Source organism: Ictalurus punctatus, chromosome 15 (genome assembly GCF_001660625.3).
Source record: "Ictalurus punctatus breed USDA103 chromosome 15, Coco_2.0, whole genome shotgun sequence".
NCBI lineage: Eukaryota > Metazoa > Chordata > Actinopteri > Siluriformes > Ictaluridae > Ictalurus > Ictalurus punctatus.
In genome coordinates, this window is record NC_030430.2 from 24807806 (window position 1) to 24878875 (window position 71070).

The 71070-nt window shown below is 40.5% G+C and overlaps 4 protein-coding genes and 1 long non-coding RNA gene across 12 annotated transcripts in view; 2 read left to right on the top strand and 3 right to left on the bottom strand.

Annotated features, from left to right (window-relative positions):
* Positions 1 to 3605, bottom strand: part of LOC108276202 (zinc finger protein 835) — a 14498-nt gene extending 10893 nt beyond the window's left edge. For all 3 annotated transcript variants that reach the window (XM_047160423.2, XM_017487677.3, XM_017487676.3), the window contains exons 1-3: positions 3445 to 3605; positions 2141 to 2429; positions 1954 to 2053 (exon numbers count right to left, since the gene is read on the bottom strand). In XM_047160423.2, coding sequence (XP_047016379.1) covers positions 1954 to 2053; positions 2141 to 2407 — 367 coding nt within the window. In that variant the 5' untranslated portion in view covers positions 2408 to 2429; positions 3445 to 3605. The remainder of the gene's footprint in view (positions 1 to 1953; positions 2054 to 2140; positions 2430 to 3444) is intronic.
* A 2301-nt stretch (positions 3606 to 5906) lies between these two features.
* On the top strand, positions 5907 to 11494 carry LOC108275513 (uncharacterized). The gene is made up of 3 exons (XR_001814711.3): positions 5907 to 6062; positions 11002 to 11188; positions 11273 to 11494. It is a non-coding gene; the product is annotated as an uncharacterized LOC108275513 (long non-coding RNA).
* Positions 11495 to 25495: 14001 nt separating this feature from the next.
* Positions 25496 to 48412, top strand: hmga1a (high mobility group AT-hook 1a). 6 transcript variants are annotated; one of them, XM_017487412.3, is made up of 5 exons: positions 25496 to 25629; positions 28596 to 28700; positions 38876 to 38968; positions 41547 to 41606; positions 45696 to 48412. In XM_017487412.3, exons 2-5 carry the CDS (start codon positions 28605 to 28607, stop codon positions 45774 to 45776), a joined length of 330 nt encoding a protein of 109 aa, XP_017342901.1. In that variant the 5' UTR covers positions 25496 to 25629; positions 28596 to 28604; the 3' UTR covers positions 45777 to 48412. The 6 variants fall into 6 exon arrangements, with proteins under 6 accessions (XP_017342901.1, XP_047016196.1, XP_047016194.1 ...); XM_047160240.2 differs by having other exon boundaries at positions 25503 to 25629; positions 38879 to 38968; XM_047160238.2 differs by lacking the exon at positions 25496 to 25629 and adding an exon at positions 26446 to 27123 and having other exon boundaries at positions 38879 to 38968.
* A 1701-nt stretch (positions 48413 to 50113) lies between these two features.
* On the bottom strand, positions 50114 to 58978 carry smim29 (small integral membrane protein 29). The gene is made up of 5 exons (XM_053686125.1): positions 58777 to 58978; positions 53656 to 53892; positions 52955 to 52980; positions 52208 to 52310; positions 50114 to 51207 (listed from the first exon to the last, which is right to left on the bottom strand). The coding sequence occupies exons 2-5, from the start codon at positions 53842 to 53844 to the stop codon at positions 51148 to 51150; spliced, it is 378 nt and encodes a 125-aa protein (XP_053542100.1). The 5' UTR covers positions 53845 to 53892; positions 58777 to 58978; the 3' UTR covers positions 50114 to 51147.
* Positions 58979 to 68479: 9501 nt separating this feature from the next.
* LOC128628654 (suppressor of cytokine signaling 2) overlaps positions 68480 to 71070 on the bottom strand; it is a 5596-nt gene continuing 3005 nt past the window's right edge. The window contains exon 4 of the mRNA XM_017487406.3: positions 68480 to 69749. Coding sequence (XP_017342895.1) covers positions 69262 to 69749 — 488 coding nt within the window. The 3' untranslated portion in view covers positions 68480 to 69261. The remainder of the gene's footprint in view (positions 69750 to 71070) is intronic.

The following is a 71070-nucleotide window of genomic DNA, read 5'->3' on the forward strand; positions in this document are numbered from 1 at the left end:
CGGACAGTCAACTGAAGGCACTTTTATATATATATATATATATATATATATATATATATATATATATATATATATATATATATATATTAGGAAAATATCGACTGTAAATCACCTCAAAATTAACATAAACTTCTGCAGCTCTTTAGTATCTTTATTAAATTTGTACATAAAATAAAAAATTTTAAAAAATTCCAAATGTTTTCGTGCCAGACTTCACTAAATGCCTTAGAGTATTAAAAACTATATTTTTGTTTGTTTTAAACTATTGTTGTTGTTTTTTTTTTTTTACTTCTTTGCTTCATGTAACAGTCCCAAAATGTAAAAATGTTCAGAAATGATGTTTTCTAAAAATTTTAGACCTAAACGTTACAAATTTTGGACATAAGAAGATTCCTTTCATTCTTCTTCTTTTTATTATTATTATTATTATTATTATTATTATTATTATTATTATTATTATTATTTCATGCATACTATTTCAGTTTGTTTTTTTTAAATCCTTTTTAATTCTTGATATTTAGACAGAATCAAAATTCATATATCATGCCATTTTAAGTAAAAAAAAAAAAAAGAAAAGAAAAGAAAGAAAATCTAATGAATCGGTATATGAGTATAAATAATGTATGCATGAAAGCGTGAATGTCCTACAGTGTAGAGAGGAAAGACGCTGGGATTTCCACATCAGCCCCTAACATGGCTGAACGCTGAGTACGGTTACCTTTTAATGTGTAACCGTTACTGATTAGTTTACGTGGCTATAAATAAGACCATTTGAAGTGGTTTTTGTTTCATAGTGACGCTTCACGTTACCACTTTTGACTCTAAACTGATGGATCTGATTCAGGGTGAATAAAAGCATACTTCTCTGTCCAATTGTCTTTAAAGCTTTATCGTTTTTTTTTTTGTTTTTGTTTTTTCAATATATACATATACAAACCATGTCGCTACAGTAGTTCTACAAAAAAATGAAGAAAAATTTTCCATTACATTTCAATTACATTTTACATTCGGCTCGTTATTTTCTCAGCCACTCGTCCCTGGTTCATGAATAATTCATGAGCATGTGCGACTTCATCCAATCACTGAGCACTGGTGCAAAATACCATCATTATTATCATCACCTTTCCTTAACAAAGTTTAATTACTTTAAGCGGTTTTAAATTTACAAACTGAAGTTAAAAGCTATTATTATTATTATATTATTATACTATTATTATAATATTATATTATAATGTTCTATATGGGTTAAGAAAGAATGAGAGAGAGAGGGAGAGTGAGAGAGGAAGAACCTTACAAAACTGATGTTGCAAAATAATTCTAGCTGCTAGACCTTAGTTTATGTCTTACACTAAATATGATTGGATAAAATTAGATTTCTATCACATAAACATTGAGGTATAATCATCATCATCATCATCATCATCATATCCTCTGAAGACCCAAATAAAGAAAACGTATGTGTGTTGCCCCTGAACATTCGCACTATCGTCGGGGGATCGCAAGTTCAAATTCCGACGATGCCACAGCCATCTGTAGCCGGGAGTCAAGACGGCAAAATTGGGTGTGCTCTCTGTGTGGGAGGGGCATTCTCTCTCTCCCCCTGTCAATCACAGTGGCACTAGCCAATCCTGAGAGTCTGTAAGCTCATGTATGCGGAAGAGGGTGGAAAGCGCTTTCCTCAGAGTGTGTTACACTGCCACGTGATGCAGCATGAGCAGCTGTTCAAAAAGATGCACTATTATTATTATTATTATTATTATTATTATTATATTATTATTATTGTTGGTAGCTGTCGTATGATTGGAGGAGGAGTGGAGTATGATGGTGGGTGGGAATTGAGCCAATTGAGGAGAAAATGAGTGAGAAACTATGGAAATGTACTTTATACCTATAGAAATGATGGTTTTTAAAAATATTTTACATGCAGAAGTAGTGCTGTCTGTGTTTATTTACCTTTACTTCGTCTGTAGATTTTCGGCGGATTGACCTGCACGCTTACGTTGGCGGTGTCGCGCACCTTTTCGTACTGGCATCCGATACTCCTGATCGTCGGCTAAAACGCAACGTGGATAAATTAAATTTATAGCAGACCAAATTTAAAACGTGAGTGTATTTTTCTGAATCGATTAAAACGACTTACCGTTGCTGATGTCGGAGCGCCGACGGTGTATAACGAGGGAACTGCGTTCTCGATCAGCCTGAGGTAACAAGTCATCCCGGCGTTAAACAGCCCCAAGTTATTGAAGCAGTCATCCGAAAAGTGTCTGTCACATATCCGGAAACTCGAACGAATACCGCTGTCTTCCAGATGAGCAAACTCCAACCATCTTTTTCGCAACCAAGGGTCGGTCGGGAAAGCAAACAACGTGCGGGGAGAAGAGCAGCCGAAAACACAGCGCCGGACCATGACTGCTGCAAACTAGCCGTTTCTGCAAAACATACACAGCAGTGCTGACGTTTACTGAGGCGGGAAACGTGCATCATTTATTACACACCTCCAATTCATCGTTCTCCCCCGAAATGACAAACTGTAAAAGTGAAACTCACTTATCACTACCAACACCCATCAAACACATTAAAGGTGTTTCGAACTTTACGTTTTCACACCTAACCCGAACTCCTCTATCAGCAGAGGACACAGCTACAGCTACGACACAATGAAACGTTATTTAAAACTGAAATAAAACAACGTACTCCAAGTTAAATTTAAGAAAAAACTACAACTAAGCATGAACTGCAAAATATCACCCCAGAATTAACTGCAATGAAATTCACATATTAATTCACACTGATGTTTTACAAAATAGTAGTAGTAATAATAATAATAATAATAATAATAATAATAATAATAATAATAATAAGGAGAAGAAAATTTCATTTGTAAAGCTCTTAACAATTGGCATTGTCACAAAGCAGATTTACAGGAATATATTCATAACAATAATAATAATAATAATAATAACAACAGCAATAATACATAAGTGTCTTAATAGTAATAATACTTGTAAAAGTATTATTAATAAGTAACTTTGTAAAAGAAACACACAAAATACAAAATGATGTTTTTGTTTACATTTAATGAGTATGTTCAATTTCTGTAGTAATAATAATAATAATAATAATAATAATAATAATAATAATAATAAACCTAACAGAAATTAACATCCAAGTTCATCCATGGGCAATATTTCTAATTTTTGTTTATAGCTGTAGTTTTATTTTATTTTATTTGAGGCCATCATTTTATAATAATAATAATAATAATAATAATAATAATTTTTACTGTCTTACTTGTTACCCGTGTATTATTACTGGCCCCGATTAAATGTATTTCCGTTTGAACCCGGAAGTCGGTATTAAAATTACCTACATTTCATTTTTGTGAAGTGGCAACGACTTAAATCTTGCGCTAACATTTAACACTAAAGAGAAATGAATTATTACCGCGCGGTGCCTCACACCACTGAACAGCGCCTCCACAGCAACAACCGACAAATCATTAAAAAAAAACAAAAAACAAATAACCAAAATATTCGAGTTTAGCGAGCAGTATCTGGGACGGAGCGGCGGTGTCGCACAAACCTACACGACAGAGCCATGCTGTGACCACGCCCCTTTCTCTGCGTCATCAGGCTGCGACCGCAGCGTGAGAAAAGCGTCGAGGACAACATTAGCGCCACTGCGTGTGTGTGTGTGTGTGTGTGTGTGTGTGTATATATATATATATATATATATATATATATACACACACACACACACAGTCCAAATCTGTTCCAGCATTACAATGCCCCTGTGCACAAAGCGAGCTCCATGAAGACATGGTGTGTTTAGTTCGGAAGAACCCGAGTGTCCTGCACAGAGCCCTGACCTCAACCCCACTGAACATCTTTGGGATGAACTGGACCTGGAGTCTCCTCACGTCAACATCAGCGCCTGACCTCAACCTCCCTAACGCTCTTGTAGCTGAATGAACACAAATCCACACAGCCACGCCCCAAAATCTAGTGGAAAGCCTTCAATAAGAGTGGAGCTTATTATAACAGCAAATAATGAGATGTTCATCAAGCACACACGTGTGTGGTCTGGTGTCCGCATACTTTTGGCTTTATCGTCAAAACCAGGAGCAATAAACCTGTCCATATGTGGAAAAGTACAACTCAGAGCTGTAATATATATGTATAGGATATCTTCACGTTGTTGATTTTTGCATTAGTGAAAGCGTCCAACCTTACACACGTCACTTTTCGGTGGTTTCGATACATAATTCGATACATAATTATACTATACGGAATATATATATATATATATGTACTACCATACAAGATCTTTAATTGAGTTCTAGAGAAGCAAAGTGCACAGAGTAGAGGTGTAAGAGCCAGAGTAAGTTTTTGTTTGTTTTTTTAGGATAATGTGGGGTTGGCATTTTAGGGATTAGTTATATGCTCACTGAAGAGGTGAGTCTTTAGATGTTTTTTGAAAATAGTGACAGATGCTGTGGTCCGGATTGAGGTTGGAAGTTCATTCCACCACTGAGGGACTGTTAGTGTGAAGGTTCTGGAAAGGGATCTTGAGCCACACTGAGTAGGCACTGCTAAGCGTCGGTCGTTAACCGATCGCAGATTGCATAAGGGAACGTAAGCCTCATGGAGAGTGTTGAGGTAGGAGGGTGCTGTTCCAGACAAGGTCTTGTACATGAGCAACAAGGCCTTGAATTTGATACGGGTGTCTACAGGAAGCCAGCGGAGGGAGACGAAGAGGCGTGTGACATGGGTTCTTTTGGGCCGGTTGAAGACGAGGAGTGCTGCTGCATTCTGAGCCGAAATATTTTATCTAGATACAGTAAAATATAGAATTATGGAGGTGCTCATTATATTGTCAATTGCAGTACTGTGTTATTAGTGCAAATTTTATTCTAGATGTTTATTTTGTGATTTCTGCATGGTTATATGTCCTAACAATCCTTTTTTTTTAAACACTATATGTTACAGAAAAACGTTTGTAAAGACAGCAACACATTATGAAACAGACCACTTTTAAGACAAATACATATACACACACACACACACACACACACACACACACACACACACACACATATATATATATATATATATATATATATATATATATATATATATATGATACTATAATGAAGTCTGCTGGGTTTTGCTGCAAAAAAAAGCCAGTCTCCAGAAAAGCTGTGTCAGATTCTCCAAGACGCTCAGTAATTTCCTAATTACCAGCTAATTTCCTTTTTTAAAGGATTGTCACATCAGACATGAACTTTGTTTACTCTCTTTTTAGTATTTTTGACTGATTTCTTTCTGAAGGCTTTCTGATTGCTTTACAGCATTTCTTTGCATGTGCCTAAGACTTTTGCCCAGTATTTGTATATTTAGATCAGTATCGAAAGGGATGATTATATTCTTGGGAAAAGACTTCTAGGTGCACAGTGCATTAATGATGCTGCTTTCTCTGCGTGCTTCACCTGGTGATGTGCTTGGAGCCGGAGCAGCACAATAATCATGATCTTTGAAAGAGAGAACCTCCACCTGACTTTTTCTCCTGTGACATACTCCTTTTCGTGTTGGAATAATGTATTTTGTAATTTAGTAATTTTGGAATAATGAATAATGTAATTTCCATTCAAAAAGTAATGGCACTGCAAGTCTGCTCCGACCCCCGCCGGTGGTTTGGGTTCTGTCAGCTGTTTAAACAGCTGTTGAACTTTCCAGACGCAGCAGTGCTCGTCACATTTATTCTCTTGTTTCTGAAAGTAGACTGTCTTACATATGTTACAGCGGACATTCATTGTGTAGGTCAGGGCGTGAAGTAAACTCAGTCCTAAACCTTTACTCGGAGTGCTTTAAAACTAGCGCGGTGCAGAATTTCTGCTGCACACGAGGGATTGTAGGGCACAAGTGTGTCGCACACAATGACGTCACCATCACCAGCCAATCAGAAGCGCGCTCTGACATAAACAGGAAGTCCTTCATCCATGTTCGAGTCGCAGGAAAAGCGGTTAATGTTTGTTTTTAAACACTGTTATATATTAAGTAGAGGTATTTCACATTTCTGTTGTTGTTGTTGTTGTTTTAACAGTTATATATTAAGTAGAGGTATTTCACATTTCTGTTGTTGTTGTTGTTTTTGTGCATGGTTGTTATTGTGCATTAATTATGCAAATTCGTCTTTGGTATAAAATTTCCCAGCTGGAAAATGATTTCAGGAGTTGAATTGCACGGTTTAGGGACACACGTTTCATGTGTAATATATCTCGTATATAATGTGTGGAGATTTAGTAGAAGGTTAAACTGGTGTGAAGAGCTAAATATTTATCTAATGAAAGTCATTTTTTAAAGATTAAACCTTTTGATGCATGAATTATTTATAGCCTACCTATATCCAGATTTTTTTTTTTAAAACTAAAAAATTGCATTATGTATCGATTTATTCTGTCTGAATATCAAATATTAAAAAGTAATTGGATGAGGCTAAAATAGTATGTTTAAAATGATGATAATAATAATTATAATAGATTTATTATGTCTGAAATTAATATTGAAGGTTCATATATATTCACAATATTCAGATCCTTTAAAAAAAAAAAAAAGTTGCATCTTTATGCTTAAATGCTTTAAATACTTTTTTTTTCCACATTAATCTCCATACCCCGTAATGATGATGCAAAACCGGATTTGTGATCATTTTACTTATTAAAAAAATTGAAAATGTGACATTGACGTGCCGTCCTCTCTGAAACTATTGGAACGACAAGCCCAATTCATTAGTTTGTGCTGTACGTAAAGGAACAGATAAATCTTAAAGTAAATAAAGCTGAAATTTTGGTTGTATATCCCTTGCTTGCAATAACTGCATCAAGCCGGTAACCCATAGACATCACCAAACTGTTGCATTTTACTTTTGTGATGCTTTTCCAGGTTTCTCCTGCAGCTTCTTTCAGTTGTTGTTTGTTTCGGGGGTTTCTCCCTTCAGTCTCCTCTTCAGGAGGTGAGACGCTGATCAGTTGGGTGAAGGTCTGGTGATGGACGTGTCCAGTCTAAAACCTTCCACTTTTCCCCCTGATGAAGTCCTGTGTCGAGGTGGAAGTGTGTTTTGGATCGTTGTCTCGCTGCATGATGAAGTTCCTCCTGATTCATTCGGATGCGTTTCTCTGTAAATTGTCAGAGAAAATGTTCCTGTAGACATCTGAATTCATTCTGCTGCTCCATCATGAGTTCATCATCGATAAAGATCAGTGAGAATGTTCCAGAAGCAGCCATGCAAGCCCAAGCCATGACGCTACCTCCACCATGTTTCACAGATGAGCTTGTGTGTTCTGTATCACGAGCGGATCCTTTCTTTCTGCACACTTTGGCCTTTCCATCACTTTGGTAGAGGTTCATCTCGGGTCCAGAACTTTTGTGGATCATCTCTGTATTTCTTTGTGAATTCCAGTCTGGCTTTCTGATTCTTACTGCTGATGAGCGGTTTGCATCTTGTGGTACGGCCTCTATATTTCTGCTCTCGAAGTCTTCTTTGAACGCTGGATTGTGAGACCTTCACCCTGTCCTGTGGAGGTTGTTGGTGATGTCACTGACTGTTGTTTTTGGGTTTTTCTTCACAGCTCTCACAACGTTTCTGTCATCAGCTGTTGTTGTTTTCCTTGGCCGACCCGTTCCATGTCTGTTACTCAGTACACCAGAGGGTTCTTTCTTTTTCAGGACAGTCTAAATTGTCGTATTGTCTATGCCCAATGCTTGTGGAACGCTTCTGATTGATTTTCACTCTTTTCTCAGCTTCAAAATGGCTTGCTTTTCTCCCATAGACAGCTCTCGGATCTTCATGTTGGTTTATCCATTTTAACACCAAATGCAGTCTTCACATGTGAAACTGAAGGCTAAAACCAAGTGTAGATGTTCACAGCTATTTATTGTTTAAACAGTCAATCTAACAGGACACACCTGGGTAACAAGAAACAGCTGTCAGTCACATGTTCCAAAAGGTTTGCTCGCCTACACATTGGGTGGTCTGGTTCAAAATGTGCTATGAAATTCTAAACTCTCTTCTCATATTCATCTTTTGATCTCAAACCCAAATGTCTTCAGTCTACAGGAAAAACAAGTAAATTGTTTTGGAGGGGACTGTTTTCATTAAGGATATCTCCTTCTTTCTATCGCTTTCCTTCTACCCTGACCAGTGCCCCAGTCCCTGCTGCTGAAAAACACCCCCACAGCATGATGCTACCACCACCATGCCTCACCACTGGGATGGTATTGCACAGGTGATGAGCAGTGCCTTCTTTCCTCCAGAGATCTGATGCCAAACAGTTCAGTCTTTGTTTCCTCAGACCAGAAAATCTTGTTTCTCACGCTTTTTTGCAAATTCCTAGCAGGCTTTCATGTGTATACTGAGGAGAGGCTTCCATTTGGCCACTCTGCCATAAAGCCCAGATCAGTGGAGTGTTGCCGTGATGGTTGACCTTCTACAAGTTTCTCTCATCTCCACACATGATCTCTGGAGCTCAACCAGAGTAACCATCGGGTTTTTGGTCACCTCTCTCTTACCAAGGCCCTTCTCTCACGATTGCTCATTTTAGACAGGTGGCCAGCTCTGGGTTGTAAGAGTCCTGGTTGTTCCAAACTTCTTCCATTTAAGAATTATGGAGGCCACTGTGCTCTTCAATGCAGCGGAAATTATTTTGTCGCCTTCCCCAGATCTGTGCCTTGAGACAATCCTGTCTGAACTCTGCAGGCAGTTTCTTTGACCTCATGGTTTGTTTGGGTTTTTTTTTCTGATGTACATTTTCAGCTGTTAGAGATTATATAGACAGGTGTGTGCCTTCACAAATCATGTCCAGTTAATCGAATCTGCCTCAGGTGAACTCCAGTCGAGGTGTAGAAACATCTTGCATGGTGGGGCATCCGTGGATCCGACTACTAGGGAAAAACTCCCTGAGACGATATGAGGAAGAGAACTTGAGAGGAACCGGACTCAAAAGGGAACCCGTCCTCATCTGGGTGACACCGGATAGTGTGATTATAAATAAATCCCTTCTGTAAATGTGTACTACATGGTCAAAATGTGCAATTGTGTAACCAGGAAATTCATTACCGTTTACACATTAAGTCTGTTTTGTTGAACTTCTCCACTGGTCACTGATGAAGATTGAATGCAAAACTGTTTGCAGCAATTGTAGTCCTGAGCCCCCATAGCACACCTGTTCATATGAATTGTGGTCATGGTTTCATCTTCATGGTTTTCAAGTGGCACCATCCCCCGTAATCTCAATGATCTTTAGGCTGACCATGTGGGGCCATCCTCGGCAGCAGTGAGTGATTTCCAGTTGATCACTCCAACCAGGAGTAGGACATCGGGATGGATCAGGCAGGTTTGGAGAGCAGAAGGGGTCAGGATCACTGGTGTCTATTCCACATGAACGCCAGGACCCAAGCAGAACATTCCCCAGAGCATCACACTCCCTCCGCCAGCTTGCCTTTTCCCTGCGATAGTCATCACTTTACACTTGCCCATTTTTCCTGCTTCCAACACATCAACTTCGCGAAGTAACTGTTCACTTGCTGCCTAATAAATATATCCCACCCCTTCACATGTGCCACTGTAATAAGATAATCAATATCATTCACTTCACCTGTCACTGGTTTTAATGTTACGGCTGATCGGTGTAAATTTCAAGTGTCGTAGCAAAAGGTCTGAATACTTATGTCAGTGTGATATTTCGCAAAGTTATCACTAATCTGGTTCTTGCTTTGTCATTATGGGTTTGGAGTCTAGATTGAAGAATAATTTAAAGCATTTTAGCATAAGGCTTCAATCTTAGCAGCGGGCTTCAGTCTTATCCACAAAGAGCCGGTGTGGCTGCAGACAAGAGCCACGCCTGATTCCACTTAATCAGTCCATCTTGGTGTCCAATCACCAACAAGTGTACCTCCTTTATGGTTGGTATGAAAGCCTGCCGAAACACCTACCCTATGTGGGTAAGATTGAAGCCCCCTACATTAAAGGGTTTAAACTATGTTTGGGCAGTATGATAACATACACTCACTGAGCACTTTATTAGGAACATTATGCTAATACTGGTTAGACTCTCAAAATAGTCCATATTCGTCATGGCATGGTTTCCACAAGATGTTGGAGATTCTGGTCCATGTCGAGATGATCGCATCATGCAATTCCTGCAGATTTTACAGGCGCGCTTTCATGCCGCGAATCTGGCGCTCTATTGGATTCAGATCCGGTGGCTGGGATCTGGCAAGGCCACTGAAAAACAGTGGTTTCATGAACATGACAATAAGTTCAGTTTGAGACAACGTTTGCTTTGAGACATGCGGTTAAATCGTGGCCATGAAGGGACGCACACGCTCACTAACAATTCTCAAATAGGGTGTGGCCTTCAAGTGATGATTGATAGGTATTAACGTGCCCAAAGTGCACCAAGAAAACTTTCCCCACACTATTACACTACCTCCACCAGCCTGGACTGTTGACAAAAGGCAAGTTGGGTCCATGGATTCATGTCTCTTGTACCAAATTCTAACCCTATCTGTGTGCCTGAGCAGAAATCGAGATTCATCAGACCAGGCTATGTTTTTTTCCTGGTTCCGCTTTCTGTTCTTGGCTGGAAGAAGAGGAGCCTGACGTGGTCTTTTGCTGTTGCAGCCCCTCTGGCACCAACAATCATGCCACTGTCACTTTTTTCTCCATTCTGATTCTGACCCGTATCAGCACGATTTTATGCAGTGTGCTGCTGCTTTATGATTATCCGATTAAATAACTGCATGAATGCAGCACTGGTCTTAATAAAGTGCTCGTTTAGTGTAATAAAAACATACGCTTGTCTAAGACAAGCATTTTTGCAGATTCCTGGATATTTTTTTTTTTGTTCCCTTTAGGTGTTAATATATACGGTGTTTATCGATCAGCCATAACATTAAAACCACTGACGGGTGAAGTGAATGACATTTGATTATCTCATTACAGCGGCACCAAGTAAAAAGGCGCAGCAAGTAAACAGTCAGATCTCGAAGTCGATGTGTCGGAAGCAGTGAATATGGACGAGCCTAAGGAGCTGAGCGAGTTTGACAAGGGCCAGATTGTGATGGCTGTACGACTGGGTCAGAGCATCTCCGAAACGGCGGGTCTCGTGGGCTGTTCCGAGACTGCAGTGGTTAGTACTTACTAATTCTGGTCTGCACTTTGATTGATTCACATCGATCCTAATCCGTTCCACGCTCTATTTCCTTTACACTAGCAAGAGACCATGAACGAGATTGGCCAGGACAAGGGTGCCGTCTCTAATGAAGTAAAGGGCGGAGCGGAGAAGAGAGGAAGGGGGAGGGCCCGAAAGAAGCCATAGGTATTGCGAAGGACTTCGAGAGTTCCTGTATGCCCGAGAATTTAATCACGTGATTGTTAACTTGAAAGTTAAACATGCAAACTGAGATTATAAAAATACAGGCGTGTTCAAATGTGATTCTGCCTCCTGTCTGTCAGTCGCCATCGCTGCCCCATAACCGCCAAACAAACCCCTCCTACTTTTACACGTAGAGTAATGTGATGGAAAACGAACACTTGCTTGGTCAGTATACGGTTAGGCCTGGGTTTAGATTTCTTGGTGAGCCACACACACACACACACACACACACACACACACACACACACACTATTTGGTGAAGGATCACCATTTATAAGAGCTTCATGCCATTCAAATCCAGGCCTAATGGTTATTATGGAAAAGATGCTTTATGCCAGGGGTGTCAAACATACGGCATGATCAAGTTTCTAATTCAGACCAACAAACCCTTCTCGTCCTGCTCAAATGTTTACACCCCCTTGACTCTTAATCTATCGTGTTGCCTTCGTGAGCATCAGCGAACGTTTGCACCTTTTGTAATCGTCGTGTACGAGTCCCTCGGCCGTCCTCAGAGTGAAAAGATGGATCTCGACATCATATAGCCGCTGTTGAAAGGGCTCAAATATGGAGAAGATGATGGAAACGTAAAGAATGTGCAGGACCTGGAAGATTTTTCCGAAGAACAGCGGGCAGTTTAACTCCTCAGGACAAACGAGAGACTCGTGAAGAACTCTCGCAGAACATACACACATCATGTCGTGGATCATCCAGGTAACGACACACCGGATTAATAATCGAGCGTGTGTAAACTTTTGAGCAGGTTCATTTGTATATATTCAGTTATTATTGTGTCTTGTGGACTATATGTAAACATCTGTTATGTGAAATAGATTATTCAGGCAGGACTAAAGATGTTTTCTGTGACCCTAGTCCTGAAACTCTTCAGCATCTGTTTCGTTTACGAGTTACAATCTCGTAACGAAACAGAAATGAAGAAGAGATGCTATGATCCATTTCAGCCCCATCGGAAACAACTCAACGAACTATTACATTAACTATTAATATCACCATGTTATTATATACAGAGTGAAATGTTCTGGGATGTAAATGGATTTCGCAGACTAATTCAAAAAGTAACAACTTTATGGAGGGAATGCTTGAAATCTGTACAGACTTTTTATATTTGTTGAAACTTTAAAAAAAAAACAAAAAAAAAAAACACACAAGTTTTTACCTCTAATGTTGTTGTTTCTTTATATCTACTCTTTATATTTGATATTTTACCCTTTGTTATTAATAAAAATAGAACATAACTCACAGACTGCATGATTTGAGATTAGTACTTATGAAAGAGACCGCGAAAAATGTACAAAAAAAAAAAGAATATTTTATTTGCAGTTTCATTATATTGTTGGCAAAGTATTATAGTCATAGATGTAAGGAGCTAAATACTAAAACACCTTTGATTTACAAAGCATTGGAAATCATTCGTGTGCAATAAGAGCCGGAGATTTCCGGTGACTGTTGTGCCATCTGGACAGCTACCGTTTTCTCCATCAGGACATGCACACAAACGACCCATCTGTTAGTCACCCACAATCCCCTGCGTTAAAATCAGGCACATAAAAGATTGCCCCTTGAGCCATCTGTGACTCCAAAAAAAAAAAAAAAAAAGAAAAACTCTCAAAAGAATCGGCACATCGAATCGACTCAGGAAATGATTCAATTACTAGAAACGCTTCAAACACTACTCATTAGTGCCATCTTCTGACTAAACGGATTAATTTGTGTACTATATCAAGTCGTGATGCATTTATTGCTGTCTCCAGAAGGACCAGTGGTACAATATAAATATATTTATACAGCAAAAAATGCCATCGATTCCATGATTGGGGTGAAATATAAGCTCACATTTTATAAATCCGTGTAACGTAAAGCAAAAAGTAAAATCCGCGAATCCGTTTAACATCCCGTGCTCGGGACGCTCTTTTCGACAAGTCGCCCGTTTCGGGTCATGAAAATTGTCCGTTTTGGTTCATTCCCTCAAACTTATTACCTGAACGCCTTCACCCCGAATAAATGTTTGGAACGTTCATCGGAATGTCCTAGAGACCGCGAGAAGAAGAAAAATATGTTCTGGTTGTAGATTAAAAGTAAATTATTCATTTTTAAAAAATTTCATTTTAAGTACGTTATCGGAATCTCTTTAGTGTTTATGGAATTGGCGCATGGATGCGAGTTAACCACATCGTGTGTGTTTGTTAATCATCTGCTAAAATCCCTGTTAGATTAGATTCCGCAAATTTTTGTTTGTTTGTTTTTAAATTAAAAATTAATAATTAAAAAAAAAGAGTCATCGTTGCCTGCGGCGGTTTAACACACTTTTTCTTAGATTCAGTGTTGAGAACATGATTAATAAATACATATTTAAAAAAAAATAATAATAAATTTAAATTATTTTTGAAATCCCATCAAAGAAAGTAAATGTTCGATATCTTGTATATTTAATATTCACTTTTCTGCACTATTTCCAGGTCCCTAAGCAAATGTGTGATGGCGACCATGTTAACTGCGTTATACAGAAGATCAGATTTTCCTCGTGTTTAATCTCTTACATTTAAGCGTGTGATCAGACGACACTCCGGTGGATTTGATCTGTTCAATTCAATTTTTCAATTCAGTTTGATTTGTGTAGCGCGTTTAACAGCGGACGTCGTCTCAGAGCGGCTTTACAGAAACATATAAACACGGGATGGAGATTTTAAGCGTGTGAGTTTATCCCTATTGAGCGAGCCGGTGGAGACGGTGGTGAAGAAAAACCCCCTGAGATGATACGAGGAAGAAACCTTGAGAGGAACCGGACTCAGAAGGGAACCCGTCCTCATCCGGGTCACGACGGAGAGTGTGAACGTAAAAGAAAGGTCATTATGGTGTTTATATGACGTCTGAGTGTTGAACTAGTCCACCGTTCACTAAAGGAGACCCGAGTGTAAAACTGTACGTGGTAATTGAAGTCCCGAGGCCATCGCAGCGACCGCGGCGAGAACGTCCGTGTGGAATCGAGGTCCAAAAACCATTTCCATGGTACTTCAAGCTTCACCGTCCTCAGCGATATCCAGGCTGTATCCTCCAGTTGATGAGCGCTCCATCCAGAGGTAGGACATCATGATGCATTTCCAGAGAGCAGAAATGGTCAGGATCGCTGGCATCTCCGTAATATCATGTAAAACGGACCTTTCAAGGAGTCCATGCCAGCTCGACTGCACGCTGTCATTAAAGCGAGAAAAGGGGACATAAAACAAACACGAAGAAAGTCTGAGATTCGTGTAAATGTTTTGTAAAGACTCCGCTTTGTACTCAGGCTGTTGCTGGTAATATCGTTTGTAATGAAAACTGTTGTATCGAATTAGAAATTTGGACCCTACTGTATATACAGTTTCATTTAAAAAAATAAATAAAATGGAAATCAGTTGTAGAATCACACATAAAATCAGCTCGCTCTCATTTACAGCATCTAACCCATTCGAGGACGAGGGTTAATCGGGACGAAAATCCTCGTTCGATATCATTATTATCTGTCTGAGACAGTTCAGATCTTTGTGGCATTAATCTCGGTTGCATCTGTGTACGGTTTTATTTATTTTCTCCGTATTTACAGATACCGTCGTACTCGATGAAATCCATGTGCGACCGGAGGAAGTCGGTCGAAGAGGAAGTATTTAATAGTACAAAACCTCACATATTTTTGGTTGATCATTTCATTCTCACTTCCTTATTTACTCTGACTCAGGGGCAAGGAGCTCTCGGTATGTAACTCGAGGTGACTCGTCATCTAGGGCATGTAAATAAAAGAGTCGGAAAGTACCTGACTTTCACTCGCTTCCATTATTCAAAAGCACGTTTCCTATGTTTGTGATGGTTGGATTGTTTACGGCGTGTCGTTCGAACATGTTGTTTACTCTTTACACTCGTACGCATACCGTAGCTATTGGCCCGCTTCAGGAAACGGAGATGAACAAACACGAGGATGCTCTGTAGTTTCATTTTCTTTTCTTAGATATTGTCGAACCAGTGGTTTCACAGTTATTGCCACCGCTGCTGTTAGTATGTTGTTTGCGTCGAGGGGATGAAAAACAGATTCGATTGAGTCGAGTTACAGCGCCGTGCGAGGTTGAAGACACTTGTAGATGATCTCAGACCCTTAGTGTTCTCCATGCCGGACAGTACAAGCTCACGCGTACAGTATTTTCAAGTTTGTCCTTTCATTATGGCTCTGATTGTACTTAACTGTGCGCTTATCTGATTTCATTCATTCGTTCATTTATTTTATTTTTTTCATATTCTCCTCTTGCTTCTTCGCATCAGCGTTATTTTCACTTGCTATTCCTCACAATATGCTCGACACGTTAATATCTATATGTGTGGTGGCCTGGGAAAACCCTTCACGAGGTCAAAAATTTTAACATTCGACATGCATTTCATGAATCTACAGCCCGTAATAATGAATCTATATAGACTACACAGTCAGAAGTTTGTGGACGCCAGACCACCATACCCGAGTGTGCTCGCTAAACACCTCATTCCAGATTTATTCCCCCTGTGTTTGCTGTTATAATAACCTCCTCCGCTCTTCTAGGAGCGTGGCTGTGGGGATTTGTGACCATTCAGCTAAGGTGTTCAGTGGGGTTGAGTTCTTCTACTCCACCCTTCTCAAACCGTGTCTTCATGGAGCTCGCTTTGTGCACGGGAGCATTGTCTTGCTGGAACAGGTCTGGGCCTGTTAGTTCCAGCGAAGGGAAATTGTAAATCTCCGGCATACAGAGACATTCTATACAATCGTGTGCTTCGAACTTTGTGGTAACGGTTTGGAGAAGAAGCACTAATGGGTGTGATGGTCAGGTGTCCATAAAGATTTGACCATGTAGTGTAGTTTGCGAAAATATTTACAAATGAAAGCATAAAAGCTGCATAAGTATTTGTCCCTATTGGTGTGAAACCCTAGTAGGGTTGTAGTCATGACCGTCACTGTCGAGTCCGAGACCAGGACTAGCCGAGATCGCGTCAAAACCAAGTCTTAAGTGGGTCGAGACCAAGTAAATATCAAGTTGAATGGAAAGTGAGACTGGGTCGAGATCAAGACCATGAAATGATCCACAATTACACGGCTTCATTCGTGCACCGCGTCAACGATTAAAAAGACGAAATGACTTCCTGTCGTGAAGACTGCAGGCGAAAAGACAAGACGGACATTTTGTTTTCACAGGACGGGACAAACGCCCAAGACTAAGCACCGATTCTAATAACGTTCAGAAAACGTCTCGTGGTCGAACTCGAGTCGAAGGACCTCTACTGCTGTAGTTCCTGGATAACGAGAACATTTGTTTTTAAATGAGATATTTTATGTTATTCAAAAATCTCCAGATGAGTCTCGAGTCAAACATTTGAATCATTGTGCATACTTTTTTCCTTAAACAGTGCCAATAATTTTAGAGTGGGCTTTATGTTTAAATTCACCGAGCGAGCGCTCATCTGGTTCAGTGCAAGACACGTGTTTGGTTCATTCACCGGCGGTTATGCAGGAAACCCACGGCCCATGATGCATCACACAGACATGAGAGCTCTGGTTATATTTACGTGTTTTTTTTTGTGTGTTTTTTTTTATCTCGGCATGAGGCTGCGTGTGCGTGCGTGTGTGTATGAAGTGTGCCGCGTCCACCACTTCCTGTGTCCACTGTTTCCTCTCCGTTTCCTGTGAGTCAGAGTCAACTCACGGCTAATGAGTCAGTCCTCCTCCTACTCCATTTACACACATAAAGGAAACAGAGCCTCTCCATAGCTTATCCCCCCTGTCTCTCACAACACTATCCCTGGCCACTTCTTTGTGTGTGTGTGTGTGTGTGTGTGTGTGTGTGTGTGTGTGTGTGTGTGTGTGTGTGTGTGTGTAGGTGAGTCACTTCCAGAGCCAGTCACACGAGCTAGAAACTACTCTGGGGAATCCCAGGAGTTGAATTGTTGGCGTGTATGGATCCTAAAAATGGACAGAAAGAGAAAAAGAGTGTGTGTGTGTGTGTGTGTGTGTGTGTGTGTGTGTGTGTGTGTGAACATAGGATCACCATATAGGGAGAGTGGGGGAGGGTTGGAGAATCCACATGGCTGAAGGAACTCAAGACCACCCGAGAGCTATATGTGTGTGTGTGTGTGTGTGTGTGTGTGTGTGTGTGTGTCTGCTTCCACACTATAATCCTACATGCATGATAAAGCTTGCCTCTTGCTATTATGAAGCAAATTAGCTTTTGATGGGTGTCTCCTCAGCGTGTTTAGACCAACAGACGATGGCTGTTAACACAATGACACAGTGGAACAAGTACACACACACACACACACACACACACACACACACGCATGAGAATCTGTTTGTTTATTTTATAATGAAAATGTAATTTCAAACCATTAAATACATTTAAACTCACAGAAAATACCAGGATGTGTAACTACCCAAATTGAAAACGTCCTCCTGCTAGTTCGGGTAGTTAGTCAGCTAGCTAAGTGCTAGTAAGCTAGCTCAAATTTGACACGAGTGGGAGTTAAGTATCATTACTTCATGAGTCTTCGTGAGCCTACTTGAGTCATTTTCTCAGGTTTTTCAGTCAAATCTGTCAAAGAAATAACACAAAAGCCAGTTATATTTATAAACTGTGGCTAAACTGTCTTGCTAGTTAGCTAGCGTTCAGTTTTTATGGCTAATCCTTCACGGAGGCAAGACAAACTGTTTAAGCTGTTGTACTCTCTGAAAACACAAACAAAGCTCGTATCTAACGGAGGTTTTTTTTTTTGCACAGAGAAAGTCTCTTTAGCGCTGTAGTTAAGAATAAAAAATATATTTGACCCAAGCTCAAATCATTTGGCTGTAATCTGAATTAGCCTTGGTATTAGCATGAATTAGCCACAGTAGCCTAGTTCATATTTATCAGTTCCATGTTATGTTAAAGGGATTTTTGTTGCTGTTGTTGTTTGAATACGCTGTTAATTATTTTATTTCTCTAAAAGTGTTCGTGTCACTAACATTCCTGATTATTAGTTAGATACGACGGTGCTTTCACGTGGTATCAGAATGATTCTGGGTGTAAATTCCAGACCCAAAATCTAGGTCAGAAACACAAATAAGAGCTTCAGAAATAACTCGATACCCGCGTTTTGGACTTTGTTGTTTAATAACGTCCATCATGGCAAAAGGGGAAGGGTTAAATAAAGGTTTTTGTTTTTAGACACAGATGTACATTTCCACAGATTGGTTGCATTACACAGGAAAATGGAGGGAAATGTTAATTAAGGTGGCTCAGGCTAGCTAAACGGGTATCTAGCTAATGTTTGGGATGCATTTGTACATCACTACAACTTTGCATGCGACTAATAGGACCACACAAGGGCACATAACGCCACCAAAATCTCAAACGCTAACATCGAGAGTTTCACCCTTCGAACCCTTCATTCGACGTATGAACAAATTAGCCTTAGCGAAATGTGCACACGTTAGCGTAAACGCTGAGAAACAGCGATGAGTTTGTTTACCGTTGTCATGAATGATATGATTATATAATGGCCAAATGTAGAATTAGCTGTCAGCTGCAAGACAGCGGTCGTGTGTGGCCTGTTTCCTCACCAGATTGAATCTTTATACATGCTAACTGCTAAGCAAGTATACTAGCAGGCTTTTAGCTAGCTACTAAATAAGCTGAAAGGCATTCTCTTTCAGCGAATACGTCTTTGTACGCGGTTCCAAATCACACATTCTTCATTTATTTACGAGTTTACCTGTTATTATTACTCTGTGAAGTATAACATGCTAGTACATTCATAACAGGAACATTTAGGAATGTGTGTGTGTGTGAGAGGGAAAAAAAAAAAAAAACCACACCGAATCCACGTTGACCTCATTCAGGTGTCTCTGTCCCGCAGTCTGTCTCTCGGTGTTGTTTTACGTGCATGACTGTATCGGGTATCACTTTACCAAAAGACAGTGTTTACAAAAGCATTGCTAACGGATAGGAAATTAGCACAGCGGCAATCGTGTTTAATGCATTTCGGTATAATAACCGTAATAAGGTTTAGAAGATGAGTAAGTCGCTTAGGCATTTCATGACAGTGCTGTAGCTTTGATGACTAACCGGGGCAATTCTCATGGCCGTGTTAAACGTGTTTAATCACGCAGCAGCCAATGAGATCCGAGTGCGATGGCTTTCTGCTGCATACTTTGCAGCAATTTGTTTTATTGAGTGCTTTCAAATCGATACCAGTTTCATGCTTTAACTTTAACTTGAACTGTCTGTTATTTAATATTATGAACTTTTCCCTACTGGGTGTAGTTATATTGTAGAAGTACCCCTAGAAGAACCCGGTACAAAGTGGCTATAGCGTCTATATATATATATATATACACTAGAATATTTCACTAAATCATATTCACAAGGCCGGTCTTCCACCGTTACAGCTGTTTTACACAAAAAGCTGTAAGTAGATAAAGAATAAGTTCAACATTTGTCCACACAAGATGTGGTTTCAGAAGTAATGTAAAAATTAAAGCAACATTTCATTGAGAAATCCGACAAAATCTCAAGACTACAGTGTCATAATTTATTCGCAGGGATTATGCTAAATTGCTGATTGAATCCACTTTATGTCATGCTGTTAGAGGAAAATATTCAATGGTGCAATGAAACCGAGTTACTGTTGCCACCCGATATGCTTCTCCCGAAGTGCTTTATTCCTCTTATAGCACGGCAATTACAATTTGTTTTTATATATTAACGAACAACACGTCGTATATTTTTAAATTTATTTATAGTAGTGCATTTCCAGCAAGTGAAAAGTTCCTGTTCTCGCTTACGTTATAGCAGCTATAAACAGTCATTCCCTCACCAGCATCTCTCTCTCTCTCTTAAGTTAATAAGACAAAACAACAACAACAACAACAGAAAAACGCAGCTTGTCGCTTGTTTTGTTCCTGAGAAAACTTACTGCCAGGATACAAAGCACTGAAACTGGAGACTCCTTCCATCAATGTTAAAGGAACACATTTCTCCTTAGAGAGAACTTCAACGATCTTCTATTGGAAGGTGGTTGTTTTTCCCAATAAAACGAGCTTAAACGAGTGCTTGTGTTATAATAATCTCAAAATGAGACAATATTAGATCAGTTCAACTAACATTATTTTACCTGATGAGATATGGGATGTAGCCTAAAATTGAAAACGTGCAGATCTCCACTATTCCGAGGTTCCTTACCGGTTCTACTCGTGATGACGAAGACTTAAAAAAAAAACGTCTCTGACTACCTGCATTCAACCTGACCTGAATGACTGAAGACCTTCCCAGACCTCAGGTGTGATATCCCTCATTCCTCACTATGTAAAGTGATAGGCCTACAGGGGTTAACGTTTCATCCTCATTTGCAACACAATCCAAGGCCACTAACTGCGTCTGAGCCGTCGATGGCTCACATATATCGCCTTTTCCCCCACCACCCTTCTTGGAAGAGAAATTTTAATTCCAACAAAGAAAGAAAGAAAGAAGATGTGTAAAAACAACAGAGGGCATCTAGATTTATTTACTTTCAAACCATAGGACAGTTTGCCATTTGATTTGAAGACTATTGGCCGTATGTATACACCTTTACGTTTAACAACATTACATGAGGTTTAAAATCTGAAAATATAAAGCATAAATAAATAAATAAATAAAACAGTTAACAACAATAAGCCAATGATAATATGATCAACGTTATTCATACATACTTAGCCGAAATCCAAAGCTTAAACTGACAAAAAAAAAAAAAAAATCGACTTACATATAGACTCGACCCCTGAGATTCAAACAGACTGAGGCAGAGATTCTATATAGTGTCTTACATAAATATTCACCCCCTTTGAACTGATCTCTACACATAATACCTCATATCGAAGTGCAGTTTTGAATAATTATTCATGCAAAAGCTCATCATAATAAATCAATCTAATATTAACAACATATGATGATCGGTAGAATACCGCTATGGTTAGTTCTGAATGTTTGTAATTGGGGTATTTCCCCGTTGATTAAGTTTGGGGGTTTCCACCTTGTATTTGTGTTTTGTTTTTTCGTTACGCATCTCATTTTGTTATGCAATATAATTTAGATTTGAAGCATTGTGTGTGAAGTAAATACTCTTCCATCCTCCATGTTCTCCGGTTTCCCCACACCTCCTAAAAACATTCCAGTAGTTGGATTGACGATGCTAAATTGCCGGTAGGTGTGAATGAGTGTGTGTATGTATACGTGTGTGTGTGTGTGTGTGTCTTGCGATGGACTGGCGTCCCCATTCAGGATGTATTCAGGATATATTCCCGCCTATACTCATGCCCAGTATACCAGGGATAAAGCACTTACATACTTACACGAGACGAATGGGTTATTACGAATCTATACAACACGCTGTAATCAGATTATCGGCAGAATAACTTTTCAAATTTCTACATTCTCAGTACCAAGAGTACTGAATTGTCATTTTTTCTCATTGCCGGAGCGGTACTGTCGAGCGTACACCTTTGGAACCATGATGTGTAGCGTTTAAACGTCACTGTAACATCTTAAGATGGTTCCTTTACTGCATATACTGTACGCCTTCAATTCTATTGAAAGGTATACTACAGTATATACACATTTCCAGGTGAAAGATAAGTATTAAAGATGCGAAATATCTTTTTACTGTCTCATTTTGTTAATGCAAATGATTATAAAGTTGCCTTTTTTAACATTTTTTATTTATTTATTTATTTTTTTAAAGCACTGTATGTAAAGTATAAACTCCTCTTCACCCCTTCACTATATCCTATATCAAAAGTCCTGGAAATCACCGCACACCATTATCATCGAGTTCTTATCATTTAGTAGCTTATTTACCTTGAATTAACTTGAATGGCTTTAATCCAAACCTCAATAAACGGAAGAAAAAACAAACAAACAAACAAACAAAACAAGTAAATAATGTCAACGTGGAGGACGGATGGGAAGTTCAGGAACAAATGAACCTGAAATATTATAGTACGTATTTAAATAATGAGCCCGATACTGAAATAGTTGGGATTATGTATGTTAAACATAAGGCTGCAAAAAGTTTGTGCACCATTTTAAAGGTACGGAAGATGTACTCTTGGTGGTACCAACACAACAACAAGGAAAAGTACCTTTCTTTCTGAGAGTATAGGCCTGTCGTGACGATATACGTGCATATGTCTGGAATGACTATATGTAAATACCTTTTTTCTACTTGACTGCTGTTGTTAACACACTGGATTTTTTTTAGCAGAATACCACTACTGTATTAGTTTTAAATGTCTGTAGTCTCTTTTTCGCGGTGGTACCATTCACTCCTTCACTGTAAGTCCGGTGAATTTGTACATGCTGAGAAAAAAAATCGAATACAACTTCACTCTAAAAGGTAATACGGTCCATTTACATAGCTTAAATGCGTTTTCAAGGTGTACTCTATCCACGTTGACAGGTGAAAGATACATATTAAAGGCACAAACGTTAACCTAACCTACAAGGAAAGGTAGATTACAGGGTTAGACTACTGTAGTGTAGTAATGCTTTACTCTAAAAGGTTACAGATTACAGCCCGTTTATACACCTTAAATCATTTTTAAAGTTATACTACGTCCACTATATCCATGTGTAAAGGTGAAAGATATCTATTGAAGGAACAGAAGTTAAGAATATGAACTAAACAACAACAACAAAAAAAAAAATACAGTTTTGTTTTGTATTTCTTGTAAGTGTATGTTTAGGTTTTCCATCAAGCATTGTGTCCTATAAATACACTCTATAGCCAAAAATGTATGAACCCCTCCTGACCATTACACTCATATGTGTTTGTTGAATATCTTGTCATACTGCGCTCCACTCTTCTGGGAAGGATTTCCACTAGATTTGTAAGTGTGGCTGTGGGGATTTGTGTTCATTCAGCTACAAGAGCGTTAGTGAGGTCGAGGTGAGGCGCTGATGTCGTGATGGTGAGGAGGCTCCAGGTCCAGTTCATCCCAAAAAAGTGTTCAGTGAGGTTGGGGTCAGGGATCTGTGGAGGACACTCGAGTTCTTCCATCATCTACCAACCTTAACAGACAAGGTCTTCATGGAGCTCGCTTTGTGCGCAGGGGAATCGTCATGCTGGAACAGGTCTGGACCTGTTAGTTCCAGTGAAGGGGAACTGTAATGCTACAGCACAGACAGAGACATTCTATACAAGTGTGTGCTTCTCACTTTGTGTATGTTAAAAACATAACATTTGAATAAGTATCGATGCCTATTCGTGAGATATCCTAGTAAAGTTGTAGTCATGACCGCCCTTGTCAAGTCAAAGAACAGACAACACAAGCATTGTTTTCACAGACCAAGACCAAGTACAAATGCTAATAAATCTGAGGCGTGTCCAAGTCAAGACAAAAAAATGTATTTATCCCTATTGTTGAGAAACCCTAGTACACTCTTACAGCACCATACTGCAAAGAACCTTCTTCTTCTTCGTCATCAAGAACCATTTTTCATTGTATAGGGTTCTTGAGTTGAGCTATGTGGTCCTTTATGTTTCATCCTAGGTTCTTCAGAGCAGTGTATTGGTTCTCCAAGGTATAATCCATTAACAGATTAAAGTGAACCCTATAAGGTTCTTTGTGAGACTGGATTTGTGAGAAGGTTCTCCTGGCATCAGTCTTAAGAACCTTACTTTGTTTCCTTACAGCACTAAGTAAGGATTGTTTTTTTTTTTTTTTTGACAGAACTTAACCATCATAACATGGATCTTTGTGGTAATGCTGTGAAGAACCATTTCTGGGTTCTTTAAAGCACCGGTAAATAGATGGTTCTCTAAAGAACTTGAGACTAAAAGGTTCTTTGTGCAGGCTTGAAAGGGTTTTTCTATGGCATCAGGCTTAAAAAAAAACAAAAACAAAAAAAACCCCCCAAGGTTTTGGTTCTAAGTGGAACTTTTATTTTAAAGAGTGTAGAGTAGAGTTGTAGTCACTACCACCATTCTCAAGTCCAGAACCGAGTTGAGACCAAGTCACAGATCGAGACCTGTTAGTCCCAGTGAAGGGACATTGTAACGCCACAGCGTACAGTCTATATAAAATTTATACAACCGTGTGCTTTCAGTTTTTGGGGAAGGATGACATACAGTAGTGTGCAAAAGTCTAGGCACCCTCCACAAACATTAGTTTTCCAGCACAAAATGAAATGTTACAGAAAAATGTTTGTATGTCGGTAAAGAAAGCAGCGTATTACGTGGTAAGACATGCTTTTCAGACAAAAAACATCATTCCACTTATGGCTGCTGTCGCTCTCCCTCATCAAGATGCTCAGTAAAACTTACAGCTCATTTCCTTATAAAACTACACAAATTCTACCTGAGACTACTCTTTATATCCATCCATCCATCTTCTATACCGCTTTATCCTTTCTCAGGGTCACGGGGAAACCTGCAGCCTATCCCAGGGAGCATCGTGCACAAGGCGTTATACACACTGGACAGGGTGCCGATCCATCACATACACACTCACACACCCATTCATACACTACGGACACTTCGGACACGCCAATCGGCCTACCGCGCATGTCTTTGGACTGGGGGAGGAAACCGGAATACCCGGAGGAAACCCCCGCAGCACGGGGAGAACACGCAAACTCCGTACGCACAGGGCCCCGGTGGGAATCGAACCCTGGAGGTGTGAGGCGAACGTGTTAACTACTGAGCCACCGTGCGCCCCTGCTCTTTCTAGTATATTTTAATTATTTTTTTAAAATGCAGAAACATTTAATTTCACGATTTTTGAAGGCATCTTTGCTTTACAGACTTTCAGGAAGACTTTTGCACAGTACTGTATGTGATGTGACGGCCAGGTGTCCATAAACTTTTGGTCATGTAGTGTATGTGAGTTTAGGAAATAGTCTCTATTTCATAAACAACAATATTGAGCATGGCTTAAAAGTAAACACACCCCCCTCCCTCCCTCCCTCCCTCCCTCTAACACAAGGCAGGGCTCATTCCCATCCTCCTTTTTTTGGCTCCCCCCCCCCCCCGAGTGCACTCTGTCTCAGTCGGAAGCCCCTTTAAAATGGCCTGAAGGCGCTTTTCTCTCACTCACTTGAACACTGCACGGTTCCTGCGCGCTATACTATAGGCTGTATATCTTTTAACCAAAAGCCGCGCCGCGTTCAGCTCACAAGGTAATTCCTCTCTATTCATCTTCACCTCTTTTGAATGCCTGTTTTTCTCATTTCCAACGCAATCCTATGTGCTTTGGGATTTTTTTTTAAAACCTTGGGGACTTTTATTGGGGTTAGAGTTTGAGTAATATGACTGATCAGGGTCGAGTCGGGGGGAGAAAAAAAAAAATTAAAAAAAAAAAGCGCGACGACGGGTTTCATTGTAATTTCCGCTCATTGTGATCTATTCTTTATTATGAAACTCCATCCTTATATCCGCAATATAACAATGTATCTACTTCTACATTTTTTTAAAAATATATATTTTTAGTTGGTGATGCTTGGGTTGAGTTTTAAAATCAGTTTCAGGTTAAAGTGATGAGGTCGGACATTGTTGTTGTGGTGGTTGGTGGTGTTAGTGGTGCTGGCGGTTTTTTTGTTTTTTAGGAACTGTTGCTGTAGAGTGTTTTTTGTTTTGTTTATGTTTATATTATTTTTTTTTTTAAATGCACAGGAACAAACTGTTTTAGGTTGGAATTAAAGCCTCCTACACTTTGAGACTCGGCACTATTATCGGTGTATATTTATTCGGATACTTTTTAAAGAGCTTGAATTTCCGGTTTATTAGTAACTAATACATTTGTAGCTCACTATTAAACTTTTACACTTTTACTCGGAGGATGTTTTAGTGTATGTGTGTGTGTATGTAATATTGGCCTAATATAAAATTTATTCTTTTTTTGTGTTTTAGATCACTTTCCATTGGCAAGTTATATTACAGCCTATGTTATTAGAGTATAATTTCGCTTTGAATAGGCTATAAAGCAACATAATAATAATAATAATAATAATAATAATAATAATAATAATAGCCTATTCAATTGGGGGAAAAATTGACTTCAGATACAGTGAACTAGCTAACTAATAACCGACAATGGCTGTTTGATGGAGCTTGGAGGGGTTTTAATTTTTTAAATTTTATTATTATTTTTTAGAGTTTAAAGTTTCTTAAAGTTGGATGGTTAAGCATTAAAACACTACTCAAGGCTTCCGAAATATTTCTGTTTTTGGAGTATTTTATGTAGCCTTTGTTGAGCTATTGTGCTTGATATAAGTAGCATGTTTTTGCATATATTTATCTATAGCCTAGATATATACATTTTAAAAATACACCGCGTTGTAATATTAACTCTAACGTATTATCTTTATAGTTTTGCGTTTTATGTGAGTGATCGATTTGATTTTTTTTTTTGAGTCGTCTTGCTTCGTTAAGTGATTTTTATTTCTGGGGTTTTGAGATGTGCTTTGGAGTTATTGTTCTTTGTTTGCGCGCCAGTTTTATTCGCACATGTTGCGTGTTCGAATTTCCGTCTCGCGTTTCCCCTCCCCTCTTCCTCCTCCCCCTCGTTTATCATGTACCTTCCGGGCTTCCGTACTAACACGGGGGAGGAGGGGGTTGGGGAGGGGGGATCGCAGATGTACTTAAAACACCTCCAGTTAAAGCCGCGCGCGGAGGTATTTCACATTTCTGTTGTTGTTGTTTGTGTGTAAATTGTGTTGTTCTGCGTTAATTATACAAATTCTTCCTTTGGTATAAATTTCCCCGCTGGGAATTGATCTCAGGAGTTGAATTCCATGGTTTAGGGATTTTTCTCAGCATTTTATTTTGTATTGTAAACAAACACAAGCCCGGCTATTAGCTTAGCAACCGACTCATGCTAGCTCACTCAGCTCACCTTCCTGTATTTTATTTTCTTAAACATTTATTTATTGCGTGTTTTTTTTGTCCTTTAAAAACGTCCAGGTCTGTCTGTATTAGTCAGGATTATAAATGTACAACATGCTGCCTTTTTGAGAGCACCGAATTTATACGTTCATTTAAAAAAAAATTTTTTTTAATAAAATAAAAAAATACGAGTTTAACGTTTAATATATCTCGTATATAATGTGTGGAGATTTAGAAGAAAGTCAAACTGGTGTGAAGAGCTAAATATTTTTTTATGAAAGTCATTTTTTTTTTTTTTTTTTGAAGATTTAACCTCTTGATGCATGCATTATTTATACATGTATACAGATTCTTTAGTTATGGTCCTTTTTTTTCTTTTCTTTTTCTTTTCTTTTTTTAAAATTTTTTTTATGACGAGAAGAAAGAAATTGAATCAAATATTGAAAAGTAAATGAATGAGGCTGAAATACTATGCCTGGAAATAATAATAATAATAATAATAATAATAATAATAATAATAATAATAAATGTCCAAAACATGCAGGTCTAAAATGAGATTTATTTATTTATTTATTTATTTAAAATCTTTTTATGTAGTGTGTGTGTGTGTGTGTGTGTGTGTGTGTGTATATATAATATAAAATATATGCAGTTTAGGACTGATGCATGATGTAAAGAGGTTAAAAATCAAAAAAAAAATTAAGGTGTTCTCATCTTTTTCTTTTTTCTTTTTTTTTTTTTATTTAAATAAAACGTTTAAATTTATGTAGATGGTTGCTAAAACGACAAATAGTCTAGAGAGCTATGGCAGGTTATTTACGTTGATGATTATGATGATCTTCCATCTTATATTTAACTTTTATATCAGAGCAAGCCGTAAACGATCGGCTCGACGTGAACGTTAAAAGGTTTTATCCGTTGCGCCGCTGCTGCTGCAAGGTGATTTTCGATGACCGCGTAAACGAGGTGGTGTGCAGGTGTTCTTATTAAAGTGGACGGTAAGTGTAATGGGTAGGACGTGGACGGTCGGTTCTCGAAGTCGATGTGTCGCAAGCAGGAATAACGGCCACGCGTAACGAGTTTGACGAGGGCCGAGTTGAGATGGCTGTACGACTGGGTCCGGGCGTCTCCGAAACGGCGGGTCTCGTGGGGCGTTCGGAGTTTGCGGTGGTTAGTGTATACTGATCTGCACCGCACTGTGATTTTTGATTTGATTCACGTTGATCCTGATCCGTTTCTCACTGTATTTTCTTCACACCAGCAAGAGACAATGAGCGAGACTGCCAAGGACAAGGGCGCCGTCTCTACTAAAGAGAAGGGCGGAGCGGAGAAGAGAGGCAGAGGCAGACCTCGAAAGAACCCACAGGTATGGAGAAGGACATCCGGAGTTCCTGTATGCTGAGAATTTTAATCACTTGGTTGTTCAGATCCGCGCGATCATTTAATCTAACGGTGTCCGTGTTAATCCATCGTTAAACGACAATTTAAAGAATCCCCCAGTCTCGTGTAAACGATGTTAACGAGAAGGTGAATGGGAGCGTGTCGTATGCATGCGGTACACAGATTAAAGGAACAGGTGCGCAGGTTCCTGATCTGCGCCAATATAATCCCGAATGCAACTTCAGGAGACGTTCTTGCGTCATTTCTGGCGAATTATACAATCGACGCCAAACTCTGTCTAACAATTCTTTTCCAGATATCATAACGGCATTACTTTTAATCTCTATAAACTATACTATAGACCAGATTTTATTTTGAAACCATTTATTGTTTATCCAAAACAAAATGTTTGGGGAAACAAAGATGTATTTATTTTCCCTATAGTCCAATGCTGTGTCTGCCCCCAGTGTGTCTGCCCCCAGTGTGTCTGCCCCCAGTGTGTCTGCCCCCAGTGTGTCTGCCCCCAGTGTGTCTGCCCCCAGTGTGTCTGCCTCCAGTGTGTCTGCCCCCCATGATGGGCTTCACTGTGTAACTGAACACGGGACCGTGTTGGATGTGCCCGAGTTCATAAATTTCCTCACTGCGTCTTGATTCTAATTATTTTTATTTATTTTAAAATGGAGATTGTATGACTCTTCTGATGTTTGCTTTTGGGGTAAAGTGATGTGATACAGATTTCAGATATTGGTGACCTTTTTTATTTATTTATTTATTTATTTATTATAATAGTTGTCTGGGTTTTTTGTACTCATTTTGTACTTGATCTTTAAAATTGTAAAATGTATAAAATAATAAATTCTCATATGTAATATATCTCACAATGCATATTGTGTATCATCGAAATAATTTTTAATTTTTTTTTTTGGTTGTATCGCTGATCCCTAGTCGGACTAATTGTTCAGGATTTTTATTTTCATGTCTCTTCTGTTTTGGTTTTTCACTTCTTTTTCGAACCCTGCTGCGTCTCCCATCACTTTTCAGCCTGACTGCATCCTGTAACACGAACCAGGAGCCACGAGTAACCCGCTTTCTCCAGATCGGCCCCTCGGGGGTGGGTGGGTTGGTTCCCGGGTGACTCTGAGCGCACTGATTGGCTCGTTGAGTCGTCCATCTCGGGCGCTAACACCAGCCTCGGATTAGTGCGCTAACGATTAGTACTATAATCTGAGCCTGTAGATAACAAACTCTCCTGTCGCCAGGATTGCTCTGTGTGTCTGAGGTTAAACTCCTAAGCAGTATCGAGGTTCTCATTGACGTGTGTTTTTGGACCATGTTTTAACAAGCACGTGATTCTCAGCTGAAAAGTACACCTGCGTACCTCCTAACGCGTCCGCATCATTGGTCCGTTATTATTTTTACTTTTTTTTTTTTTTTTGGATCAATTATAATAAAACCCTGTGTAAATATTGTGCCGAGTTGAACAGTAGTAAAAACGATCGAGGCGACTAGCAGGTGCACGCGTTCGAGCAGTGAAATCTGTTCAAGGTACACTTATATGGCCAAAAGTATTTGCGCCCCTGACCATCACACTCATTTGTGGTTCTTCAACAAAGTTTGAAGCACGCTGTTGTATCGAATGCCTTTGTACGCTGTGGTGTTGGTTTCCCTTCACTGGAATCAAGAGGCCCAAACCTGTTCCAGCATGACCCAAAGCGAGCTCCATGAAGACGTGCGTGTGCGAAGGTTGGAAGAAGGTAGAAGAACTCAAGTGTCCTGCACAGAACACTGACATAAACCCCACTGAACACCTTTGGGATGAACTGGAGCCTCCTCACCTTAACATCAACGCCTGATCTCAACCTCACTAACGCTCTTGTAGCTGAATGAACACACATCCACATAGCCACGCCCCCAAAATCTAGTGGAAAGCCTTCCCAGAAGAGTGGCAGTTCAACAAGCACAGTGTGATGGTTAGGTGTCTACAAACTTTTGGCTGTAGTGTGTGTGTGTGTGTGTGTATAAATAAATAAAAGCAATGTCATTTTCTTTAGTTTGCTCCTAAATCCTGTTTTGTCCCGTCTCCGAGGTCCCGTCCGCACGTATACTCATGCACACGATATGTTCTCCAAAACATGTACTCCATTACGAGGAAAAAGAAAATATTTCCTGTGTTCTACCGACGATGTGAGCACTGATTTGTTTCGAGTAACCAAATTACTATGCCCCCCCCCACCACATACACAAATGCGCCCGGATATACCAGACAGGCACGCCTCACTGCTTTATTTACATTTGGCGTGCTTTAAAGTGGCAGGTGGGTGTGACCATGAAGCCACGATAAAACCGCGGCTGAGTAAAACTCTGAACTGCTCAGCCGTGTTTTTTTGAGTCGGCTTCCGTCTCGCCCATAAAACCGACTCGTATTCAAACAAATCGATACGAGAGCCATCACGACATAGAATATACGTACGGTCCCCTCCGAAAGTATTGGAACGGCAAGGCCGTCGTCATTGTTTTCGCTATACGTTGGACATTTGGGTTCGAGATCAAAAGACGAGTACGAGACGATGGATCGGAATTTCAGCTTTCAAGTCCTCGTTTACGTCTAGACGTGTTAGACAGCTTGACTTCAAATGGTGGATTGTGATGCCCTGTACAAGTTGGTTGGTGATGTCACTGACCGTTTTGGGGTTTTTCTTCACAGCTCTCGTAATGTTTCGTCATCCACTGTTTTCCTCGGCCGACCCGTTCCGCGTCTGGTTGTTTAGTTCAATAGTGGTTTCTTTCTTTTTCAGGGCATTCCAAATTGTCGTGATGGTTCTGATGATAGAATTTTTTTTCCCCTCTTTTCTTCAAAGTGGCTTGCGTTCTCCATCAGACGGCTCTCTGGTCTTCGTGTTGGTTTATCCTTTTTGTTTCCTTTCTTTCTTTCTTTCTTTCTTTCTTTCTTTCTTTCTTTCTTTGCAGTCTTCACAGGTGAAACCCAGAGCTCACACCAAGAGTAGACATTCAGAGCTATTAATTCTTAAAACAACCGATTTGACAGGCCACACCCGGGCAGCAAGAAACCTCCGTCAGTCGTGCGTTCCAATATTTTTGATCACTCGAAAAAAACCGGGTGGACGTTTAAACCGACACGCAGGTCGGCTTTTAGTGTGAAGGAACTGGTTCGTCTTAAACACACCGTTTAAAGCTGATGTTTAGTGATATGTACTGAATGTTGAATTTACAGATCTGATCGGAATAAGACGTATGTGTGAAGAGAACGGGTCACGGCTCAGAACTCGCAACACCAAGAGGGGGAAGAAGAGGAAACCTCGTTATGACCAATCGTTTAAGGAGCTGTTACGTTACCTTTAGTCGTATTATGGTAGTCAAGTCAAGTCATAGTTGACGTGTTTACTAAACAATTATGATTGCAGTGCAAATCAGCTGGCATTCGTAAACAACAGCTAGGGGGAAAAGGTTACTGTGCTCCTGTTAATATAAATATGTGTTAATAATTCTGACGTGAGATCTGCTAGACCTGTAGGTCTCACTCGGGTGCTATGGCACTGTTTATTTGTGACTATCTTCATCATCATCATCATCATAAATACCCCGCTTATCTGTAATCCCCAAAGATTTAAAAACATCATCTGTCGAATCGCTTAATTATACAAACGACTCGGGATCTCTTGAATAACTGTTATGACTGTGTGATTAGTCACTGCACTCGTATAGCTAGCTGTTCCTGTTCCTGCGTCCACACGTACCGTTTCGTGGGGTTGCGAGCACGTCCGTGCATGTTCATATGCGCTGTAGGTATGTGACTAAGTAGAGGACTGAACCCTTTCTCACACTCCGACACCGTAGAATCAGAAATAAACACGCGTTTTATTTCCGTGACTCGGAAACCTCCGAGTTTTGGAACAACCGGTAATACCGGATCATTTTGTTCGGGAACCGCTTGCTAGCGTGCGCGTTACGCAACAAAATCCGTTATTAGCTGCACACAACCAGAGGTTCCCAAACGGCGTGATAACAACATGCTCGTTTTGTTTGTTTATTTTACAAATTCATATGAAGTTTCGCTGTAACTACAAAGGCAGATTTAACCGAAGAGCGCACGCTATCGCTGTCCGCTATCCCGACACGCCGTACACGTAGGATAGGATCGCCGACAAAAATGGCCCGAGTTCTCCGTCCATGTACCACTGCTAGTTCCTCAACAGCCTCGAGCGAAGGGATAGCACAGGAGTTTAGAAAACGAGCACAAGATGACGTTCATTAAGTATGATCTCATGAGTGTTGGCGTAAATAAGCGAGAGAAAGCAGAACCAAACCTGTGAAGATCGTAGGATCGACGTCGGCTACGATCTCCCGCGCCTTCGAGCTGCGAAGTTCGTCTTCTGTTAGAAACAAGCTAGCTGGGAGCGAGGAGCGTGGTGTGATGTATGTTTGCCTCGACAGTTTCGAGGAGGCAGCGTTCTAGATTTAACGAGCGAATACGTCTGTATGTCGTTTATATCTGGAGTATAAACTGCCGTGTTTTACCGCTCATGCTCGGAGCGGCCATTTTGATTCGACGTCGCTCGCTGAACTCTGGGATGAGGAGACCGTCTTGGTTTCCCAAGCAGGAATTCTGGATTATTTGATATTTATTTCTTTTTCTCTTGGAAATTACATTGTGAGCAGCAGTATAATGCCCATTTTGGGACTGTTTGTTCAAAACATTTGTACACCTGGTTTAAAGCTTCTCCAGTTCCTTCTGGAAGCCCTGGTTTAAAGCTTCTCCACGCAGATCACAATAACTATGGCTGGGAAAATTTATTTATTTATTTATTTATTTATTTGTTTATCTATCTATCTATCTATCTATCTATCTATCTATTTATTTATTTATTAAATAAAAGCTCTTAAGTGTATGATCCTTCTAGAAATGTCGAAGGACAATCACGTTCCCAGTTCTGGTGACGGAGATCTCCTCAAGTTGCAAGTGTTTTGATTGGAAAAAGAAATCGTATCGTAGTGGATTGCCCGTCGATTGAACTACCTTGCCTGCGGTGCTTCATGGTTATGCATTCATGTTGCAGTTTATAAATTCTCACGAAAGCTTAAGTACAGAGCGGAAAACCTGGGAAATTGGGAGACGTAGGGGTGGGTGATGTGGCGTAAATATCGTATCGTATGCTGTATATCGTGCATCAGAAATGTGTCCATCATGAAGTAATGGTTTGCCAATCAGCTGCTAGCAAAAAATCAGTCCGTACAGGACTTGTTGCAGCGAAAAACGCTTGATTTTGCTGCGACCCTTTTCTAAATGAGTGTTGTTTTTTTTTGCGTGCGGAAATTGAATTGGCGATATCGCGATGGTAGGAAATGGTTTTCGCGGTGATGTCTGTCGGTAAATGAGATTTCCTGTACTCACGCGCGTGAATTTGCAAACTCTTCGGAATGTTGCGGAGTTTCCTTGATTTTTTTGCAGTCTTCAATTTCTGCGATCGCAAAACCAAGAAATCCTGGAGGGACTCATGAATGAATGAATGAATGAATGAATGAATAAATTTGACAGTACACATCAACATTAAATTTTTTTTTTAATGTTTTAAAAAAAAATTTCTACAGTATCTGAGACGTGTATTGTCATGTAATTCGTCACGGTCTCTCAAGACATTTTCACGAAATTCGATATTAGATTCTTCGCAAACTGCAAGCAAAAGTGTAGCATGTTGAAGGAAGCCTTTTAAAGATCAGCTTTACTTGGATTTAATGTGTACAAAAACAAATTAATACTTGAAGAAAAGAAGGAAAAATCGGAAGATCCGTATATTTATTTAAAAAAAAAAAATAAATAAAAAAAAAGTTAGTTTCAGACGGTAGAAAATTTGAGCAAATTTTGCGTACTTCGTTGACGGTATTTCCCCAAGCCGCCTCTTCCCCTCGTCTCGGCCCCGTTGACCTTGCCTGAATCAGGTCTCCGCTTTCCTCCGACGTGCCTGATGCACTTGGAGGAATTTGGCAGCCGAGAGCTCTGTGCCACCTGTTGGTCTTAAAGTAGCAGCCGGTGTCAGTTGCGCTGACCTTGAACACTGCTTTCTTTGTGTTGTAACAAAGTCTTCCTGTTAAAAGATTACGTACAGCAAAACACACGCAATCGATTCTTCAAACCTGGACGGGAAGACGTGCTTGCATGCTTATCGCCTCGTTTAAACGGTAGACGGTTCCTGCTGTCTACAGAGCGAACGCTAAAACGAGTACCTTGTGCAGTTTAACCCACTTTCACACTCCAGCTATAAATGCTACATTCGATACCTTGAGACTGCACCGACCCGATAGCCAGTATAATGAAACTGTGGATCGGATATTGGAAAAAACATCCCCTGTCTGATTCTGTAACATAACTGTCACCTTCGAAACTATTGGAACGGCAAGGTTAAATTCATATCCTCTTATTATTTTTGCTGTAGACTGAAGACACTTTGGTTTGAGATCAAAAGATGAATACAAGGAGAAAGTTTAGTTTTTATTCCGTGGTATTTATACGTAGATGTGTACGATGACCGCCAGGTGTTTCTTGTTACCCAGGTGCATCCTGCTAGATTGACTGTTTAGACAATAAACATCTACTCTTGGATTTAGGCTTCAGTTTCACCTGTGAAGTCTACGTTTGGTGTTAAAAAGGATAAACCAACATGATAATCAGAGAGCTGTCTACGGGAGGAAAGCAGGCTAGTTTGAAGCTGAGAAAAGAGGGGGAAATAAATCTGAGGCATTAAAAAAAAAATAATAATAAATTTTGTTTTTTTAAAAACATTACGCTTATTAGTGTAAGATAACATCGGCTAGATCTCGCTATCAGGAAATGGAATAGTGGTAGCGGACCATCTCTAAGTATGCATATTGTGTGGTGGTTTTTTCCTAGATGCAGGAAATATCCCAATGTTCAGGTTTTCCACGGTAGTTTAGAAGCCTATGTATAAAGCTATACAACGATATATTTTGATCATCTTTCACACGATCTTCTTGTCTACGCAAATCGAACGCCGCAAAGATTTTTAGCTTCTAGTTACTATAGTAACGATGTATCGTGTGTGTATATATCGATGTCGCAATGAGTTACATCACTATAGATCAGCGAGTCTTAGTTTACTAAGAAGATGGGGGAAATTTTATTTATTTATTTATTTATTTATTTATTTATTTATTTTGCGGAGTTACAGGTGAGCGATATGACCGAAATATCTGATGTTTCTGATAAACAGTTTCGAGCACGATACGTAAGCTTGCTACGAAACTGCCAGCAAAGCAGTCGTCCTGTGTTTGAAGTTTGATGAATTTTTTATTTAATGACTGGCAACCGGGACCCTGAGAAGGAGGACGTAAGGCTTTCGGCTTAAGAATTTATTTTAAGGTTACGTACACTTCCATTCTTAATAATAATAATAATAATAATGCGATTGAGAGAAATTGACACGATGCATTTGATATCCGGGGGGGCCAGATATTAAGATAAAATTGATATCGTGATAAATTGTGTGTTTTTCTGAGATATTATGGTATATTTAAGGGTTTTAGTAAATTTTTAAAGGAAAAAGACAAACTAACTAAAAGCAGCTTTGGTTTTTTTTTTTGTTTTTTTTTTGTAAACAACTTTTTTTTTTTAATTAAAATGCAAAACTGTTCATGATCAATTGGTTAATATGCTTCTGTATTGCTGGCAGTGATGTGTCTCGATGCCTTCAAGAAGCACAATACGATGATTTTATTTATTTATTTATTTATTTATTTATTTATTTCCACAAATTTTCGACGCCCCTACTAGCACGTTAGACACTAAGTTGCGGTAAACTAAAACTTGGACCATAAAGACACCCAAATTTCTCAGCAGCTTTCGCCGGTATTCTGGTTTCTAGAATTTAGTATCTAACGCCAACGCTGGGACACGCCGTGCGTTCATCTTAAAACGAGCCCTAAGACAGACGAGAGGTTAATTTGAGAAATCGAAGACAGGAAACCGACTTCGACCAACACAAAGAGAGCTGAAGCATGATGGTAGGAGTTTCGCAGATTACTCATGCCACACGTCTTCCTGTTTACTCTGCAACGCTTCTCTATGGTAACTTGAAACAAAATAAGAGGCAGAAAAACACCGCCTCGAAGGAGCGTGAATGTTTAGGGTTTTTTTTTTTTACACTGGCAAGGTGATAACATAATAAACATTAAAGTGCGTCAGTATCTGGCGGGGTTAACCGCGTGTTTTCACTCTGTTTCATGACGACGCTTTGATCGTAAACAGAAGCTCAAACCGCAGGTCTTGTCTGATGACACGATTTTAAAGTGCTCATATTCTACGAGAGCTGCGTGTGAGGCAGGATTGGACGTGGACGTCACGGGCGGCGGTTGAGCAAGGGCCGTATGATTCCTGAAGGAATTTCTACGATATATCGCGATCCGTATCGATGTAGGAGTTTTACCAAACGTGAAAAAACGACACAGTTGCTTTTTTAATTAGGAGAAAAACCTGTTTGATGCTTTCATACCTTTTTTTTTAATGTCTACAAAAAGACATTTTTTTTTTTTTGTATTTTAGAAAAGTTAAACTTCGTAAATAATTAACACTGAAAAAATTAATCTTGGAAACTACATTTGAAGTACGTTTGGTGCAAGTTGGTGGGAATAAAGATCTCTCCCTCTCCATAGCTGCAATCAAAATGATTCCACCCTCGGTGCAAATCAGGTTTATGGTCAAAATGTACAGACTTTCAGAGGTTTGCGATGAACAAATCAAAGACAAGCGATCGAAATAGTTCGACACGATGAATGATTCAAGTAGTTTCCCCCAAATTCAATTGAAAATGCAACTTCTCCAGTTTCAAAATGATTCACCCACCTGAAGAGAATCCCTCACAACAGCACAAATATGTAAAACAGGTGTTGTCTCGAGCACCCCTGATATAAACTAATCAAGGGCTTCATTAGTTGCAGCAGATGTGCTTGAGCTGGAACACGTGAAATACCGGAACTGGCTAGGGGAAGAAAATGTGTGAAATACCCCGACGGGGCAGAAGAAGGAAGCGATCGACGGCTGCAAGCGGATTTGTGAGGAGGCAGGTTGTGAAAACCCCTCGAGTGACTGTAAAAGACCTGCAGCGAGACTCGGTGTAACAGGCGCCGAGGTTTCGGTGAGCACAGTAAGGCGCGTACTAAACGCAGAAGGTTTCCATGCCAGAACTCCAAGACGTTCAGCTACTGACCCAAAAGCAGAAGAAAAGTCGCTCAGAATCATATAAATAATCCACAGAAGGTTTGGGATTCTGTTCTGTGGAGCGATGAAACTAAACTGGAACTTTTCAGCACGACGGATCGGCGGTACGTCTGGAGGAAGAAGGATGAAGAACGAACACTCTGTCCACAGTCGAGCGTGGTGGAGGCCCGGTGATGCTCTGCGGCTGCTTTACATCCTCTGGCACTGGAAACCTGCAGCGTGTGGAAGACGAGATGGATTCAGTGAAGTATCAGGAAATCCTAGGAGAAAACATCATGCCGTCTGTGAGGAAGCCGAAGCTTGGGCGTCATCGGACCTTCCAACAGGACAATGATCCCAAGCGTACCTCAAATTCTACGAAGGCTTGGTTGCAGAAGAATCCTGGAAGATTCTACAGTTCCGTCACAGTCACCTGACTTGAACCTCATAGAAAATCTCTGGTGGGATTTGAAGAAGGCGGTCGCAGCGCGCAAACCCATGAATATTACTGAACTGGACGCCGTTGCTCATGAGGAACGGGAGAAGATTCCTCAGGAACGCTGCAGAAGATCCGCATCTCGTGCATTCGTCGCGTCGAACTGTTTCAATCGCTTGTGTTTGATTTGTTCATCGCAAACAGCTGGAAGTCTGCACATTTTGACCATAAACCTGATTTTCACTGATCATTTTGTCATAGTTTTGATCGCCACTGTGTATGTATATGGACCTTGTTATACTTTATGGTGTTAAATTGGTGCGACAGTTTTCTGAGATTTGATGAAGAAAATTTTTTTCTGAAGATCTGAAATGTTCTTTGGAAGTTATTTGGAAACTTTGGAGCATCTATGTGGTAGATTTGGCTTTATACTAAAACTTGTGTAAAAGTCTTAAATCTCAATCAATTCCCTCTTTTTCTTTTTTGTTTTCGTCTGCAGCAGGAGCCCAGTGGTTCCCCGACGCCGAAGAGGCCCCGAGGACGACCAAAGGGAAGCAAAAACAAGTCGAGCTCTTCAGCATCTAAAGGCAAAGTGAGTTGTTTTTGTTTGTTTGTTTGTTTGTTTGTTTGTTTGTTTGTTTTTGCATCGTCACAGAAAAGAATGCTCATCTTTTCACTTTTAGGTTTTTTTTCCGTGTTTTTATCCCTCACCTCAGAGTTGTTTGTGGCGCTAGTCCGTGTCGCTAGTAACCGTGGCTAGTTCTCGATGCAGAACACGCTCCCGTGTTTGACAGATTTCTAGCCGCCAAGTTGTAAACATTAAAACGAAACCAAGATGGTCGGTTCTCCCCACTTCCTTTCTCACCGTGGCTTCCTGTAGCGTTTTGCATGATGCAGGTGCACCCGATAGAGGTGCCGTCTCCATGACAACACACTCCACCTCTAACAAACACACGCGTATACAAACACACGTGCGTTGCATGTACGCATACATTCGGTTTGCTTCTTTCCATCTACTGTTGTCATGACAACCGCTGTCCCCATTCACTTCTCTGCACAATACACATGTACGCCCTCGCTCGGGGTGTGTGTGTGTGTGTGTGTGTGTGTGTGTGTGTGTGTGTGTGTGTGTGTGTGTGTGTGTGTGTGCCAGCTGTCTCAGCGCTTCAAACCAGGTGGCCAATGAACTGGAGTGGCCTGTGTGCAGTTCATGTCCGTTTCCAACATAATGGCCAACGAACCCACTGCCCTCTGGCCGAGTGTACACACACACACACACACACACACACACACACACACACAGACTAACACCCTCTAGTGGTTAGATTTTTTTCTTCAGAAGCACTTCAGAGAAGCTTTATTCCCATGATTAATGCAGTATTATGACGGTAACAATGTAACTTGCAGGTTTTTTTTTTTTTTTTCATGATTCGTGTTTTAATTAGATTTTCCTTTTCGTTCCGCTGAAGATTTCGAAGCACTACTTTCGCTCACGTGTAGTGGAAGCTTCTAGCCTCCAGTTTAGCATGGTGTGAATTGCATGTTTGACGACTCCACGCCCTCACCCACACGAGTCAGCATTCGGCGCGGCGATAGTGTAATAAAAATGTCAGAAATGTGAATTATATCCTCCCAATCATTTCTAACGTACGATCCCGGCCTCGTGATTCGGAGACCGCTGCGGCGTCGTGACTCCAAGCTTCGTAGGTACGGGAGGAATCTCCTGCCCGTGAAGGAAGAGCGTGATTGAGCTTCAGCACGCTGGCGGTCTGTGACGTCGTCCTGTCTGTGTTTATAGATACTAGTGTGGCGTACCGCGTCGGAAACATCACCGACTCTAAACTGCTGGTCATCGGCTTCCGTTACCGGTTAGCCGTGTTAGCGTCGTACTTCAGACCCGTTTGTTTCAGAGTGTTTTGATTGTTCTTGTCTCTGATCTCAGTGCAGTGATGTGATGTGTTTAACTGCAGCTCCTTACAGAAACCTTTTGTGCTGATTTTTATTTATTTATTTATTTTTTAATAGTTTGATTGCATGATTAGAAGAACAGATTATTGCAGCATGTACACAAACGGCACTGTAGTGGTGGTTTCTATATCCTGACCTTGTATGTTCAACAGTGATGGTCACTTCCTGTTTCAAGGATGCAGAAGATCTAATGCAATTGAGTTCACTGTAAAGCATAGTGTGTTTGGGTTTTTTTAATTTATTAATTTATTTATTTTAAATCCACTAACCCCTCTCTCTCTCTCTCTCTCTCTCTCTCTCTCTCTCTGACTGTCTGTGTGTGTGTCTCTCTCTCTCGCTGTCTGACTGTGTCTCTCTCTCTCGCTGTCTGACTGTGTCTCTCTCTCTCGCTGTCTGACTGTGTCTCTCTCTCTCGCTGTCTGACTGTGTCTCTCTCTCTCTCGCTGTCTGAATGTGTCTCTCTCTCTCTCTCGCTCTCTGACTGTCTCTCTGTCTGTGTGTATCTCTCTCTGACTGTCTCTCTCTCTGTCTCTCTTACTCTGTGTATCTCTCTCTCTCGCTGTCTGACTGTCTCTCTCTCTCTCTGACTGTGTGTATCTCTGACTGTGTCTCTCTCTCTGACTGTCTCTCTGTCTGTGTGTATCTCTCTCTGACTGTCTCTCTCTCTCTCTCTCTCTTACTCTGTGTATCTCTCTCTCTCTCGCTGTCTGACTGTCTCTCTCTCTCTCTGACTGTGTGTATCTCTCTGACTGTCTGTGTGTCTTGCTCTCTGACTGTCTCTCTCTGACTGTCTCTCTCTCTCGCGCTCTCTCTCTCTCTGTCTCTCTGACTGTCTCTCTGACTGTGTCTCTCTCTCTGACTGTGTCTCTCTCTCTGACTCTGTGTATCTCTGACTGTCTGTGTGTCTTGCTCTCTGACTGTCTCTCTCTGACTGTCTCTCTCTGACTGTCTCTCTCTGACTGTGTGTCTCTCTCTCGTGCTCTCTGTCTCTCTGACTGTGTCTCTCTGACTGTCTCTCTCTCTCTCGTGCTCTCTCTCGCTCTCTGACTGTGTCTCTCTTTCGCACTCTCTGACTGTCTCTCTGTGTGTGTATCTCTCTGACTGTCTCTCTCTCTGACTCTGTGTGTATCTCTCTCTCTCTCTCTCTCTCTCTCTCTCTCTCTCTCTCTCTCTCGTGTTTCTCTTATCTGTCTCGCTCTCAGAAAGCAGCTGCTGCGACGGCGTCTGCAGGGGGAAAACGCAGAGGAAGACCCAAGAAAGCAGTAAGTCATCCCTCTGTTCCTCACAAAACACCCTGCCTGCTAATCACGTAGCCGCTAATCGCTTCGCCCGTCTCTCACGCCCGCCCAGTTCACACAGAGTTCAGACACTTCATGGAAGGGTATAGGTGTGTGGTTTTAGCACTTTACAAGGGTCAAAGGTCTCCATAGTGATCAGAGTACTTGATATTTACAGCCTCAATTCATGAAAGGTTGGGTCGCTGTGTGAATTGTTAATAAAAACAGAATGAAATGACTTGCAAATCTCGTAAACCCGTACGTTATTCACAATAGAACATGGAAAAGATATTAATGGAAATCACTGCATGGGCTCAAACACCTCGAGAACTCATCGTCTGTGAACACGGTTCTCCGTGACATCCACAAACGCTGGTTAAAGCTCCATCATGCACAGAAGAAGCCGTACGTGAACATGATCCAGAAACGCCGCCGTCGTCTTTAAAATGGACCGAGGCGACGTGGAAAACTGTTCTGTGGTCCGACGAATAGAAATGTGAAATCCTTTTTGGAAACCATGGACGCCGCGTCCTCTAAACTAAAGAGGAGAGGGACCGTCCGGCTTTTCATCAGCGCTCGGTTCAAAAACCTGCATCTCTGGTATGGGGTGCATTAGTGCCTATGGAATGGGCGGCTTGCACATCTGGAAAGGCCCCATCAATGCTGAAAGGTGTGTGTGTATCTATCTCTTTTAGAGCAACATCTGCTTCCATCCAGATTCCATCCCATCTTTACTTCTGAGAGACTCCGCCTCTCTAAGATACTCTCTTTATACCCAATCATCTTACTGACCCGTTCCCAATGAACATAATTAGTTGCGAAATCTTCCCCCAGCTGTTTCTTTTTACTAACATATTTACTTTTCCCGCCTCCGTCCCAACTTTTTTGAGACGTCTTGCGGCCATCAAATTCAAAATGACGTGGTTTTTTTTTTTTTTTTTTTTTTCTTCCTTAAAATGGTACGTTCTCCTCAGTTTAAACATCTGATATGTTTTCTATGTTCTATTGTGAAGAACATCTGGCTTTATGAGATTTGCAGATCATCGCATTGTTTTTTTTAGTCACGTTTCACACAGCGTCCCAACGTTTTGGGAAACGGGGTTGTAATTATGAACTTGTTAGGACACGCAGAGCAATGCTAGTGTTCTCCACGTACTCCTTTGGAGAAGTGTGTGTGTGTGTGTGTGTGTGTGTGTGTGTGTGTGTCCTGCATGACTTTCCTTCCCACTCAATAAAAATGAAAGAGAAACCTACATCCTCAGATTCACCTTCTCCTGGGGGTTTATTCCTGACTTTATAGAACAAGGCTGATCACATGACCTCGGTACGACGATCTGATTGGTCGGAGGCTGAAGGCGCCTGTGCGTCTCCTGAGTAAAGTAAAGAATAAAACACTTGGCAGTGCGCTGTCTTGGGAAACGAATCAACGGCACGTTGATGTGACGCAGCCTGACATCTCCGTTCCTCTTGTACTACAGAAGGACGCGTCATACTTCTTATCCATTTGTAGTTGTGTTTAATGCCGTATAGCGTCTGAAACAAGTTCTCACGTACGTCATAGCCGCTTTCTGTCTGCCCCCCCCCCCCCCCCTCTCTCTCTCTCTCTCAATCTCGATGTTAGTAAGACAGGAAAAACACGCCAACTCGGTGGTGGGCGGGGTCGGGGGGACTTGTAGCTTTACCTCCGACACTGGAGACTCCTTCCATAAATCTTTTAAACACACACCTCTTTACAGAAAACCCTCAACAAAACGAGTTCTACTTATTATATTTATTCCCCCAGATAATATTAAAATTTTAAGTTTTTCGCCCGGATCTCCACCGTTTTAATGGATGTCGATGATCCTCCAGAGGTTCCGCACACATCTGGCACAAAGCATCATGGGACACGCGCGTGTTCTGGATTAACGGCTAGCGTATTGTGACGTCGTGCAGTAGACATCGTGTACGGCTCGGATACGTGGAACGATCACCCATTTAGGTGGATTTTAAACGTCATGTAGCTACAGCAGTGGAAATAACCCACAGGTAATAAAACCGAACGTGTGCGTGCACGTGAGCGAGAGATCGTTGGCACAGGTGTGGAGTGAAAACATTTGCATTTAGCTTCTTATCAGAAAAGGGGATTTCATGCGGCGTCTTTGTTTTTACTCTGCTTTGTTTATCTGTTACTTTTGCCCGGTTTCTTTCTCTCTATCCTTTATTCTCTCTCTCTCTCTCGCTCTCTCACACACACACACACACACACACACACACGGTTTGTGCTGACCATCCGAACCCAGAGTTCTTGTCCCGTGAGTGATCACTCCCTCTCTCTCTCTCTCTCACACACACACACACACACACACACACACACACACACACACACACACACACACACACTCGTTTCTTTAGTCACCGCCATTCCTAAAGGCCCGTTTTATCTGCGAGTACACCACAAGCTCCGCCCCCTTCCTCCCTCCCTCTCTTTCTCTTAACAGCACACTCTTTTGTCACTCTTCTTTCTTTCTTTTTTTTTTGTTTTTTTTTTTCTTCTTCCCCCCGCTCCACACATTCCTCTGACATGAGGCACGGCCCTGGCACAGCGGTTTGGGTCTGTTCCACGGCGATTCATTTAAACGTGCCTCCAGAAAGTCCACACGCCTGAGTCACGCGCAGATATTTAGCGCGTGAGTCCGAGTCCAACGCTCATCTGATTTCAAGCCGCAAGTTTGATCAACATTTCCTTCCGAACCGTTGATTCATAAAAGGCCGTTGCGCAATGACTCGTCTCCCGGGTTCAGATTCGCTTCACGTGTCGTAACTGAAAGGAAACCCAGTGGCGGCTTTAAAGGATCTCTTTATTTTAGGAGGTTTTTTTTCTTTCTTTCTTTCTTTTCTCTCCTCCTTCTCCATACAGGTCTCTTCGCTCGGCGTTGAAGATTTGCATGCGTCCGTTTTTGCCTGAACTTTTCCCAGAGAACAGGGCGGTTGTCGTTTTATTTTATGAATGGAAGACAAACAAAAGACAAACGGTAGAGCTTCAGCGCGACCGCGTGCTCACCTGCTCTTTTACGATATCGTCTTATTTTCATATTCCTTTTTTATTTTTTTTATTTTTTTTTTTTTATAGGCTCCGGTTAGATCCGGGTTTTCCCAGGAATCACTGCAGCTGTAACGTCAATTCCACAAACTGTTCATCCGTGATCTTTACGTTGAGAAAACAGATGAAATCTGATTTGTTTTTACATTATTTACATACTGACTTTGAATCCAGACCTCGTTAACTCAAAAAAATCAATCAAATGACACGTCGAGCATCTATAAAATAATGTCTATAAAATAGATCATTGTTGTTGCTGAATATCCACCACTTCAGTTCATGGCATTATTTTATTCACTATAAACTACAGATGTATAAACTTTGGAATAAAAATCGGACCCGTGTGCCTTTTTTAAGTGGGCTTTAAAAGTCCTACTTTGAGCATCGTGCGTCTTCGTGAAAATAAATCGCGCTCGAGATAACCGGACCAGACGTGATGCGTTTTCTCTGGACTTGTGACGTGAGAAGAGCGCTCTGCTGTCGCTTTACGTAAACGTGAGCTTTTCACTGAATCGCCTTGGACTTTTCAGTGAGATGCACGCTCTAGATTGGTCTCCGCTCAGCTTTTTCTTCCTCCACAGGATGGCGCTGTTCAGTCTGGTGGTTGTTTTTTTTTTTGTTGTTTTTTTATTTATTTATTTATTTTAAAATTCCCTCAGATTTGGGCCAAGACGTGTCTTCGATTCACGTGCGTCGAACACGAGTACAGCTAGACGCTCTCGTTTACCGAGGAAACGTCACCGCGAAAGACCTTTCCGTACGATTTTGCGATCGGAGCTGGGCGACGCGACAACAATATCCTATCGCGATACTTGAGAACATTTCTACGATACATGTGTATCACGATGTATATGATTTAACCGCAAGACAATAGTGAAATAAACACCAAAAAAAAACAAAACCGTTTGGAATATTTAAAATTGGGTATGTGAACGTGTATTGTTGATCTTGTACTCGAGTTGCTGACCGTCTCTGCTTTCTCGTCCGCGCAGGAGAAGGAAGAGCAGCCATCCAAGTCGTCTGAGGAGGAGGAGGACGAGGAGGAGGAGGAGGAAGAAGAGGAGGAACAGTAGATCAGCAAATCAGCGCTACCTCATAACTCGATCTCGTCACTTCCCGTATAAACAAACAAATCAGAGCTGGACTTTTTTTTTTTTTTTTTTTTTTTTTTTTTTTTTGCAACCTCGCAAAAAAAATACACAAAACCCAAAAACTCTCGCTCATCCTCAATCAGCACAGCCCACTACAGTGCATCTCTCTCTCTCTCTCTCTCTCTCTCTCTCTCTCTCTCTCTCTCTCTCTCTCACACCCACCCACCACTGGAAAACAAACAGACTCTCAAATACTGTATGTGTGTGTGTACATGCGTTGTAGTCTGTGCATATCTGCTCTCCGGTCACGTGTCATTATACTGGACAAAGATTTCCTCTGATGCAGGTTTCAGGTCTTTTTTTTTTTTTTCTTCTTTTTTTTTTCCTTTCTTTTTTTCCCCCTTCTCTCGTCTTGCTTTTAACGCAGACTTTCAGATGTTCACACGTTCTCTGGACAAAGGTGAATCAACCTACTTTTATTGTTTGTGTGTGTTTGTAAAGGGAGGGGTCAGTACTTTTACTTTTGGCTTCCAGGTGTTTTTTTTTTTTTTTATAAAGCTATACATTGGTGGAGAGGGTCGGTGTAGGGGTGTGTGTGTTTGTGTGTGAGCGTAATGGACAGCAATTCACCGTGACACCTCGTCAATCCGTTTTTATCTCTTCTTAAATCTGCGACTTTTACTCCTGACCCGGTTCGTTTTCAGAAAGATTTTAAATGTTTTGAAGAGGACAAAAAAAAAAAAAAGAAAAACAGGTGTGGCATTAGACTGTGCTTCTCGATCACTGTTTAAAAAAAATTATGAAAAGATACGTTTTTTTTTTTTTTTTTTTTGTGGTTATCCCGTCGTCTTGAGATCGCAAGATCTTATGAAAACATGCCGTGGAGCTAAACAGTTGTCTAGGAAGTGCAGGTTCTGTGCGATTTCCATCCCAAAATATTCCCAAAATTCCTTAATTATTGAGACGGTTAGTAAGGATGCACAATCCATTTTTTTTTCTTTTTTTTTTTTTTCCAACATTAGTTGAAAATTACAATTAACGGCCAACCAGCTTCGGTTTTGGAAAATGAAATGAAATAAAATAAAACGAACCGTGGAAAATGGTTTCTGTGCATGTTTAGTACTCTGGTGTTGCATCTACATTAAAAAACGAATGGCTTTCTCTGGACTTGTGTAGAATACAGACGTGAGACGAGTGGACTGGTTTTATTCCGTTTTTTCTCTTCTCCACAGGATGGCGCTGTTTGCTACTGTTCAGCCTGGTTTATGATTTCAGTTTTTTTCTCTCTCTCTCTCTCTTCTGGTTCTGTTTTTCATGTGGGATTTTTATTTTATTTTATTTTTTTTTGTGATATTGTATTTTATTTTTTACAAAACTCCGAGTCAGGGAACGCCGATCGGTCCAGCGACTGAGTTTCTCAGAACTGTAATGCTGCTACAAACACGGTTTAAAAAAAATAAAAAAAAACAACAAAAAAAAAAAAACACAAACCCAGAATACTGCAAAGTCACACTCGTACCTCACTCTGTATCAGTTTAGGACAGGTTACTGTTTAAAATAAAAACCCACAACCTTCAGCTGCTCCCGGTGCAGCCTCTGTCTGGCAAGAGTGTGAGCAAACTCTCTTATTTTTAATCTTTTTTTTTTTTTTTTTTTAATTTTTTGGATTTATCAATGTTTCTCCTTTTTTTTTTTTTTTTTTTTTTTTTTTTTTTTTTTTTTTTGCAGTTCGGTTTGTCTCTGAGTTAGGTTTGTTTTGTGTGTGTGAGACTAACAGTAGAACTTTTTTCCTAGGTTTTTAGAGAACCGTTCATAACGGTGTACACTTCAGTGCAAAGCATTAAATGTTTTCAAGGTGTTTATTTCCTTTCTTTTTTTTTTTTCTTTCTTTTTTTTTTAATTTTTCTTCTCTCTCTTTTTCCTCATACGTGAGACTGTAGACGCGCCATAGAAACGACTGCGTTGGGACAGAGAGAGGAAATGCTGTCGGGTTTTTTTTTTTTCTTGCAAAATGTTCACCCACTGTGGTATGTGTGTGCAGGGGTGTGTGTGTGTGTGTGTGTGTGTGGACAGACAGAGTAGTTCCCCCAACATGAAAATAATTCACAACTCGGTCCTAACCCTGCTGATTTGTTCACCAAATTAATAAATAAAACTAATTGGAATTGTGGGAAATGATCTATTTAGATGTCAGTGTATCATTTTACTGTCCATATCAAATCTTTTTATTTATTTTATTTTATTTTTTTTATATATGAATCCTCAGATTTGATGAGGATCTGTACAAGTTTCAGTACATCATATCGTCAGTTCATCACCAACATCCTGCTTTAACCTCAGCTTTCTCCTCGGTTCCATTTCCTCATTTAAACTTTGGTACTTTTGGTTTATAAATGCTGATGTTTTTCACTGTGTGTGTGTGTGTGTGTGTGTGTGTGTGTGTGTGTGTGTGTGTGTTGTGCCTGCACACAGTTAACTGGTTTGGGATCAGTCTTTAAAATGTACAAACGTTTGTTGTTTTTTTTTTCCTTTTTTTTTTTTTTTTTATTTTTTTTTATTTGTGGCCTGCAAGTATTTGTATTCCGACTGATAATAAAGGTAATGATTCCTACACTTTCCTCCGCTCTTAAGTCTGTCTTTTTTAAAGCCGTTCTTTCCACAACCTCCTCGATGGGATGATCTAGAACTTTTTTTTTTTTTTGGTTCTAAATTTGGTCCCTCGAGCTTTTTACACCGTTTTCCTTTCCTTATTCTTTCAGAACTGTTTGTTATATCTGCAGCGATCAGCCAGAGCATCATGACCACTGACGGCTGGGAACAGACGGAAGTTCTTTTTCGCTGGCGGGACAAGACGAGTAAGTTGAGGAGCAGTGCGGGGAGAACGTGGTACTGTTCTGAGGCCTTCGTGGAGCCGTCACGTAGAGCTGAACCGCATCGTTTGGATTTATAGCGTTTAAAGTGTTGCGCACATCTGCGTTATACAAACTGCCTCATCTGGGCAAAGTGAGACACCACACCCACCCACACCCCCCCACACCCCCCCACACCCACCCACACCCTTCCTGAAATTCGATGTATAATTCGAACACTGGTTAGTACCTATTAAAAGTGCTCCAAGGAAGGAGAACCGGAGACCGGGTCGTGGGCGTACAAGGCTCGGTGATGTGTGCGTGAGGAGAGAAGGCCCGAGCGTCTGGTCCGATCCCACAGATCTACTGTAGCACAAATTTCTGATCAAGTTCATGCTGGTTCTGATGGAAAGGAGTCAGAACACACAGTGTCGCAGCTTGCTGTGCCCATGCTGACCCCCTGTACACCTCCTACAGTGGGCGTCAGAACCGGACCGTGGAGCAACGGAAGATGGCGGACTGGACTGATGAATGAATGACGTTTTGTTTTACATCACGTGGACTTACCCGGAAAAGAGACGACACCAGGGTGCACTATGGGAAGAAGGCGAGCTGGTGGAAGTCTGATGCACTGGGAAACCTTGCATCCTGGCATTCATGTGGAAGTTACTTTAAGACCTTCACGGTAACGGCGTTCCCTAACGGCAGTGTCCTCTTTCAGCAGGATAACGCTCCCTGACACACACCTGGTCAGGAACGGTTTGAGGAACATTCGACATCGACCTCCAAATTCCCCAGACCTCAATCCGCTCGAGCGTCCGTGGGATGTCCCGGACAAACTGGTCCGAAGAACCCACGGAGACCCGCCGTTACAGGACTTAAAGGATCCGCCGCTGACGTCTTCGTGCCCGCCTCTTTAACATAATTACGCTGACCTCTTCGGTATGTTTTATTTTTTTTAAAGCACACGTTTGTTTCCTCACTGTCTTCAGGTCTGTTTAGAGAAGAAAACCCCGGGCTGAGTTTAGTTCCAGGATCGTCTTCCGTTCCTTTTTAGGCAAATTTCCGTGAAACAGGAGTTGAAGGGGCGGAGCTTACTTCAATAGACCTCACCGGTTTGTCTGTAGAAACCGGTTCCGCCAACGAGGGATCGCTAAAGCGTGTGTATTATTGACGGAGGTGTGGCATGACTGGAAAAGCGGAACGCGTTATACTACGCTTCTGTTTTTATCCGAGTGAAAAGTCAGAAATGTGGCGGGGGTGTGTTTTACACACGCACAGACACTTCTAACGTCTGATCAGAGGTTTGAGAGTCCCTGGACTGTCAGAGAAAGTCTCTTAACCCTCATCTGCTCTCGTGTACTTTGGTTTTGGGCATGTGTCCGATACCGTGCTCATTTATTCATACCTTTTTTTATAAATAAATTTTAAAAAAACCCACAACAAGAAAACATTCGCTACCAGGTGATATTCAGTTACATGAACCTCTTGTCCATTATTATTATTATTATTTGCCCTAATGTACAGGTGATGCAAAATGACCCGATTTGAATATACAATACAATACAATACAATACAAGCGACCTGATAAAACATCTGGCATTCAAACAGTATATTTCACAGAGAGCGCGAGGACGGCCGACCTGGAAAAAGCGCGCGAGGATATGACCGAGCGTGCGGTGATTGAGCCGGCGGAACGTTCCAGCACTTCCTGTCTGCGAGCACTGATCACCGCGCGTCTTCTCTCTCGCTCACCGGCGTCTACGGTTTGCTCTGTACAAATCAAACTCGGCACGAGGACGTCCTCTGTAGCACCGCGCAGCAGCAACCGACATAAACGGAGCGACGTGAACGGTTCCATGATTAATACTAGTAGGTCAATCGTCTCAGCATCCGCATCCAAGGATTCTAACTACTAATGACAAACGGTTCTGATTATTATATAGAGCGCACGTGTACGCTGCTTAAAATTCCCGCCGCTCCAAATGGACTCTTAGGATCGTGTGTCTTTGGATAAAAGCGTTTACGGGGAAATAAATATGAAAGGAGAACTAAAGCGATGCATCAAATACACTACTTTTTTAAATGCTTTACATGATCAGAACTTGCACGAACGTCGTGGTCGGTGATTTACTGGACTTCACGTCATTTCTCATTTTCGTTATCTGTTTCTACGCCGCTGTTTAAGGAATTCTGCGATCAGCCTGCACTAAAAATAAACAGACTTCTGTTAAGACTTCCAGCGCTTATCATGGTTTTCCTACATTAACATTATCGTGTGTGTGTGTGTTGTAGAACAAATGGATCACAACATGTCTGTCGTGGAAAAGGGCAGCGTCCTCCGTTTTCTTCTCCCGTTCCCTGGCGTTTTTTCTTTTTCCCGAGGTCGAGACTGGAGTGATCGTGTATACATCGGCCTTCCGATCCCACGTGGAGTGCAGAGATATCGTAACTTCAGTCTGTTAGTCAACTATAACGCCTCGGAGTGTGAATCGGTTCTTCTGTCATGCGTTCGGGTCCTTCCGGAGCAGAGGCCAGCGCTGCTGGTACGTCGTCGTCCAGCCCTGCGACACATTTATTTATTTATAAGTCTCGAATGAGCATTTTCTTTAAGCGTTTCACAAGAGAATGAATAATTCAAAGCTACAGTACGTTGTCCAGACTGCATTCAGAGCGGTTCATAGTCGGCTCGACTTTAGGCACGAAAGAAGTCTGGCTAGATGGGGACTGGCAGGAGTCGCAGCCAATCAGAGGAGAGAGACAGAATAAAAGACTGATACGATATTAAGTAGAAAAGCGACACTCCCAAAGGTTTTAGGTTTTAAGTTAATGAGTTCCTAGCACGGCGACGTCCTACAGACGTTATGGTCATGTGACCGACGTGCGTGGCCACGCCCCTACTACAAGATTAAAGTGCACCTATTATGGTTTTGAAACATGCTTAATTTTGTTTGAAAGCTCTCATAATAGATAAAGAACACTTTAACTAACGTGCTCTAATTTAAACTGCAGCGTTACCTTGTGTTCCACCCTCAGTGTCACAAACGACTCGTTAAATGATTCGTTCTAAACTCCTCCTTTCAGAGAGCATACTCTGCTCTGATTGGTCAGGCGTCCCAGTCTGTCGTGATTGGTCCAGCGCTGTCAGCGAGCAGCCGATGAAGATCAGAGGCGGGGTTTTTTGTTGCAGACCTACGTAGGTTAGTACAGGGAGTAAAGTCTGGAATCACTAACGAGTCGATTCAGCTGTTCAGAATCGGTTCATTCTTTTGGGAGTCGATAACTCCGTTTGTCGTGCGCTTTTGATTTTGAAACTTTGCAGACTTTTTACATTCACAAGCAGCTCCGTATATCACACGCTACGTGAACGGGAATGTTTGAAAAGCCATAATAGGTGCACGTTAAACAATCAGTCTGTATTAAAATGTGTCGTGTGTAGTACGCATTGAACCTCCGGTGTGAAGAGCACGCGTGGACCCGCCCACCTCTGTGATTTATATCAAACGCTTCAACACTTAAATCGACGTCCATGTAACTTCCAGTAACATTATCCTGAGTAGTGACCTTAGCGTCGTCTTCTTTCCACAACTCCTGTTCGGCTTCGTTCAGCTCCTCAGTCGGGTCGTACGTGTACACCGGGAGCAGCTGGTGCCGTAACCGGTCGATCCTATAAAAAATCATTTAAAAATAAAAAATGGGGCAGGGTTATAATATATATCAAATTCACCAGTGAGTCTTTAATGGTTATTTTTCGGCTATTTTTTCAACGTTTTACGTTGAATTTGGACGCGTTTACTTGCGGAATGATGTCAAACTCACCGTTACACGTCCTCTTTACTCACCCGACGACAAATCATGAATTACCTGAACACAGTACACGTGTTTCTATGTTTAATAATAAATGGCTTGAGGATTAAAAAGATAGCAAGCGCCAAAACTTTGACCTCTGTCCAAGAAACTGTACGAATATGCAAATGAGCCCAATCCTAACCGCACTCCCTTTCTCTGTCCTTGGTTAAACTGTTGGGGGTTTTTTTTTTCTTCCCATGGCCTGGCACTGCATTTGCATACTACAGTCTGATTGGCTGTTCTATTCGATGCTGTATATTGTATACGCCTCCACGCGCTAGTGGCGGAAAGAGAACGGAAGAAACTTGACGTAAACGTCAGACACGTCTTGATAGATCGACGGCGTCCGGGGTAAAGGAGACATTTCGCATATTGTGTACATTTTCGGCTAGACGAAGCGTGAGTGCGTCTGTTATTCCAGCCAATCAGATGTTAGCGTTCTTGGGTGTGGTGAAAATTTACCTTTGCCTCCTCTTCACGTACATCACCTGCAAGACAGGACACACGAAACACTGTATTATTATTATTATTATTATTATTATTATTATTCCTCAAACTCCTTAATTTTCTTCTAAGTTTTCTACTAAAAAGCTTTTCTGAGTGTGAATTAAAGAATCTATCTGGTTATTTTATTCACATTTGAAAACCTCTCTCTGTCTTATTCGCTCAGTCCTTTATTCTTTCTTTCCCCTTTTCAGTTTTTCTCTCTCTACCTTTCGTTCTCTTTCTCCCACCATGCTTCATCTCTCCCACCACTTCCTTGTTCTTTCCCTTTCCCTCTTCTCTCACTTTCTCTTTCTCACTCTCTCCTCTTATTCCTTGTTATCTTTGCCTCGCTTACACCCCTGCCGCCCCCCCCCCCCCCCCATCTGTTCTTCTCGTTCGCTCTCTTCTCATCGAACGTAACGACACGATGAAACGGCAAAACCGTGAAACCGACGCCGAGCTGAACTCTTCCTGCATAAAGTCACGTTCACGTCCGAAATAAAAGCTTCATTGTCTTCCTTCCTCCACTTATTAAACTTGAGTCAATCATGTGATGGTGCGTTCTTCGGCTTAACCCCTGCATCTACACTCTCACACACACACACACACTTCAAGAGAGATAAACACTAGAAAATACGTTGTATGAGAATGAATCCAGCCTTTGTTTAGTTACATACCGCCGCTACGATAATCCCGGCGAAGGTGATGATGAAAAACGGGAGCAGCACGTAGGTCAGGGCCACGTCTCCTCCGGCCGGCTGCGGAGACTCAGTGGTCGTGTTCATTTCAGGGACAAATGAAGCGTCTCCCGACGTGGTGTGTTTTCCGCCCTCTCTATTTGTTTGTGCCTTGTCTCCGGCGTTCATATGACTCCCACATGGTCCCTCAGCCTCCTGGTCTGGGCTGGCTCAAGCCTACGTGGAAGAACAAGACAACGAGAGTGTTAAATACTTCAACTCGAATACAGTACAGAACGTGTGATCACAGGAAACGTTTAGAATCGAATTGAACTCCAAAAACATTTTTTTTTTTTTCTGTAAATACCGTGCACACCCCAAATCTTTATGTCGTCGCTCTGAGCAAATACCGGGAAACTTTCTCAAGAGTGGAGCAATCTGTAAACTCCCCCGCTTACTACATGCCCCACATGTCACCTCAGGGTTAAACGCACCGAGGGACGATTAAATACTAGCGAGCCAGACTGCGGTGCACGGACAGAACACCTCAGATCATGGCCAAAACCTTCGCCAACGATTCGCTGACTTTTTGTATTACATTACTTTACATTACATTAGCTAGCCTTGTCCGTTATGTTTCCCGGGCAACCAAGACATGGGACTGGACGACACACCGGAGCGTGGCCTTGCTGATGAATCGGTCATTTATCCACCATTGATTCAACTCTGAGAAGATAAATAAGACTCCAGTTGTCCAAGATGGCGGCTTCCATAACGTGTTCAGCCATTACTTGTCGTTACATTAGCATAGCTCCAGTGCTAAACTGTCTCGGTGAACTACAGTTGGGGTAAGAGGGAAATTGTGTAAATGTGTGTGTGTGTGTGTTGTTGTTGTTTTTGTGCCAAACTGTTGCATTAAAAATGTCAGGAAACGTTGCATAAAGTTCCTTCTCATGATTATATGCAATCTTAGTCCTTGCTTACGACTGGATTTCATACTGTATTTGTAAATGTTCACACGGTCAAATCTATCGTACTGTATTTGTATATCACACACTACTTCATAACGGGCTTCTCGGTAGCAACATCTCATTATATTTACATCTCATTTCATCCTAAGCGAATTATTGTCCTGTATCTAATCCACAGGGGCGGAACTTGACCGAGAAACTGTACTCGAGTAAAAGTACCCGTTACTTTGTCGTAATCTTAAAGTATTCGAATTAAATTAAACGCACGGAGGCAAAAAGCTACATGAGTGAAAGTCAATGGGTGTCTACATTTAAACACAGTCAAGTAAAAGATTTTAACTGATGGAAATAGCTGACCACAAGCTCGTCATTCCCGGTCCTGCAGGACTGGCTGGTTTGCAAAGCGTAAGGAAAATATTCTGCTAACTCGGACAAACCTACAATTTACCTTTAAGGTTAGTTAACAAAAACAACATAACTCGCTAGCTCGTTTAATTAGCTAATCAAAAATAAATAAATAAATAAACTAGCTCTCTCACATGACAGGCCAATTTACGACATGTGACCAGCTTCTTAAGAGAATACTTTACAAAATGTCCCTTAGCTACATCATTTAACAAGCTCATTTAGAAACGTTAACTACTATCAAATTGATGAAATGTAACTAGCTAGCTTTTTTTTAGCAAACTAATTTACAAAATTATCCAGACTAACGTACAAAAAACATAACTAGTTATCTAATTAACCAGACTAATGTACAAAAAGTAACTAGCTATCTAATTAACCAGACTAATGTACAAAACTTAACTAGCTAGCTAATTAACCAGACACATGTACAAAAAGTAACTAGCTATCTAATTAACCAGACTAATGTACAAAACTTAACTAGCTAGCTAATTAACCAGACTAATGTACTTAATGTAACTAGCTATCTAATTAACCAGACTAATGTACAAAACTTAACTAGCTAGCTAATTAACTAGACTAATGTACAAAACTTAACTAGCTATCTAATTAACCAGACTAATGTACTTAACGTAACTAGCTATCTAATTAACCAGTCTGATGTACTAAACATAACTAGCTATCTAATTAACCAGACTAATGTACAAAACATAACTAGCTATCTAATTAACCAGTCTGATGTACTAAACATAACCAGCTATCTAATTAACCAGACTAATGTACAAAACGTAACTAGCTATCTAATTAACCAGACTAATGTACTTAACATAACTAGCTATCTAATCAACCACACTAAATGTACTTAATGTAACTAGCTATCTAATTAACCAGACTAATGAACTAAATGTAACTAGCTATCTAATTAACCAGACTAATGAACTAAATGTAACTAGCTAGCTTTTTCAACTGACTAATTTAAAAACTCAACTACTTTTCTAATTAAACAGACACAACGTACAAGGCTTAACCAGTTCGCTTTTTTTTTTTTTTTTTTTTTTTTAACAGGCTAATTTACAAACGTAGCTAGCTAGCTAAATTAACAAGCTCATTTACAGAACCTGACTAGCTCATTTCCCGAACGTAAAGTTAACTCGGCACACTCCGTAAGTGAAACATCATCTTACTACGAAAGACGAGAAATCTCATGCCATTTGAGATCTGTCGTCAACACTCTGAAGGTTAAAATGTCAACGTGAGAAGTAAAAATGATGTTTTTTTTTTTTCTCTCTCTCTTGGAAATTTACTCGAGTAACAATACATTTACTGAATTGAAATAATAGTTGAATGAAGTATAAATCTGGCAACATAACACTTAAGTATAGAAACAAAGCACTACACTCCCTGGAGTACTTTCCAGCCCGCTAATTTGTCACGTCACATGTTCTCCTCTCTGGTCCAGATTCCTGTACATTATCTAATTATCCAGCTCCAACCCACCTCATTAAACCAATAACTGAGTTTACTGAGTGTGAACTGGACTCTGGACATACAGGACATTTATTCAGTTCGGTTCCATTTTGCAGCAATTTAATCAACAGACATCAAGCCTCGTTTATCAGACTTTCCGTAAAGTTGTAGCGCGTACATGTTGGCGTAAAACTAAAAATGTCCGCCGGATTTATGAATGAAACACTGATGTTCTTCGTACTCGTGCCTATGCCGATCACAGTGCAAAGGGTGTTCCTGAGACAGCTCATTTGCATGTAGTGACGCCCACAAACGTCCATAAAAGGTAAAAGCACCCAGACACCTGAGGGCATGAAACGAACACTCAGGGTGAAGACCGAAAAACGGAAATGGACGTTATTTTGATTCAATTCTACGCTAATAAAATTTTAATAATAGATATTATTATCATCATTATTAATAATAATAATAATAATAATAATAATAATAATATCGTCCTCTGTTTATACAGCACCATTTCTTTCTGCATAACCGAATGATTGATTTTATTTGTCTTAATTCATGGGTGCGTGTTGGTTTGTCGTCTTTATTTTTTTTTTATATTCTTTAATTAATGCCGATAATATATAACGATTGTTTTTCACATAAGGTTCTGGATGGTACTTTTAGTCCCTGACCCAGTGAACTAGCACGAGGATGCGTTTTTCATCGAGACTCCAAAGCCGTTCTACACGTCGCTCTGGATAAGGGCTTCTGCTAAATAAAAATAAACGTAATATCCATGTATCCATCTTCTATACAGGGTCACGGGGCACCTGGAGCCTATCCCAGGGAGCATGGGGCACGAGGCGGGGTACACCCTGGACGGGGTGACCATCCATCGCAGGGCACAATCACACACACACTCACACACCCATTCATACACTACGGACACTTTAGACACGCCGATCAGCCTACCATGCGTGTGTTTGGACTGGGGGAGGAAACCGGAGTACCCGGAGGAAACCCCCGCAGCACGGGGAGAACACGCGAACTCCGCACACACGGGGCCGCGGTGGGTAAACGTAATATAAATAAGCAATTTAAAGTGCAGTAATCCGTGCAGATGATACGATTTCAAGACGATCGAGTCGAGGTTTACGTTAGTTAGTCTTCTTGTGCGGAAATTTACACGCACCCGGGAGCACGAGTAGGATACGAGCGTTTTTTTCCCCCCGAACGTGAGTACCAAATTTCTTGTGTGAACGCCCGTACGAACGATTTATGAATCAAATCTGTTGGTGTAGAGCTTGATAAACGAGGCCGGTTGTTACAAAGCAGATTTAGACTGGCTTACGCTCTGTGAATCACTAGTAGACGGCTTGCGGTTTGAACCTACGCACCGTTTTAAGTAAATATATTCAAGACTCCAGATGTTTAACACATTTAACACGTTAAACATGTTCATACTGCAGTGTTTGTGATGTGTTTATTGATTCTGGTGCTAATTTGTTATTTGATTTGTTTTCATTATTCCCGTGTTGTGTTGTGTTCGCCGTGACGTCACAGGATTAACACGCCGATGCTGTTAGCGTCGTTACAGTGGCGATCAATAGGAGGAAATGATTAGCTCCGAAAAACAAATCCCCTTCTCTAACTCGTCGTATTAATGGGAAGGCGGAGACGTTGGTGCAAAGGCTGCGCTCAAAGTCCCAGAATGCAATGCGCGCTACGAGCGGCTAGTTTGCGATCTACGTCTGAGACGAGGTGTGCGTGTGAAGGTTAAAGCTTTGGAAGCCGATCTGTTTGTGCAGAGTGTACAGATGAGGAACGTGAGTGAGCTGGATGGACTAAAACACTAAAGCGCTGCCGCATCACTCTCTTCGTGTAGAGATCATGCGAGGGATAGATCGCCCTGCGCCACTAAAGCATTGTGGGTAACGTATGAACCTGTTATCCCAAGTGGGTTTCTTCGATGATCGATGACATATGGACGAAAGGAAATGGTGTAAATTTAGATTCAAACACACACACACACACACCCTCCCCCCACTGCTGAACTGCTCCTTTAATTCGGAAATGAGTATGCTAATTAATTTACTGATGCTGCGTAATTCCCCACCACTGCTGAGTTCAGGGTTACTTTAGGTCATCACAAGCTACATCAGCGTGTTAATTGCTGTCATGTTTCACTAACACAGTAACAGTGCGCGGAAATCTGAACGGAAGTGTTTCAGAGTCGCAAAAACAATTCATTATGCAATGCAATACCTATAAATAAAAAGATCACGTGACTCACATGAAATACAGAGCTGTAAATAAGGAGCTGGTTCTGAAGATGCGCGCACACACGCGGCGCGCGCGCGCACACACACACACACACACGCGCGAAACAGAAGTCGGAGTGAAAGCAGAAGGGTCAGTGGGATCAGTTTGTTCCTGAACGCAGATTAAACGCAGGTCTTCCTCCTGACAGCAGTCGCAGATCGCGGAAGTGCTGGTTGCCAGATTTCGCTCTTTAAATCCCCGGATGTAACTCAGAGAGAGATTTTGGCAACCCGGTGGATATCCCATAGGCTTGAGTCACATGGTGTGCACGAGCGCACTGTTTACACCCAAATCTCCATTCCTGTTTATTTCTCTTTCTTTCATTTCAGTTTGTGTTCACTTTCTTTTCTTTCAGAAGTCAACCTTTCTTTTTTTCCACCTTTTTTCTCTATCTATCTATCTATCTATCTATCTATCTATCTATCTATCTATCTATCTATCTATCTATCTGTCTGTCTATTTAATTTCAAATGTTATTGCTGTTTATTATTTGTCTATCTGTTTATCTGTATTTATCATTTCAAATGTTATTGTTGTTTATTATTTATTATTTAAATATCTATCTATCTATCTATTTTTTCTTTATAACAACAACAACAATAATAACAATAATAAACATATAAACATAAACAGCAGTGCCAATAATAATAATAGATAATAAATAGGAAAGAAAGAAAGAAAACATTTAGCAAATAATAATAATAATAATAATAATAGATCATAAACAGCAAAAATAATAATAGTAGATAATAAATAGGCTTGAATGAAAGAGGAAAGACAGAACGAAACAAATTCAAGTTGGAGTAAATAACAACAGCAATAACAACAACAATATTAATAATAAATCATAAAAAGTAACAATAATAGTAGTAGATGATAAATAAAAGAAGAAAGAAACAGAAAGAAACAAATAATACTTGTAGTAAATAACAACAGCAGCAACAACAACAACAATAATAATAATAATAATTATTATTATTATTATTATTATTATTATTGAATTAAAATTGCAGTTGCTACAGCACATTCAAATCTCAACACTGAAATGATTCATTGATGTCTTTAAAGAAATATTTATTAAAATACTAAGTAAAAGAAATAAAGCAAGATTTTCTAAGGGATTTAATTAGTGCTGGTTCCAGTATAAAATATAAAATATAAAATATAAAATGTAAAATATAAAACGGTAAAAGTACAGTCACAGAGCAGATGATGTGATCTGATTGGTCGACACTGACACCAAGGGGTCGAGCTGTGAGTTACACATCACCAACATTACTGCACACATAAAACCACACACACACACACACACACGCACACGCACGCACGCACACTCACACGCACACGCACACACACACGCACACCTTCATCAGATATACACATGATGAGTAAAATACTACAGGTTTTGTCCCATTCTATAATAATAAGCTCATAAACAGTATAAAATTGCAGTATGATCCACACGACTGAAGTATTTAGTATTTTCTCAGAACACAACACACACTGGATTAAACTCTGGATTTGTATTTTATTGTAGAATTCATGTAGAAATAATTCTGCTTTTATTCACTTAGCAAATGGAAATTATATTGTAACTCAAATGTCTTCATTTCATTTACATTTTACAGTTAAACATAGATCGTGTGTGTGTGTGTGTATGTGTGTGTATGTGTGTGTATGTGTGTGTATGTGTGTGTGTGTGTGTGTGTGTGTGTGTGTGTGTGTGTGTGTGTGTGTGTGTGTGTGTGTGTGTGTGTTGAACTTTCGAGCAGAGCTCTTATTTCTCAGAAGTTGGATTCCTGGTGTCACTCTACCTCATTACCACTTCAAGGCTCTTTAGGAAAAATGTCACACACACACACGAGAGAGAGAGAGAGAGAGAGAGAGAGAGAGAGAGAGAGAGAGAGAGAGAGGGGAGAGAGAGAGAGAGAGAGAGAGAGAGAGAGAGAGAGAGGGAGAGAGAGAGAGAGAGAGAGAGAGAGAGAGAGAAACAGAAAGAGAAAGAGAGAAAGAGAGAGAAGGAGAGAGACAGACAGCGAGAGAGAGAAACAGAGAGAGAGAGCGAGAGAGAGAAGGAGAGAGAAACAGAGAGAGAGAGCGAGAGAGAGAAGGAGAGAGAAACAGAGAGAGAGAGACAGAGAGAGAGAGAGAAGGAGAGAGACAGAAAGAGCACGATACAGACTCCAAAAGAGAAATAGGTGAAAAGAAACAAAAAAAAAACTGAAGAAATGAAGGAAGGATGAAAGATTTAGAGAAAGATTGACAGAAAATGGGGTGAAAGAAAAACAAAAAGAAAGTAATAAAGAAAAACAGAAAGAAAATGTACAATTTAAATAAAAAGACAGAAGGAAGAAAGGATGTACAGATGCAAGAAAGATGGAGAGAAAGAAACATAGGGAAAGTAAGAAAGACAAAAAAGAAATAAGAATTGTAAGGAAAGAAAAGGAAAGAGAGAGGAAAAGAAAAAATAAATAAAAAGACAAGAGATGCAATGAAGAAATTTTGAGCTCTAAGTAATTTGTGTGCGTGTTTATGTGTGTGTGTTCTCTCTCTCTCTCTCTCTCCCCTCTCTCTCTCTCTCTCTCTCTCTCTCTCTCTCTCTCCCCTCTCTCTCTCTCTCTGAGAAATTCACGTTAAGGATGTTCAGGAATCTTCATTCCAGGAAACTGATTCTGTCCAGGAGAATCACACACACACACACACACACACACACACACACACACACACACACACACACACACACACACACACACACACACACACACACACACACACACACACACACACCGGATATTCTGTGAAACGGTATGAACGCAGCGACGTGCGTTTCTCACCGAGTTGCTGCTTTTATTTACAGAGAGTCGAGTCGCCATTTTAGTTCGCTCTCAGACCCTCACTTCCACATAAACATCAGCCATTTTAACGTTCTCTTACAATCACGACCGTCTCACACACCGTTACACCGCGGCGCTGTCGAATTCTGGACTCTGATTGGTCAGAAGGTGTTGATTAATTTCCCTGAACAGCAGCTCTTCAGTAGCGCAGGTCCGTGTTACATTAACACGCTCGTTCTATCGATACGTCATCGTTTCTATAGCAACGGCTCATTCCCAGGGACTCGTATTGATGTACACGCCACTAACAGTAAAAGGGTTTAAAACGTGTGTAATCGTTGACGTGAAGTTTTCTCTACGTAGACGTTTGTGTAATGGAGTTTATGGAAGGAGTCTCCAGTGTCAGAGGTGAAGCTGTAAAGCTTTTTTTTGACGAAAGGAAAAACGTAACGTACATGAGAACTTGCTTCAGTGACGTTCCGATACAGTAAATGTAACTATAAACGGATAAAAAGCACGACGCGTTCTTTAAGAGTGTAAGCGAATTGCTGTGTTATAAGAGGAATAAAACACATCGCCATGGTAACAGTAATTCCGCTTCAGCACACTTGTCTGAGGTTTATCTGCTGAAAGCTCTTGTTCGGTCTCGGAGACCTTCTTTCCTCCTCTGCTGTGTAGACCCGGAACATCTCGGTGTCGAGCAGGGCGATACGAAGGGACTCGATGTCAGAGCGAATATCATATTTAACTCGCGCAAACAATTAAAATCATCTTTTGGACACTTAGCACTACTAACAACTACAGTCCTGCGTCCTCCAGTGTGTTACCCTCGAAAAGAATTTACTTCAAAATAAACAATTATTGGAGAGGAACATGCCATTCTCCCCTATACGTGCACTCTCGCCGATACGACAACTTAATAGCTCTTAATAGCTCTTAATAGCTCTAAAATCTAGGCTAAATCTCCTCACAGACTGTTAGTCAGAAGAGAACTCCATTTCACATAAAAACCAAACACGGAGCATTTCTTTATGCCCGAACCTTGCTGGAAAGTGAATGCTACTATAATGCCATTGTAATGAAAATATAATGCCACGATAATGCTGATATAATTCCACTAGAACATCAATATAACGTTTATATAATAATGTCACTATAATGCCAATATAATGAGGCTGATATAATGCCGAAATAATGCCACTATAATGGTACTATAATGCCACTTAATGCCAATATAATGCCACTATAATGGTACTATAATGCCACTTAATGCCAGTATAATGCCACTTTAATGGCACTATAATGCCAATATAATGCCACTAAGGTGGCATTATAATGCCAATATATAATGCTACTATAATGGTACTATAATGCCACTTTAATGCCAATTTAATGCTACTATAATGGTACTATAATGCCACTTTAATGCCAATTTAATGCTACTATAATGGTACTATAATGCCACTTTAATGCCAATTTAATGCCAATTTAATGCTACTATAATGGTACTATAATGCCACTTTAATGCCAATATAATGGTACTACAATGGTACTTTCATGCCAAATATAATGCCACTCTAATACCAATATAATGCAACTTTAATGCCAATACAATGCCACTCTGATACCAATATAGTGCCAGTAAGGTGACACTATAATGCCAATATAATGCCACTTTAATGCCACTATAATGCCAGTAAGGTGACACAATAATGGCAATATAATGCCACTTTAATGCCAATGTAATGCCACTTTAATGGTACTATAATGCCAATATAATGGTACTACAATGGCACTTTCATACCAAATATAATGCCACTCTAATACCAATATAATACTACTATAATGCCAACGTAATGCCACTCTAATACCAATATAATGCCACTATAATGCCAGTAAGGTGACAATAATGCAAATATAAAGCCAATATAATGCCACTACAATGCCACTTTGATTTCGATATAATGCCACTGTAGTCACCTTTGGAATATCCACTGTACCCAGAGAAGATTCCTCCTTGAATTACTGCTCCGAACATTTCCTCTGTTTTTTGTCCTAAATGGTTTCGGGAAGTTTGCGCTAGCCTTCAGTGAAACTCGGAGGAGGCTCGGGGAGTGTTGATTGTTTACAGACTGTAAAGCCCAGTGGGATGGGGCACGTGCGATTTGGGGATTTATAAATAAACTTGGAGTATAATTTAAGGAAGAGAAGACAAACATAGTCAGCGTGAACAGTTCCCCCTCTCTGAAGGGTTTAGAGAGGAAGGCTGTACCGTGGTGCCCAATTTACAGTTCACTATTTATTCCTTAGAAATGGGGGGGGGGTAAAAAAAAAAAAAAAATTAGTAATATCTTTTATTTCATTCCTTATCAAGTGAATTGTTTTGATTTGAAGTTGTACTTTTCCTATTAAAGTTAAGTATGTATGTATTATATACATTTTATTTCCACCAGTAGGATCGCCACGTTTCCCATCATTTGAACGTTTAAAGCAGTTCGTGGTGATCGCTGGGGTGGGTTTAATGGTTAAAGTGGTTCATCTGGTGCTGTGTGTGTGTGCTGACGGCAGGTGTGTGAGGGTTAAAACGTGAACACACAGTCATTCTTCTTAGAAAAGTCCCCCCCTTTCCTCTAACACTAACACACACACACACACACACACACACACACTTACTCTCCCTCCTCCTTTCATTTCCTAGAAAACTCTTTGCGCCATCAGGGAACAGTTAGTAATAAAAGGCTCCATTAAGGAAACGTAAGCACTTGGTGTGTGTGTGTGTGTGTGTGTGTGTGTGGGTGGGTGGTTGAACATCTTTTATATGCATACACAGTTTACTCCTTCCGCAGGATTCATTTAGTTCCCCATGTACAGACATTCCTTGACATTAAACGTAACAATAAATGGATAAAAAGTGCTAACTTAAAGCTGATCTTAAATGATTGAATCATAATTATAGAAAATGCAGCTTTCTTTCTTCGCCGCCACAATGCCTATATTTTCACGTTAATTTTTCCACACGTCGGGCTTGTATTTCTCCCTACATCCATTTTATTTTTTCCACATGTAAGGCACGGGGTTTTATTTTCACACGTGATTCTTTCCAGATGATTTCATCCTCTCACGTTTTACATTGACATTTATTCACTTATTCACGGAGAACAACACAAGTGGTGCTACCGTACATAAACGTGGGGTTGGCGTGTTAGGGGTCAGTTAGGTACGCGTGTAATACGTATTCGTATGTTTAATATCTGATTTATCTCCAACATGATCCCTTTATTTCCACATTGTTCATTTTTCACATATGTGTATTTACTTGATTTTTATTTTACAGGTTGAAGCATCTTTACTTAAATGTAAAAAGCATATGACGTTAAATGTATGTGATTTTTCCATAAGGGAACCCACTGTAATTATTATAGTGTAAATCTTAGACAAATAAAAGCTTACACTACTTAGAGAATGTGTGTCCCAAAAAAATTCTGCCTACCCAGGGTTGTAATGAGAGGCAACGTCTGATTTCTGAAGGCAGTATTCATGTATCCTTCACTATTATGCATGTAAATGCATATAATTGTGTGTGTGTGTGTGTGTGAGAGAGAGAGAGAGAGAGAGAGAGAGAGAGAGAGAGAGAGAGAGAGAGAGAGAGAGTGTCTGTAAAAGAAATGGCAGTGGAAAACACTAGAAAGAGAGGGAGCAATCTGTGGGATTTTTTTTTTGCGCGATATTTTGCCTAATGATATTTCTCAACAAAAGGACATTTAATCCTTTATGTCGTCAATGAATAACGGTAACCTAGCAACACGGTGACGTATCGCTGCATCCGAAAACGTCGCCTCAAACCATTTCCTTGGCATTATGGAAAGTGCTCCTTTATGAGACATCTGATCTATGAAACAGTGAGTTAACTAGTGACGAGTCGTTTGGAAGTGAATCGACTCGTGATGATACGACTCTTAGGTGGATTTCGATTTCCATCTTCCTTCCTTTGTCTTTTTTATTGATTGTTGCCAATATCAACACCATTACTCATGCTTCCATTCATCTTCAATAAGTCACTTAAACACATCCATAGAAACCCTTTCTTCAACATCCAAACATTCAACATGCTTGCGTGAAGTGGTGATTCATGTGTTTGACTCATCTGTGTGTATAGGGCATGTTTATTATAAAAATATAAATGGTAACAAATCTTTATAATAAAAGCACAGCCACAACAGCATGATAATATTAACGCAGGCATTCGTACGGTTTTTGTATAATGACATACGTAGCGTGTTATGATTTAGGTTAACAATTTCTGAGAGAGAGAGAGAGAGAGAGAGAGAGAGAGAGAGAGAGAGAGAGAGAGAGAGAGAGAGAGAGAGAGAGAGAGAGAGAGAGAGAGAGAGAGAGAGAGAGAGAATCATTGGTCAAATGAACTGTTTGGGAATTGACTCTTACAGGTAAGTCGAGTCAAATGATTTGACTCGCTGAAAAGATCCAGAACTCCAATAACTACTAGAAATGTTTGGTGTTTTCACATTTCAGTTTCACCCACTGCGAGTGCCATTTTTCCCGTTTTCCTTTCCCTTCTCGTGACGTTCTGTTTTACCAAAAATTAAAAACCAGGTTCTCGGAGGCTCTATTAATACAAGCGGTTAGACCTGCTTTGAAAGTTCCCAGTTATTTGGTACAGCTCATGTCTAAACACCTGAACTATTTAGTTGAAGTTAGGTCACACTCATGCAAATTAAAATGTAGATCCAATCAACCAAAAGATTTATCTATTTATTTATTCATTTATTTATTTATTTAAAAAAGGATGTAATTTAAACATAAAAAGGTTATCAGCACTGCAGAGGCGGTCAGTTTAACTTCTCAGGAAGAACCAGGGACTCATGAAGAACCATCACAAAACAAAACAGTCGATCATCCAGGTAACGACACACGGTATTAAAAATCAAGCGCATGTAAACTTTTGAACGGTAAACTTACTGAATTAATTTGAGCAAGTTCAGTTATTGTGTCTCGTAGACTACGTGTTATAGTATACTACATGTCTGTTATAGCTGAATTAACCAATTCAGGACAGTACTAAAATAAACATAAATAAATAAAACTACATCTTGCAGATTCTACAAGGTGTCCGTAAACCTTCGACGTTTACATGCTGGTCTTTCTTTAATTCTTAGTAACGGCACGTTCAGGGTTGCGGTGATTTAAATTAGGATACTAGTTTGTTTATATTCTGGTATATAAAGACACAAATTCTTTAGAAAAATGTCGCAGGCGGGTACGAACAAAAATGACTAACCGCGTGAGCTGAAACCGGTTCTGAACTAGAATGATGTAGCCGAGGTTGAGGGACCGTCAGAGGCAGAATTCCTACACTGTTCTGACACGGCAGAGATTCCTACATCGGGGCTTTCTATCCAGTGTTTTCCCATGTTTCTCGTGAGATTTACATTTCATTCAAAAAGAAAAACCTGTGTTTTAGGCCACACCCACTCCCGGTTTAAGTCTGAATACAAATGCTGATATTTTGGCGCACTAAACTCAAAGTCATTGCGTTACATACCTACTCTACAGTACAGCCGATCGAGAGACACCTTTATGAATGGAAATACAGATAGTTTACCTCAAGACCCCAGTGCAAACCACTGGTAACAGAAATCCATATTAGACTTTGCCATCGCTGGTAAAAAGCCTGAACAGTACTGATGCAAGATGAACTTGTACCAGAATGATGGGAAGAGAAGAGTATGGAGAATGAAAAGAAAGGGCTCATGTTCCAAAGCAAACTACATCACCTGTCAAACATGGTGGAGGTTGTGTTATGGCGTGGGGTCGTACAGCTGCCAGTGGAACCGGGTGACTGGTGATTATTGATGTGACTGCTGATAGAAGGAGCAGGATGAATTCTGAAGCTTCCTGCTCAAATTCAGTCAAATGCTTCAAAACCGATAGGCTGTTACATCATTGTCCGTCTGTACAGCGACCGTGTGAAAGCAACCCAAGAGCTTCTCAACCCAACTGAGCTGCTTTTCCACTTTAGACAAATCTGAATTGTCCAATTACTTTTGAGCCTGTGAAAATGGAGGGACTCTGCAAAGAAACCCAGCAGTAGTTCCTAAACAATTAATGCAATATTTTTGATAAACCCCTTGACTTAAAGCTGAAAGGCTACACTTCAATCACATCTGGACTGCTTCCTTTCATATGCTCCACTGTGATGGTGTACAGAGGCACAATTACGAAAATTGTGTCACTGTCCAAATACTTACAGACCTGCCTGTACATGTTAATCTAGCATCATTAACCTTCTGTCATGACAGCTAGCTGTTAGCACACAGGCTACAGATGGGTGACAAATGAAAGGAAATGCTGTAAGAACATTCGTTTAGTTATTTTTGCTCATACAGTACGTCCGCATTAGAGGGAAGAGTCACAGCAAATAAATCCTATACCTTTATCCTACAATTAAATGTTTCTATCCTGATGGGCATGGCTTCTTCCTGGATGACCCTGCCTACATTAAAACCCAACCGATGCAAGATCATTTGGAAGTATCTTTCTCAAATATCTTTTCCAGTGCAGTTCCAGACACGCCATTGTTCTGGCGTTCTTACATTTAGATTTTTCTTTTCATTTGTCATCCATTTTTGTTTTTTCCCCCCCAGAACAGTTAGCTGTTCGCTAGATTTTCTTTGCTAAAAAGTGTTCACTTTAAAAGAGCAGCTTAATTTACAATTCAGGAAACCAAAAGCCAGTGATTAGATGCATAATTCTTTATTTATTTTTATTTATTTTTTAACTTGAACTTTCGAATTTTTTTCTTCTTTTTTTTTGGGGGGGGGGGGGGGGGGGGGGGGCAGGGGGTTCCCGCATTTGATGAATTAATACAAATTAAATCTATGGAGTTGGTTGTAAACATGACATAGCTGTGATCGGATATCCGTGTACCATGATGACGGACTGTTATTTGCATTATGTTATATTGGACACAAAAATTACATGGATGGAGTGCGTCACTTGTAATATGCCAGAATTGTCATCAAAACAGGTAGAAAAACAAAAAGGAATATATCTGTACTGTTTTGACCATTCCTATGCAGCTGCCAAACATCAGACTATATAACACTCACATTACGACCGTAGCCATCAGACATATACACGCTAGACACGTCACCGATATTAAACCCCAATCGACACACTGCCGCACTTCATTTACGGATAAATTGCTGCCGTGGGTAACAATCATACAAGATCACTCATTTAACAGCAAATCCATAACCGATTTAAAAATGATGGCTTTGAACAGACAACGGAATTTGATTTCTAAATTGATTTGGAAGAACTCGTGATTCATGAGCCAGTTCATACGTAAAGTGCTGATTGGTTGAGGTTTGGATAAGGGGGCGGGGTTAGTGCTTGTAGGTAAATTACATACAGCTACAATTACAATATATGGATACGGTTATTGTGCGAGATCAGGTTGTGCTGATTAATCGTGTCTGTTACAAAAAAAACAAAAACAAGACAAAACAAAAATTCATGGGGAGGTGGGGGGGGGCATGGCAGGAAGCCCAAATTTGAATGATATCAGGAAATATTTACTCAAATGGAATACTGAAGACAGTCTAGAGTACGAACGGATATTCCCGCAGGATTTCCTTCAACATTTCGGGCAAAGGTAAGTGTCTGTGATCACGAGAATGTTGGTTTATAACTATACGGCACAGGTGCTGTAAACTGGGCGGAGCCTTGTATAGCGGTTTGTTGAGTTTGAGCTTCAGCGTATTCTCCGCCATTGCAGTCGGACGTGTATGGCGATCTGTGCCAAGCTCCCGGAGAGCCGCCTGCCTGCGATAGGCCAGAGTGTAATACTGCACCAATTCCACCGCTCCTTTAAACTGCCGGAGATGAGGCCGAGCCATCACTACAGAGTCGAAGCCGAACTGACCGTTCATGTACTCGATGCGCAGGTGCGTAGGGCCGAGCTCGGTTTTCACGGACAGGGTGAGGTGGTAATGCGGGCTCGAACTGTCTCTCACGAGGAAGGAACCCTCCAGAGTGTTGCTCAGAAGCTCCTTAGCCTCAGCTGCAGTTATCGAGCCCCAGTACCAGCCTGCGAAAAACAGGACAGCCAGATGATTATTCCAACACACCTTGAGATCAACTTGTTTGATTATCTGTTTGATAAACGGATTCTGCGGAAGCCCATTTCCACAACTTGGGGAAAAAAATAAAAAAATAATCCATAAGTAAACATTGACAAATCAAAATACCATCTCATCATTGACATAGTAAGGCAAAAAATAATAATGATACAAGTTATAAATTCAAGATACTATTTAAAAAAAAAAAAAAAAAAAATTGAGATAATAGGTCATAATTGAAATACTGTTGGTTATCGCACAGTTATGGTGTAGTATCTCAACTATTGTTTAGTATCTCAATTATGTCTTACTATATCAATTAAGGCCGAGTATCTCACAGCATAATATTTCATAACTATAGCTTAGTATCTCAATTATGGCTTCTGTCGATCGCCACTTTATTCTCATATCTCGAATATTATGGCTCAGTATCTCAAGACCGCCACTAGATTCTCCTCATCTCAATTATGACTTAGTATCTCAAAGTTATGGCTCATCCTCTCATTTACAGCATAGCATTTCATAACTACAGCTTAGTATCTCAAAGTTACACCTTATGTCACAATTATGACTTCTCAATTATTTCTTACATCATAATTATGATTAAGATGTCATAATTACGACTTAGTATTGCAAACATGAATTAATCTCAATTTAGGATTATGTTGAAATTATGACTATCGCATGATTATGAGATGACAGTTTTTTATCTCCCAAAAATTCAGTACACTAAACATCAATGTAATAGTAGGAATACTATTAGGAGAATTGGAAATGACTCCATGGGTAGAGTTCCTGCCGGACACATCCTCCCTATGTCCCCAGTTTCCTCCCACCACCCAAAAACCTGCTGATAGGGGCAATACTTCTTAGCCAATCCATCTAGGTGTGACTGTGCATGGTGCACCGTGAGGAACCCGTGCCTATTCAGTGTGCATTCCTGGGATAGACTCCAGATGCACCGTGACCCTGACCAAGATTAAGAGCTTATTTATAATGATTATCTCCCAGGAATAATACTGGTAGTATCTGAAATATGAGACAGTGAGATCTTACAGTTTGACATTCCATCAGGTTTTATAAAATGGATAATTTAGTGAAAACTCATTTATTAAAAAAAAATAAAAAAAAGAAGTTCTATGCCATTTCCATGTACTTCAAGTAAATTAAATCTATAATAAATGCCAAAAAAATCTGATGCATAGCACTATAAAATGGTCCATCAAGCCTTGTACTAAAATACTACTTGTGTAAGGAATAACATTCATGCTGTTATAAAATGATCAACAG

Coding starts and splice junctions, on each gene's coding strand:
- hmga1a (XM_017487409.3), top strand. CDS start 27,022: ATGTACCTTCCGGGCTTCCGTACTAACACGGGGGAGGAGGGGGTTGGG. Junction 27,124..28,595: donor AGTTAAAGCCGCGCGCGGAG/GTATTTCACATT, acceptor TCTTCACACCAG/CAAGAGACAATGAGCGAGAC. Junction 41,607..45,695: donor GAGGAAGACCCAAGAAAGCA/GTAAGTCATCCC, acceptor TCGTCCGCGCAG/GAGAAGGAAGAGCAGCCATC.
- smim29 (XM_053686125.1), bottom strand. CDS start 53,844: ATGAACGCCGGAGACAAGGCACAAACAAATAGAGAGGGCGGAAAACAC. Junction 52,311..52,954: donor TACGTGAAGAGGAGGCAAAG/GTAAATTTTCAC, acceptor GATTTTTTATAG/GATCGACCGGTTACGGCACC. Junction 51,208..52,207: donor GGAAAGAAGACGACGCTAAG/GTCACTACTCAG, acceptor AATGTGTCGCAG/GGCTGGACGACGACGTACCA.